The sequence below is a fragment of the Sphaerodactylus townsendi genome, linkage group LG06 (genome assembly GCF_021028975.2).
Source record: "Sphaerodactylus townsendi isolate TG3544 linkage group LG06, MPM_Stown_v2.3, whole genome shotgun sequence".
Classification (NCBI taxonomy): Eukaryota; Metazoa; Chordata; class Lepidosauria; order Squamata; family Sphaerodactylidae; genus Sphaerodactylus; species Sphaerodactylus townsendi.
In genome coordinates this window covers 97,565,275-97,637,363 of record NC_059430.1, presented here as the reverse complement: position 1 = coordinate 97,637,363, position 72,089 = coordinate 97,565,275, and the positions used below count along the sequence as shown (strand labels likewise).

The 72,089-nt window shown below is 45.4% G+C and overlaps 1 protein-coding gene across 1 annotated transcript; it reads left to right on the top strand.

Annotated features, from left to right (window-relative positions):
* The first annotated feature begins 20,636 nt into the window (after nucleotides 1-20,636).
* On the top strand, nucleotides 20,637-54,583 carry GJB3 (gap junction protein beta 3). Its single transcript, XM_048501404.1, has 3 exons — nucleotides 20,637-20,825; nucleotides 47,154-47,937; nucleotides 48,565-54,583. The coding sequence occupies exons 2-3, from the start codon at nucleotides 47,191-47,193 to the stop codon at nucleotides 48,691-48,693; spliced, it is 876 nt and encodes a 291-aa protein (XP_048357361.1). The 5' UTR covers nucleotides 20,637-20,825; nucleotides 47,154-47,190; the 3' UTR covers nucleotides 48,694-54,583.
* The last annotated feature ends 17,506 nt before the right edge of the window (nucleotides 54,584-72,089 follow it).

The following is a 72,089-nucleotide window of genomic DNA, read 5'->3' as shown; positions in this document are numbered from 1 at the left end:
ACACTGGCGTAATGCCCATTGGGCAAGGTGGCCAGCTGCCCAGGGCATCACCTTGGGGGGGGCATCAAAATGCTGGGTTCATTTTTGGGTATTTTAGTGGTTTTCCATTTTTGGCCTGCAGGTGGCGCAGTTTTTAGGCTAGCGGCACCAAAATTTCAGCGTATCATCAGGAGACTGTCCTTATGCTACCCCCCCCCCCCCCAAGTTTGGTGATGTTTGGTTCAGGGAGTCCAAAGTTATGGACTCCCAAAGGGGGTGTCCCTATCCTCCATTGTTTCCAATGGGAGCTAATAGGAGATGGGGGCTACAGTTTTGTGGGTCCATAACTTTAGCCCCCCTGAACCAAACTGCACCAAACTTGGGGGGTATCATTAGGGCAGTCTCCTTATGAGACCCTGAAAGTTTTGAGACTGTGCCTTTAGAAATGTGTCCCCCCCACAGCCTGCAACCCCCATTGACAGCAATGCAGAAAACTCAATGCAGAACAAAGATTCTTGGGCAAATTAGATGTTCCTACCAGGTGCATTTGTGGATAGTCGGCACCAAAATTCTCAGGGTAATCATCTGGAGATGATAAGGCACCCCCCAAGTTTGGTGTGCACTTTGGTTCAGGGCAGCCAAAATTATGGACCCTCAAAACTGTAGCCCCCATCTCCTATTAGCTCCCATTGGAAACAATGGGGGATGGGGCACCCCCTTTGGGAGTCCATAACTTTGGACTCCTTGAACCAAACCTCACCAAACTTGGGGAGTAGCATAAGGACAGTCTCCTGATGATAAGCTGAAATATTGGTGCTGATATGTCTAAAAATGCACCCCCTGCAGGCACCAATGGCCTGGTCCAAAAAAAAATTTGGTCGTGGTGGAGTGGTTGCCCGGGGGGGTGGGGGGCATCCAACTCAGGTTTTGCCCAGGGCTACAGTTTGCCCAGGGCTGCCTTGTTACACCCCTGCCCTGGCATGGCAAATAGGATTGCTGTTTGCCCACCCACAGTGGGTAAACCCTCACAGCATTCTGTTTGTGGGCTTTCTTGAGGCAACTGGTTGGCCTGTTTCTGGTAACAGAATCCTGGACTTGTTGTGAGTTGGCTCTTAATACGTTCTCTTTAGAACAAGGTCTAAGGTTTGAAAACTTTGATGGATTTCAGACTTGGTTCATGAAATTCCAGGTCCCAGCACAGGATCCCTGTCTGATCAGCTGTTTAAAAAGTTATTTGTGTAGCAGCGTGTGAAACTCTAACCTTCACTGGTTCTGGTGGGTTTTCTGGGCTGTGGATCTTGTTCCTAACGTTTCGCCTGCATCTGTGGCTGGCATCTTCAGAGGTGTATCACAGAGGGAAGTCTGTTACACACTGTGTCCAGAGAGAAGGAAATGTTTGGGGTATATATTGTCCATGTCCACAAGACCACAGCCACACAGCCCAGAAAACCCACTAGAACCAGTTGAATCCGGCCGTGAAAGCCTTCAACAATACATCTAACCTGAACTTTTATTTGTTTGTTTGTTCATTCAGATATTATGCCCCACTTTTCTGCCCAATGGGAACCCAAAGTCATTTACACCATTTCCATTCCTCCTCTGCACAGTTTGTGGCACAGGTTTCTTTCCACAGGCCTTCTCAGTGCATAGCAGCTGTGGCTGAAAATCACCGCGCAAGTCCAATACCACGTCAGAAGAGATTGTGAAAAGAACTCCCGATTTCTAAAAACCATGATACCAGACTTGCCTAAGTATCATTTCCTCTGACCTGGAAATTCTACCATCTAATCTTGGTTAAGCGGAATGTGGTAATGAGGTGGTTATTATTGTTGTCATATATTTAGTGCACCGTTACTACCCTCATCCCTCCTCCAAGGAACTCAGAGCAGCATGAATAACTCTCTCTTCTCCTACATTTTATCCTCACAACAACCCTGTGAGGTAGATGCAGCTGAATGTGATTGACTTGCCAAAGGTCACACAGCAAGTCCCATGGTAACTAGAGATCTGAACTTGGTCCCTTTCCAAGTCTAGTTTGCCTTTCTAAGCACAGCCGCTGCAAAATGCACTGCACTGCACACATTCTTAGAATAAATCATCTGTTCTTATTTCTACTGATGCATGGTGCAGTGGTTAAGAGCAGGTGGATTCTAATCTGGAGAACTGGGTTTGATTCCCCACTCCTCCACCTGAATGGCAGAGGCTTATCTGGTGAACCAGATGTGTTTCCGCACTCCTACATTCCTGCTGGGTGATCTTGGGCTAGTCACAGTTCTCTCAGAACTCTCTCAGCCTCACCTACCACACAAGGTATCTGTTGTGGGGAGAGGAAGGGCTCATAGAGAAAGGTGGGGTATAAATCCAAACTCCTCCCCCTCTTCTTCTTTTTCATCTTCAAAAAAGCCTATTTATGCTCAAGTTCATTGCTACCTCTACATATTCTAAGGTAACTTCCACATCATTGTAACTTTGTCTTTCTTTCACTGTATTTGTTTTACAAGGAACCCCCTCACCGTGTTTTGGTCAAACAGAGCTGCCCAGACAACCATGTGGAGGAATCTCCTCCAGCTATGCTAAACAAGAAGGAACGTGTTCACGGGGAATGCTGGAGGTGTTCGAGACACAAACAACAAACTGAGTTTCTAAGGATACCAACTCTTGACGAAGCTGCTTGTTATGAAAGAGAATGCCACACTCACCGAGTGGGGCTTTGATCTTGCAAAAGCTTCACGTTGAACTGTGTGAGAAGGCAAACAACATCCAGGTAATCTCTAAGGAGCTCTGCCCTCCCCTGACCTACATCTGTTTGAACATGCACAGGGCTCTTGTCTTTGGGGAAAAGGGTGAGCCCGTAATGGCAGTCTCGGGGATGTTATGTAACACAGTGCTTGAAGTTATAGAAGTTGCAAGTCAGCTTTTCTCAGAATGAAATTTCACTTATGGCAACATGGAATTTATTTTGGAGGGGAGTTGGCTTATGGCAGAGGCCGTCTTGAGTCCAGGACTGCAAACCAACATTACTGCTTCATTTATTTACATACATAAATGACATCACATCATAACCAACCCAGCAAGGGCCTGCCAAGAGCTGGTCTCCCTTGGTGGTTTCCCTTCCAAGTACCAACCATCAGTTTTTCTGTGCAGTAAGAAAAAAAATATGATGGTCTGCAGAGGGCAGGTCTATCCAATGCTTTTCAATGGGCTGAAGACCAGTCTTTTGACTGGCTAAGATTCTTGAATTCATGTCTGCGTAGCTATAAAAACAGCTCACTGATTATTAGTTTTTTAAAAGGAAAACTATATATTGCTGGAATCGGCAGGACGAGCTAAGTACAACTGTGTGCTTTTGGGGCTGAAAAGATGCCCAGGATTAGAGCCTGCAGAGCAAACGTCCTGGGGCAACCTTCAGCAAATGGCGGCAGGGAGAATCCCTTCAGCAGAACACAAAATGTCAGGCGCACGCTGAGGAGAAAACTGGCCAGAGAGCTTAACAGTCAGGCGAGGAAAAGCCTCTTTTCTCCTCTGATGCCTGTGCTTGTGTGAAAAAAAAAACCCATGAGGCAGTTTTTTAAAAGACATCTTATTTTGGGTGAGCAGTGTAAAAAGAAGAGGACATCTCTTTTTAAGAGGTCTCCCAGACATCTTTTTTTGTGCTGTGAGGAACAGACCAAAGTCTTCAGAGATGGCTAAAAAGGCACTGAAACTGGTGAGACCACTGAGATGGAATAATGAGAAGCTGCAGAAGAGACAGCAGGTTGGCTTTTCGAGTCTCCACATCTTGAAGAAACCAGAATGGCACGACTGTCCTGCTTAGGGAACGTCCAGCTATTCCCCTTGAGGCAACTATGCTGAGTTGCGGAGCCCTTTTCAAAGGAGTCAGGCTGGCTGATAGTTTAACCCAAGGCTGCCAAACACCTTACATAACACTAAGCCTTTCTGTTTTGGTGGTGGTTTTTTTGTTTGACTCCATTTATTTGCATTTCATTTTATTCAGATGTAATAGCCCAAAAGCTATGCCTTGAGAAAATATTTAAGAATGAACAACAGCAAAGAGGGAAAAATTGCCACATCAACCGTGCATGCTTTACAAAAGCCACTCCGAAACCATCAGCATTTATGAGCACCAGAAGTGGCTGAATATTTTACCAGTAATTTTGCGAGAAATTTCTCCCTGGCAACCGTGCGTTTGGAACAATACAAGAAAACTTGCAATGATGAATCAACCATTGGCAAGGAGCAATCACAAAAATGTTGTTCTGGGGGAATCTCAGCAAGATGCCCTTTCCTCTGTGCTGTAGATAGCACATGACAGCATGCAAGCATACATGACCGTCTTAATTTGGGGATCGTCAACATGTTTGTTTTTGTTTTAGCAAGCTGAGAATGTTTAGGAAATTCAAAAGCCACAACTAAACTGATAAAATAATATATAATCCTCAGACTGAGAACTGCATTCCCGATGAATGGCATCAGGCACAGGGTGGAGGAAGAAGAGTTTGGATTTATACCGCGCTTTTCTCTCCTGTAAGCAGTCTTAAAGCGGCTTACGAACTTCTTCTCTTCCTCTCCCCACAACAGACACCTTGTGAGGTAGGTGGGGCTGAGAGCTGAAAGAACTGTGACTAGCCCAAGGTCCTCCAACAGGCTTCATGTGTAGGAGTGGGGAAACAAACCCTGTTCTCCAGATTAGAGGCCACTGCTTTTACATAGGTGCACAAGGTCACTTCCTGTACTCAACCTGTACATTAAGATGACTTATAACTACGTCCCACAGTGGTCTTAGAGTCTGATCAAAAGGACATTTCAAGGAGGGAGGCTAAGCATAGGGAAAGGGGCATTATTCTCTTTCTGCTCCTCTGATGGGAAAGGTATTACTGGAATGCAAAGAGGGAGGCGATAATGAAAGGGGTTGTTTGACTATCCTGCAGCATTTCACTTGGGAGGGAACTGACAGAAGAACATTACAGCATAAGAAAGAGCCTTCTACAGAGTCATATCAAATGTCCATCCAGCCCAGCCTACTGTTTCCAAGGATGGTGACCAAAGACTTTTCAGAAATCCCCCAGCCTTGAAGATCTTCCCTTGTCGGACCAGCAGCAACTGACATTCGGAGGCATTCCTGCCCTCCATTATTATTTTAACACCCTCACTCCCTGCTGCTCTTTGAAAGCCATCTTCTCTTTCTCCTGAGATGGTTTTCCTCTCCTTCAGAGTCACTCATGCTTTTATGACATCTCTAGCTGCTATACCAGTCCCCCACCATCACCGAGGACCGATTTGCATGTCTAATAACCCTAAGGGAAAACTGCAGGAACTGGACAGGCTTGGAAGCAAAAGACTGAAAATAAATGTGGGTGCAGAGGTTACTAAGGCCCATTTTTATGTCCACCTACACATTCTCATTTTCTCGTTGATTGCCACCTTTGGGCTGGCTGTGTCTCATAGACACTGGGCGCAGCCATCTGAGCTTGGCCGGCAAAGGATCAGCAGGGCTGCGATCAGAAGCAGGAGCAGGTAGGTGATGGCCAAATAACTATAGGGGAGCAGAGGGAGAGAGACACTCTTTGGGCAGGTTCACATCTGCGAGAGTACGGGCAGTTCCAAGGGGCAGCAGATAGCTGATGCTTCCAGGAAGCCCTGAGGGCCACAGATCTCCCAGGGCCTACCCGTCTGCTGCAACATGTTCTGGGGCACCACTGAAGCCTTGCAGCTTGGTGCAAAGATCTCCAAGTCTCATCGCTCGGTGGAAAAAGTTGGTGGTGGTAGAAAATGCCGCCAAGTTGCAGATGACTTGCAGCAACCCCATACCCTTGTGTTTTCAAAGCAAGAGCTTAACAGGCGGCTTACTGTCTGTTTTGGCATTGCATCCCTGGGCTTCCTTGATGCTCACCATCCAAATATGAATCAGCCAAGATCAGGGGAGGGAAAGCTGAACGGAGCTTACAGGAGCCACATTGTAGTTCAGAGTTTTGTGATTTTCCCTTACTCTGGAGCTTTTGTGTAGGTCTGTGGGTACCTCCAAAGTAAGAAATGAGGCTGGAACACTGTCCAGCAGGATGAGAACATGGATTTCTTGAGGGGTCAAGCTGTTTCTCAGGGCACTTAATGATTTGTAACATGGAGTTACCAGATCCTTTAGTTCCAATTGATTTTTTAAAATCATTTTTTTTTTACAATGAAGTTGCTGGGACTGACATTTCAAGGAGGGAGGCTAAGCATGGGGGGAAAGGCATTATTCAACAATACCTTTCCCACTGTAAATCACCAGTTGACTTTCACCCACAGGCAGCTTGGGGAGAGCAATTTTCAAGAGGAAAATGGGATGATGGGGAAACAAACTGTCTTTCCCTGTGTTGCTCTTACAGTCATTGTAATTGCACTAACCCCCCCTTCCCCCCCCCCTTCATGGGTTGTGAAGGTCTGCATTCAGATGATCTTAAACCCTTGGGTCAGGGTCCAACACTTGGCAGTCTATAATCTCTTCAGAGAGATCTGCCCTTCCCCTCAGAGTGTTCAAGATTCTTGATGATATCTTCCTGGACACATGAAAGGAGGAGAATCCACACTCATGCATGACTGTTACAAAAGACACAGGAGGGTGGGGAGCTTACAGTCTAACCGTATTTATTCCAGCAAATGCTTTTGTGAGTCAGAACTCTCTTTCTCTGAGGCATGCCTTAGATGCCGGCATCATGACTATCATTTAAAATGTTTATTGGCTGCCGTTGCACCTTACAGAAGTCAAGGAGGCATTGCACTTTACAGAAGTCAAGGACAATATAAATACCAGTCATAAAAACTCGAATCTAAAACCACAATTTATGACTGCCACCAGATTTATTAAACGGGATTGTAAATAAAACCATCTTCCACTTCTGCCTAAAGATCAAAAGGAAGGGGGGCCAGGCGTAGTTCCCTGTGGCGGTTAATCCATAATCAGGGGGCTGCCACCAAAAAGACCCTTTATTGTATACTCACAAAAAGAACTTCTTTGGTTGATAGGACAGTCAGGAGGGCCTCTCCCTGTGATCGCAATCTCATGCAGGAATGTATGAAAGAAGACAGTCCGTCAGATAACCTGGTCTGAAGCTGTGTAATTATGGGCTTGTGTCACTGTTGATGCAGCTGCCTGTACAGTACAATGACAACATAATTTCTGCTTGGTAGGCTGCCCCACAGTTTCCCAGCCCCAGTCCCAGTCAGCAGCCATCCCACCAACCCACCTCCCACACCACCAGTTTTGGAAGAAAAAAAAATCTGAAACTGAATATTGTTATATCTTGACAACATCATAACTATCTGAATATTGGGTTCTCAGAATTTTCAGCATTCATTGTTTTTTAAGTACATCCTGTGTGTGCCTTCAGCTGACTGTGTGTGCCTTCAGCTGACTGAGGGCAACCTCGTCGGGTTTTCAAATCAAGAGACCTTCAGGGATTAGGGGAGCTTGCTTTCATGTCATGACACCAGTAGTCCTCAGAGGTTGCCCATCCAAATTCTAATTAGGGTCGACCCTGCTTAGACGTCAGGCTATCCTGGGGCTACACCAGACCTGGGCATTATACGGCCCGCGGGCCATATCCGGCCCGCCGGATGACCCTGACTGGCCCCCCTGCCGTGCTGGGGAGCGAGGCGTCTTTGAAAGCCCCGTAGAAAGCCCCATCTTTGAAAGCCCCTGTTGCCTTGGCTGCCCGCTTCTGCGGGGCTTTCAAAAGCGCCTCGCCCCCCTGCCTTTTTGCCCGGCCCTCCACTATATTTTCTGTTTCTTATGTGGCCCCATGGAAAAAATAATTGCCCACCCCTGGGCTATGCTGATCAGGCTGAGATTGCTGTCTTTTTTTTCTAAATGAGAGCTGGGAATGCAGAAAACCTGTTGGACAGATTTGTATTTCTATCCTCTTCTGACAAAGAGATTTATTTATTTATTTTAAACATTTCTATTTCAATGTATTGTTGAAGACTTTCACGGCCGGAATCATTGGAGTGTTGTGGGGTTTCCGGGCTGTATGGTTGTGTCCCAGTAGCATTTTCTCCTGATGTTTCTCCTGCATCTGTGGCTGGCATCTTCAGAGGATCAGATGGCTTCCCATCTGAAGTTATTGTCTTTTTGTGTCTAATGTACTGCTGAGAACCTGTGACTGTAAATAAATAAGTACATGTGACAACCTGGATTGGCAAAACTAGCCTGATCTTGTCAGATCTTGGCTGCTGAGCAAGGGTTGCCCTGGTTAGTATTTGGATGAGAGATCTCCAAAGAAGTCAAGGGTCACAATGCAGAGGCAGGCAATGGCAAACCACCTTTGAAAACATCTCTTGCCTTGAAAACTCTCCTGGGTCACCATAAGTGATTAACAGAGACGACCAAAGCATTGTCAGATGCAAAACATGTTGAATAGGTAAAGAATGCACTTCCCTGGAGATCTTTTATAAAAACACTTTTCTAGCGTTCATGCTTAACAACAAGATGCTATCAAGTGCAAGTGGAATAAGCAAGATTTGTTGATAACTCAGAGATAGGAGAGGTGGTTAAATAAAATTGTGTCTCTTCCCAGAGCTTCATGATAGAGAATAAATGTGAAATCAACAATAAATATTCACAATCATTAATTTTGCATAACTATGGTTGGCAGAATGCTACTCACTAAGTTATGCCTTCCAGAGGGACTTTGAGTTGGCTTAGTCAGTGTGGCAGCCTTGCTTTCATCCATAAATGTGGCTCTATGTGCTGCAGACTCTTTCCACCAGCTCTATATATGGTCAGGCAATGCGGACCCAGGTTGTCTGCTAGACATCCTTCATAGATGTTTCCCCTACCCTGTTAGCCCAGGATAAACTTGCCAACACTTGAAAGCCAATAAAAATCACAGAACAACATACCGAAAGACTGCAAAGAGACAGCAGTTGCTTCGAGATGAGGGAGAATTTCTCAACAGCATCCTGGAAAATGTCTGCCAGAACCCCTGACGTGGAATCCAGGCTATAGGATTTTGTGGTTATGAAGCAGCATATAAATCAAAAGATCCCTGGGAAAGATATTGTCTACTTTCCAGAAATTGAGATGGTTTTATGGTAAATAGAAACAAGGACACTGATGATGAAATGGCTTCTAGCTTAGATCAGCGTCAATAAATCTGCTGGCCATTCAGGTAGCAGGAAGTTCCTTCTTGGTTTTTGCTGCAACAAACTAACATGGCTACATGCTAAGCAGGGGTTTGCTGCCCAGTGGTAGAACATTCGCTTGGCATGGAGGAGGTCCCAGGTTTGACTGCTGGAATATCCAGATAAAAAGGTAGTAGGTGTTGTGAAAAACCTCTGCCTGAGACCCTGGAGAGCCACTACCAGTCTGAGTAGCCAGTATTGACCTCAATGGACCAAAGGCCTGACTCTGTATAAGGCAGCTTGATACATTCATGTGTATCTCCACTGAAACACAAGAGCATTGAATAAATATTTACTAATGTATTGATTATAGCATAGAGGAAGCAAGCACAGGAATGTCAAAGTGACATTTCTCATGCACCTTTGCATTTTTCAAGCTGTTTGCTACCTGAGGAGGGGAAAATGACCTCAAGGGTGCGGGAAGATAACATTGACAACCACCTTTTGTGGAATAAAATTTAGCCATTGTAGCTCTAGCAGAAGAGAGGCACAGGAAGGCACGGCCTGCCCTTGTAAGGCTATGGCTCCACCCCCTCGGGCCGGTAGCAGAATGGCCCCACCTGCTCGGCTGGACACCGGCACCAAGGCTGCCCCACTCCCTGCCCTCTCCCAGGCAGCAACGGCGGCCAAGGTAATTTCCAGTCACACTTTCTGCTTAACAGAATCCTACTAGCCAACTTTCCTGTCCAGCTCCAACCTTGTAATTGGGGGGGGGGATCTGAAAAGAGGTCCGCAAGGAACACCTTGGGAGGTTCCATGCTGCAAGATAGCGAACTAGGTGTTCCCTGACTGGCTAGGATCATCCGTGTGACTAATCCAGAGAACCACTGGCCTTACTTCTTTGTTTGTCCCCGGAAATTCACCCTATTTGATTAGCATCCCCAGTACCTAAATGCACCAACTGGCAGCATCTCCCAAAAGGCTTATCAATAGAAGCCAGGACTTGGAACCAGAAGGGAAGGAAAAGGAGGGACCAAAATGACATCAGAATTATGCAGGGCTTAAGTTGAATCAGAGCTCATTTAGAGCACAGCCCAAGAATCTATGCTGGTGCCTTGTTCCTGTCACATGTATGATAATAGTAGTAGACAATAGTGCTTCTGAGCCAGTGCAATGTAACTTTCCCTCCCTATGGAGCAGGTACAGTCCATCTCTGCACATCTGACTCTAGACAAGGGCCCAGTTGTATGACTTGTGAATGCTGGGTTCTGGGCTTCATTCACAAGTGATGGGATAGTGCACTGTTCCCCGTTTATCTTGTCCACATGGGAAAATCATGTTAGGAATTATTTTGATAGGTCAACAATAGTGCGAAATCCAATCATGGATGGATGGCACCCTGGAGAGTAAAAGATCACAGTGATGGCAAAATGGAGGCATTCTGGAAAAATGATAAAATCCTTCTTTGGCATTACCACTAGGCAGTGGTGGGATTCAGCCTATTCGCAACAGTTCAGTAGAACCGGTAGTTAATTTTTTGTCTAGTTCAGAGAACTGGTTGTGATCCCACCACTGAGTCCTTTCAGAACCAGTTGTTACATTATTTGAATCCCACCACTGCCACTAGGGATATGCCAAATTTCATCATAAATGTGATTGACAATTGAACTTTTCGTCTTTGACTGTGTCGAACAAACATATGCTGATCACTGGGCCTGTTTGCTTCAGGATTGAGCAGTGCAATGCCAGTCGAACAGGTTTGCATCGAGGATTTTTTCCCAGTACTGCGCATGTGCAAAAATGCTCCCACTGATCCAAATAGATTGACAGCTGTTAATGTCACTAATCACTATTTAAGCAAACACAGAATGGTATTTTTTAAAACTAATAACTAAGCTAATAGATACGAATTGTGACTGACTTAACTGTAAAGGGGGAGGGTAGTAAAAGTTGCAAACCCACTCTGAGTTTGTATGATTGCTCGCATGTAAAAGAGTGCTTCTTTTAATGTCACCACCCCCAGTTGTGAAACCCAGCCTATCACATAACCAGTGCCCCCTGTGCATGGGTATTCCTAATGTGCATGAGTAGTCTAGACGTGAAGACAGGACTTAAATCACTGTCTGCTTTCTTAAACAGGAAATGAACTTTATTAGTACAAGCTAAGCTAGAGCACACGCACGGAAAACAGCTGCCATGCATAATGCGCACAGCACTAAGGAAAAGAAATATAAAAACACAGGTCTAGTTAAGTTACAATGCAATGCCTTTGATGGAGCAAACAGAGCCCCCAACTCCCTACTGCCCCTTTGTAGAGGAATTTGGGTCCCAGTGTATCATCACAGCATCCGGCCAAAGCATTTGCCCCCAAAACAAAGATTCCACCTTTTAAACCTTTCTGCGCACTCAGGCAGGAGATTTCATCAATCCAGATATATCTGTTGTATTGTTCCCACAGATACAAACTCTGGTGTGGAAGGGGATTTTCCTGAACCTTCTGTTCATGGCCAAAGATGTTAAAACAATCCAAACTGAAGCCCCTTCTTGGTTGTTGTAATAATGGAATGGTGAAATATTTAGCCCCTGACCCATAAGGAGTCTGTATTCTGAGAGTTCACATTTGCTTTAGTAGATTCTTGACTGTCGGTGCTGGGGTGAGTTGCGTGCTGTCAAGAGTTGGAAACTGGTAGCTGCCACCTGCCCCTCCCCTAGCCCAACCACAGAACCTCCATCTTAGATGGATTCTGTTTCAACCAGCTCTGTTGAGTCCACCATTCTTAACCACTGCACCATGCTGGCACATACCACAGGCTCCTTTCCACAGGTCATGTTTTATGACATGGCAGGCAAGCCAAATGGCTATCTTGGAACAGAGACCCAATTCCTGTTTTGTTTTTCTCTGACCCTCTGGTGCATTTTATTGACTTGATCTTGTGCAAATGAACCACTGCCATGATCTCAGGGATTCTTCAATATGCTCCAAAGCACCCTATACGTCTGAATTCATGACAGAAATCAATCATGTTCTGTGAGAAGGCGCATGTCTGAAAAGCTGATTGCACTGTTTGGAAGGAATACCATGAATCTACCTGCTGAGCATGCACAAACAGGTCAATGGACAGACAAGCAGTCCATTGAAAAACAGGTTCTCTGCCTGCAACTGGTGAACAGGACATGAGCTGAACCAGTGTTTTGAGCATTTATAATCACAGCTGGCCTATGTGTCATCTGCCAGGAAAGGGGGTGGGGTGGAAGAAGGGCTGCTCTTGTGCCTTTAACAGAGGCTTGATTCGCAGAAAGCAGCCAATGCATTTCGGAGCATGAATATTAAAGACACAAGAGCAAAGGGCGGCAGATAAATCAGCAACCCCACTTTGCCCTTACCCGTTCTGGCATCTCAGGGCAGAAGCAGCAATGTGATTAGAGATCCTCCCCCGAGTGGGAGATGCACGTGTGCACCTGAAAACAAAGGGCATGCTCAACTTTGGCTCACTTGGCTCAGTCAATGAATAGGAGCAAAAACAAAGCATAGACACACCCTCCCCCTCACCCCACAGGAGAGAGGCTGAGAGAGAGAGAGAGAGAGAGAGAGAGAGAGAGAGAGAGAGAGAGAGAACAACCTGAGCTTTCTCCTGTGCCCTGCAGAAGAACCAACAGGCAAGCCTAGGCCACAGGGAGCAGAGACACCCTGAATCGACACTCTGTTTAATGAAAGATTTCTAGGACTGAAACTGCAGCCTGTCAGTTCTCACATGTCTGTGAGAAGAGGAGGATGACTCAGAAGAGCTAGACCAGATCTGGCATGAAATACCGCAGGGATCGCAGCAACAGTTCCAAACACTTTTTTTTTCCAATGACAACTCAGCCACCACTTTAAAGGGGGGGGGGGGATAGCTACGTGTTTTAGTTTTCAGTGGAGAACTCCAGACTTTACCTGGAGTTTGGCAACCCCACATAGCAGCTAATACTCCTGGATCCCCCCCACAGCATCTTTATACACAGCACAGCAAGCTGCCTGTGCCCAGTAGAGTTTCCTCAACTCTCCCAACCATGCAGAACTCCAGGAAGCCCTACTGGACCGGTGCAGCTCACTGTGCTGTGGTTATGGATGTTGGAGGCAGGGGGGAGAAGCATTAGCAAGTGTGTACTCCTTGCTGAACCACAACCAAGCTCATCTTTAAACGAAAATGAGGATGCAATGCAAGTGCCCATAGGGTTTTTGTCAGGCTCCAGTTGGGGACAGGAGATCTCCTCGACTTGCAATTGACCTTCAAGGTAGAGATCAGGTCCCTTGGAGAAAATAGCTACTCTAGAGGATGGACTTTACACCATCATCCCCCACTCCTTTCCCCAAACCCTCCCCTCCCCAAGATTTCATCTTCAAAAATCCAGGAATTTTCTAACCCAGAGGTGGCAACCCTACATTGGACCAACACCATCATTTTAAGCCACTGACCAACGGGAAAGCATTATAATCGTACAGTTATTTATTTATTTATTTATTTATTTATTGGTTCCACTTTTATACCGCCCTCCCCCAAAGGGCTCAGGGCGGTTTACATCACAATAAAAGCGGATAACAGGATAAAATACTAAAAATTCATAACAGTTAAAAGCAGCGTTCCTAATTCATACCAGTTAAACAGATGCATGCTTCAGCCATTAACTCCTCAGCTCCTTTAAGAGGGGAACAGCCGGATCCTTAGGTTGTTAATGGGCATCTCCATCAGCAGCCCGGCCTCCCCAAAGCCCGGCGTGAATAACTCCAGTCTTACAGGCCCAAGTGGAACTCATGTAGGTCCCGGGTGAGGGGTATCCCGGACAGCTTCGGCGGAGAGCATTCCATCAGGGCAGGGGCCAGGGCCGCAGTGCCCTGGCCCTGGTGGAGCGCCAGCCGCATCATAAACAGAGGGTAGGATCTCCAGTAAAATTGGCCTCTGCCAACGCGAGAGACCGACGTGGGGACATATGGGGCCAGACGGTCCCTGAGGCCTAGGTCCGACCGCATTCTGTTGCCACAAAGGTTACCCAATACCTTGAAGACGCGATTCGGGAATTAACCGAAGCCAGTGCAGACGGTGCAGCACGGGCGCAGATGTGATCTCTAGAGAGCACCGCCTCGCGGAGCAAGATCCAGGCCGCCCAGCGATGCTGGATCCAGTTTCACTTCCGGATCAGCCTCAAGGGTAGGCCCGCCAGAGAGCGAGCTGCGTAACAGTCTAATCTGGAGGTGACCAAGGCATGAATCACTGTACAGAGTCTGCCTGGGAGAGAAGGGGCCAAAATGTGGGCCTGGCTTAAGATGGAAAAACGCGAACCCGGAAAGCCATATTGGGCCACCTGGGTCTCCATAGAAAGAGATCAATCCCAGGTGGACCCCCCAGGCTGCGAACTGAGGGCGCCGCCAATGGAGACCCTCCCTCCACACCGGGCTGACTGGAAACCCTCGCCGCAGCTACCTAGCCAAAGGATTTCCGCCTTTGCTGGATTCAGTTTTAACCTGCTCTGCATCCAACTTCAACCAGCAACCGCCTTCCAAACAATGCTGTAGAGCTGCAGGGGCGGGCGCCTGCTCCCCTCCATCGACAGAGATGAGCTGGGTATCATCAGCATACCGATGGCACTTCCAGCCCAAAGCCCGCACCAGCCGAGCAAGGGGGGTCGCGATATAGATAAAGAATAACAAGCGGGGACAATAGCGCTCCTGAGGCATTACCGCAATGAAGCTGGCACTCCCCGGGAAAGCTTGGTCCCCGCATTAATTTGCTGACTCCGGCCCCGAGAAACGAGGCAATCCATTGAAGGACGGTACCCCGCACTCGAAACGCCAGGCGGTGGGCTAAAAGATCGGTCGATCACATCAAACGCTGCTGTGAGATCTAACAACACCAGCAGCCTTATCCGCCGGGTCAAGCTGTATCGATGCAGATTCCAGACGGGCTAACGCAGAACAGTCTCCGTCCCATGCCCAGCCCAGTTAGGAGCTCTCAAGACCATCCAGCATCTAGTATTATCACTAACCAGAACAGTGTGGTGTAGTGGTTAAGAGCAGTGGACTCTGATCTGGTGAACTGGATTTGTTTTTCCAGTTCTCTATTTGTAAAGCCTGCTGTGTGACCGTGCGTAAGTCTCAGTTATTTGGAACTCCCTCAGTCCCACCTATCTCACAAGGTATAGTTTGGGGAGAGGAAAGGAAGGAGTTTGTGCGCCGCTTTGAGACTCCAAACTGTGGGGAAAGGTGCGATATAAATCCAATCTCCTCTTCTTCTTTATGGAAAGGGTTTTTTGTGGGGTGGAAAGAGGCACTGTTTGCAGAAAAGATCCATGGGTTTCACCCCATTGTAAGCGGTGGCCTCTTGGTCTGGCAGAAAAAGGCATGAGCATGATAGCATGTAATTATGGCTGTGGAAACTTCCTTCAATATTCCAAACTTCAGAGTTGAAGAAAACAAATTTTCTGTCCAAGTCTGAGTCAAGAACACCAAGGATGCTGCCAAGAACAAATTGCCAGATTCCTCTGACCACAGCTATTTCCAACTAGAAAGGAGATTTCAGGGGCGTGGGGGGTGCAGAGAATGCAACATTATTCTGAAGGCCACATATATACAGAAAGAACATATTGTAGCAACTTAGGGAAAGGAGTAATTATCTCAAGACCTACGGTTACGGGACAACTACATAAGTTGGTGGTGCACCAGCAAGTTTTCTGCTGCATTCTGTTGGAATTTTTTTCTAAATTGGAACAAGTTTTTCCTTGGCAGAAGGTTCCAGTTGCCCCACCTAAAGATTTTTCTGTGGCCTAGGAGAGAAGGGAGAAGGAAGGCAGAGTGGTACAGCCTGATCTTCTCAGATGCCAAGCTGAGTCAGTTCTTGGAAAGGAGGCCACCAAAGACGACTCTTCGGAGGAAGGCACTGGCAAACCACCTTCGCTTCTCCCTTGCCTTCTCTCCCTTGCTGGGATTCCCTTAAGTTGGCCGAATTTTGGTGATGCTTTATACACACACATAACAGATAGCTTTGAGTTTGGGGATGGAGAGGGTGGGAAGGAGCATAGAACCAGAAATACTGAAGTGGCATGGGCCACTTGGTGTGGGAAATCTATTGACCTCTGCCAGATCCTGATTAGCTCCATTCCCCCCAAGCAAAAATAAAAGTGGCACAGTCTGATAGGTATGACTGGACACAAGTGGTAACCATGGAAATACAAGGGCACAGTCATGCACTGTTGACACTATGGCCCCTTCCGCACATGCATAACAATGCACTTTCAATCCCCTTTCACAATTATTTGCAAGTGGGTTTTGCTATTTCGCACAGTAAAATCCAGCAGCAAAGTACATTGAAAGTGGATTGAAAGTGGATTATTCTGCATGTGCGGAAGGGGCCTTGGCAAGTCAATGCCATGATCATTTACATTATCATAGCAATGACAGAATGATTTTAGACCTCTCCAGTGCTGCCAAAGATGTTTGTCTCAGCCTCAGGTGTACGACTTTGTGAGCGGGGGAAGGGAGGATGATACTTGAAGTAGGGTTAGGAAATTCCTGGATATTTGGGGATGGTGTGGGTAGGGTGAGACTTGGTAGGGGAAGGACTTTATCAGGGTACCATGCCATACAGTTCACCCTCCTTAAAAGCCATTTTCTGCAGGGGAACGGTTCTATGTAGTCTGGAAATCAGTACTAACTCTGAGAGATCTCAAGGTCCCATGTGGAGGATAGCAGCTCAGCTTCATTTTGTTTCATGATAGGCCCCGCCTGAGGGATGTGGGAGAAGCAATAAGGCAGGGGAGTAGGTGCCCTTGGAAAGCATCGAAAGATCACAACCCAAAGGACAGATGCTGTCTGATCCCCAGTCAGATCCAGGCAAGACTTCATTTTTATAGCCAAGTCAGACAGGACCAGGGGGAATTACTGGGCCTTGAGGGTAGGCGGAGTAATGGAGCCCAGCAATGCAGCGCAAACAGATCAGCCTTTCTTCCGCAGTTGTGAGGGATAGCCAAACACATAATCCTGTTCTTATCTGATGCTCTTGGAAGTGGCTGGCTGTATGAAGTTGGCTGATACATTCAGTGAAGCACAGCCTCTATGGATCAGTTCTTTCAGTCACTTAGATATAGATACAGATAACCTTTAATGGCATAGTACAAAGATTTAAAATAAAAGGCAAAAATTAAAAGGCAAAGTACAAAGCAAAATTAAGATCGTTTGTTTATGACCGTGCATAAAAACCTGGCCGTTTGCTCTAAAGCATCGCTGGATTTGTTGTTTAACAGATAAACTGTCTTCTGCTGGTCTGACCAGCACTCTCAGCCCATCAAAAAAGGTCGAGAGGAACTTTGTTCTGGACCGGTTATGAAGGGGGCAATATTACAGAACCTGGCGTACAGTTTCTGCAGTTTTCAACATGCAGATGCAAAAATGCTTGCTATGGGGTGTTTCGGAGCTTCTTCTATCCCTCAAAGGGGAAGGAAGCACATCGCATCTGACCAAAGTGATGGCACGTCGGTGCTCCGGATCAGAAAGAGTGACGACTATCTGGCCACACCTAGGCCTAGGCGGCCATATGGGATGCCAAAGGGAGAGGGGAGAGCAGAACTGTTTTTGCATGAGCCATCAATTCCTGATGTTCTAATTCAAAAAGTCTAGATTTTATAGTGGAGAACATCTCATTGGGAGGGAGCATGGCTATAACATCGGGAGGCAGGCCCAAGGCAAGGAGCTCTTTCAGTCACTTCTCCTGTAGCCCCTTTCCATTTTAATGTCTTGTTTTAATCGTTTGCTGATTTTAACCTTGCCAAAGTGTTGTTTTAATTAAGCAGTACTCTGATGAGGCAGCGTATAACTCAGGTGGATTCCAAAAAGCACAAATATAATGTCTGCAGGATATAATATATAGCATTTTGGGGAACAACTTTGCACAGGTCTCTTCCCCAAAACGACTCAGGCCCATCGTATTTCTCTCAACCTGGGTTTTACAAAAATCGCTACACCAGTGATCCTTTTGCACAATCCCCTGTTGGAGGTGCTCCGATGGAAACACAAGAGGAAGGAGATGCTTTATTTCCTTCCTTCAACTCATTCATTTTAGGTTCTGCCGCTGTCTGCCATTTCAGGGAGTCTGCCCGCCCACCATTCTGTGCAGTTTCCCCAGCATGTTGTGGACAGATTCTCTGAGCACCCACTATTTCACAAGTCCCCCAAGCATGTTTTCTCCCTGTGGCAGCAAGGATGTCCACCATTTCATTCGGTGCTCTACAGCAACGCATTCATTATTGTCTGGCCATTGCAGGAGAGCCCCTTTTTCTTTGTCTAATTTTGTGTTTTGAAATGCAAAGCTATGCAAGTGCAGCCAATCAGATTGTGGGGTTCATTTCTTCGCAGCTGGGAAGTGTTTCCGTGTGAAGGCGTGAAAGCAACCCGAATTGTTTCCATGGGTCCAATCACTTCCTGAGCACATACAAAGCATACATGCAACGGAAAAACAAAAACAGGTTCATTTATAACGACTGCAACTTGTTATAAATTGGCTGTGTGGAATCCACCTAAACTGAATTACTGCTGCGTTTTAAATATTTAAACTTTTAAATTTACATTTTAATTTAATGGGGTTTTGTTTATATACTGTATGTGGAATCCATGTTGTACACCGCCCAGAGCCCTTTGGGGATTGGGCGGTATAGAAATCAAATAAATAAATAAATAAATAAATAAATAAAAAGCCACACTGCAGGCAGAACTTCAACAGGCAAACCTTCTCAAACCAGCTTTCCAGTGGGGAAAGCCATTGCCTATCCTGCATGCTTATTAATTTACTTCATTTATACTCTGATTTTCTCCCCAGTGCAGACCCAAAGCATTCTTCCCTCATTCATTTTATCCTCACAACAACCCTGCAAGGTGGGTTAGGGCGAGAGTATGTGACTCACCCAAGGTCATCCAGCAAGAGGGGAAGTTGAACCTGGGCCTCCTTAATCCTAGTTGAACAGCTGAGCCACACTGACGGTGTTAGATGCCAGAGGAGAAACGTGGCCACCATTCCTCTATCCACTAGTCTTCTCATAGGCACATCTCCACAGAGCAGGTTTTTCTCCTAATTAAAATGAAGCCTGCATCTTTGCCACCATTCTTCTACTCTCACCCTGCATTTCCAGTGCTCTCCCCATTTTTCACCTATTCCTGGCATTTATAATGCAAGCTCTTTTGGGCAGAGACCTGTCATTTTCACTCAGGTTCTGTTGTAAAAGCACCGCGTACAGAGATTCTATAGAGATCCTAAGGCGGGAAAAAAACCCTAATTCAAACAATGTGCTCCTCTCCCACATACTATCAGGGGCTCCAGAACGGGGCGAACACCCAAACTGGGTAGCACCAAACTTGTCACCTGGAGCAGTCAGCTCTAAGAACATAAGAACAAGCCAGCTGGATCAGACCAGAGTCCATCTAGTCCAGCTCTCTGCTACTCGCAGTGGCCCACCAGGTGCCTTTGGGAGCTCACAGGCAGGATGTGAAAGCAATGGCCTTCTGTGGCTGTTGCTCCCGAGCACCTGGTCTGTTAAGGCATTTGCAATCTCAGATCAAAGAGGATCAAGATTGGTAGCCATAAATCGACTTCTCCTCCATAAATCTGTCCAAGCCCCTTTTAAAGCTATCCAGGTTAGTGGCCATCACCACCTCCTGTGGCAGCATATTCCAAACACCAATCACATGTTGCGTGAAGAAGTGTTTCCTTTTATTAGTCCTAATTCTTCCCCCCAGCATTTTCAATGAATGCCCCCTGGTTCTAGTATTGTGAGAAAGAGAGAAAAATTTCTCTCTGTCAACATTTTCTATCCCATGCATAATTTTATAGACTTCAATCATATCCCCCCTCAGCCGTCTCCTCTCCAAACTAAAGAGTCCCAAACGCTGCAGCCTCTCCTCATAGGGAAGGTGCTCCAGTCCCTCAATCATCCTTGTTGCCCTTCTCTGCACTTTTTCTATCTCCTCAATATCCTTTTTGAGATGTGGCGACCAGAACTGGACACAGTACTCCAAGTGCGGTCGCACCACTGCTTTATATAAGGGCATGACAATCTTTGCAGTTTTATTATCAATTCCTTTCCTAATGATCCCCAGCATAGAGCTTGCCTTTTTCACAGCTGCCATGCATTGAGTTGACATTCCCATGGAACTATCAACTAAGACGCCCAAATCCCTTTCCTGGTCTGTGACTGATAGCACTGACCCCTGTAGCGTGTATGTGAAGTTTGGATTTTTTGCTCTCAAAGGCCAAGTGCCATCTGCAGAGAAAAAGTGAGATCTCTCATCCTGGCCTGGGACAAGAGGAGAGAGGAGAAGGGGTACACCTCAATTGCCAAGCCGACCTTTGGGGATCAGCTCCTGCTGCCTCCTTTCTGTTCTTCTGCAGCCAGGCTGGCTGCCAAACCAGCCCAGTGAAACTCTACTCTGATTTTTCTCCTCCTCCTCCCCCTTCCCGCCTTTGCCACTCGCAAAAAAGGATTCCTTTCCCCTTGCACAACCTCAAAAAAAACCACACCTACATTACTCAGTTCAGTAGAGAAGGAGGCAGCTCACGGCAATACAAGGACCCCGCGATCTTTAAGTGCTTCTTTTGCCTGGATAGGAGAGAAAGTTTCATGGCATAAGCCCTCCAGCGAGGGGACTCGGACCTCTGGGGCAATTCTCTGCTGCTCTTCTAGGTGAGGCTGGCAAGTTCTGGGGGAAGGCCAAAGAAGGTTCTGAGTTGGTAAGTGGCATTTTCACGTTTTACTAGTGTTAAAAAAGGACTTTGGCAACTAGCTACCCTGCTGGACAGACGGACAGTCAGAGATTTATTTATATTTGAAACAAACTAGTACAAAGTAACCTGACATGCACTTAACGACTGCAAATGTTTCCTATAAACGCACTGTTAAAATGATTAATATATCATAAACAGTAAGCGGATCTGAATTGTTTCGGCAAAACAGCGTTCAATTGATGTGTTTTTGATGCACACGGACACTGTCTGGATCCAATTTCTCGCTGCAGCTCCACTCGAACTGGAAGAAACTTTTGCCATCGGTTTGCCAAGCAGCAAATTCACCCCATCTGGTCGATGTTATCTCAACGACAGCACAGACATTTTTGATGCATGTTACAGGGAAGAATCTGTTTCCTTCTTTAAGTTGTTCTGCTCACCTTAGCTGCTGGCGGGTTTTGTGTACTGGAAATCTGAAAAGAACAAACAGGGCCGTCAAGGGGTAGAGGGAAAAGGTTAAGGCAGAAATATTTCGTATAATTTCAGGAGTTTGTAATGTTGCTGGTGACTTCACTTTGTTTTGGCATGATTCAGCCCAAGTCAGCATGTTTAAGTACTTTTGATTTCAGAGAACATGAAGTTTTAAAACTTTTACATTGTTCTCTCTCTCTCTCTCTCTCTCTCTCTCTCTCTCTCTCTCTCTCTCTTTCTTAGCTAGGGAAGATGGTGAGTTGATCACCGGTATATCTTGGGAATATATTTCCTTACAAAGGAAAGTGGTAGTGACTGGTACTATTTAGGGAGTGGAAAAAAAACACAAAGGTCCTTATGAAGCGATGGAATCTGTTTTGTTTTGTTTTCAGAGTTCTGTGGCAGACGTGCTCTTGAAATACAGGATACTTACTATGTTCTTTGAGACAAAGGTTGGGATTTCTGAAATCAGTGTGTGAGACAGCGAGAGATCATAGGGAAGTCTAATATTCATATGTACACATACACTAATATATACTTAGAAAAGAGGGGAAATGCTTGGTGATTCTGTGAATTTATGCATGGTTGTTGATGTGCATGCTTTATTTATTTTTTCTATGTATGTGTACCATATGTTTGATACCTGGCAATGGAGTCCATGAATAACTCTGCTGAAAAGTTGAACATGTGGAACTACCATATAATGAGTCAGACCCATAGTCTAGCAAGGTCAGTTGTCTCTAGTCTGACTGGCAGGCTAGAGACAGGCTCCTCGGGTTCTCAGTTGGAAGTCTTTCACATCTCCTCCTATCTAAACCTTTTAACTGCAGATGCCGAGGATTGAGTCTGGGAACTTCTGCATGCAAAGTTGCAGCCCCATCCTAAATACATTGAGCATTCCACCAATTCACGCCCACCAGTCATTGTTTCATGCCATAGTCACCATGTGAAATTTGCGTGAACCTGTCCTTCAAGATTCTTGCATTTATATTTTGATTATTTATTGACTTCACATAGACCTCACCTTTATCCCCAATGGGGACCCAAAGCAGCTTATATCATTCTTCTGTCCTCTATTAGATCTTCACAATAACCCTGTGAGGTAGGTTAGGCAGAGAATGTGGGATTGGCCCTAGGCTGTCCAGCAAGCTTCCATGGCAGAGTTGGGATTTGAACCTGGGTGTCCCAGATGCAAGTCTGACAGTCTAACTCAGAAGTCCCCAGCTTGGTGCTCATTGGTGCCATGGCATGCACCAGCACCTTTCCTGGCACCCACCATGTGTTTTTAGAAAGTGGGTGGGGCCTAATGGGGCTTTTGGTCAACAAGGCTTCTGATTGGCCATCGAAGATTTGATTGGCTGTGCAGATTTTTAAAAATGTTGGTTTGGCAGCAGCTGCCACCACAGCACAAGCATTTCAATGAAGGTGAGTTTCAACAGTCATTTTGTGGCTGGCTATACCTCCTCGATCAGGCATTTTATGGGTGTGCCCACCACACTAGAATTTGAAAGGAGCCCGCAGGCTCAGAAAGGTTGAGGACTCCTGATCTAACCACTACACCACACTGAATATCTCAATATTTGGATATCCATTTCCAAAATGTAAGATTTGGGGGCTGATCTTACCTGGAAGGCTCACTCATTGCCTGGCAGCCTCATGGCCCCAATCCTAGATGTACGGGCCCTTTTATTATTGGCAGTGAGGAAAAGCAGGCTCTGTCTGTGGTCAAGGGCATTCTCTTATTTTCCCACGTAGAGGGCCTGAACACAAACCAGAGCCCACTTTACTAGTGGATGGGCCATTTAACTTACTTGCAAATGTCCTGGAGGGCTGCGGCCCTCAAGAGCCACTAGGGGTCAGGAACAAGCATCACTGCGCCCCAGCCTCTCAACCAGTGCCTCACGGACCACTTGGCTTTTCAGAACCAAAGTTGACCAGCTGCCACTTCCAATGATGCCACTGGCTTGTGGGAGGAGCCAGAAGGTGAGCCAAGGCCAGTGCTGATACTGCTTGGATAAATGGCCATGCTCCCCTACGGCCTTGCAGCTTGTTTCCTCACAAGGCTCACTCTGTTAGGCCTGGTTTAGAGACATTTCAGGTCCACCAGGGCTCACAGCATGCTTCCAAATAGGGGAGCAACAAGAAGCAGCGCACCATTGGAAACAAGTGCTCTTGTTACTCCCTTTGCAAAGGGAATAACCCTGCTGGATCCTACCAAAGCTCCATCTAGCTTCCAATAGTAGCAGGACAGATTTATTTTTATTTTATTCAGTTTATAGACCGCCCTTCCCCTTGCTGGGTTAGGGCGGATTCCAACATTAAGTAATAGCAAGGAAATCAACAAAACATTCTCATTCAGTTCTCAGCACCATTAATCTCCAATAGGGTTAATAACAGTTACATTATTTCTCATAAATCATCAATCACACCAGGCATTAAAGGGGAGAAAAGGGGAAAAGAGAAAGAAGGGAAAGGGGGAGAGGGCTGCTAGATAGATACCGTTGCTGCCTGAATCATAAGGCCATGTGAAACTGTACCAAGTGCTGCAGGGCCCAGGACAAAGCGTTCCACCAGGCTGGGGACAGAATTGAAAAAGGCCCAGCCTTGGTTGAGGACAGCCGCAGACCCCCAGGTAGTTGTGATTAGCTAAGTATAAAGTTATTTGAGGAACATATATGGAGGCGCCAGACCAGTTAGACTTTTAAAGGTGAGTACCAGAACCTTAAACCTGATTCGGTACTCCATCCAAATCAGGACTTTAAAGAAATAGACTTCAAGACATGCACCAACATGGCCCTGAGTGTGGCAGCTATCCTTCATCACCTGGTACCCAAAGGTCAATAGCCTTTGCACATGGAAGCTCCATTTTCCTCCTTCCTTTAGTTTAAACCTTTGGAATGCTCTAGTTAGCAGCCATCAGCGTGTGACAGAAACTCATAAGTTAATGATGTGTGATGTGTTGTGTAACAAAGAACTTCCTCTCATTGATCCGGAAATTGCAATCAGCTTCATTTGGGTGAAGGAGGAGTTGCAGAGGATGCTGAGGAAATTCTGATGTGTGCTCAGTGATCTAGTTCGTTTTTGCCCTGTTCTAGAACGTGTACTGTGGCTCACTTACTGAAGGCATCTACAGCAATTTATTATTTGAATTCCTCTCTTCTCTGCCTCCAGACACTATGTCTAACTTAGGCCCTGCCTTGAGTCTCACCCCATCCCCTTTACCCCTCTTTGACACAAACACTCATCCATAGATCTACGGGAAGAACATGGTTATCCTAAGGAGTGAAGCTATATTAACTGTAAATCGACAAGCAGAGCTTGTCTTTCATTTTTTAGTTTTGAGATGCTTTAAAATTAGTTGTAATAGAACAGCCTGGCTGAGCCTGAGCTTGTCCAAGTTTGGAAGCTAAGAAGGGTTTGCCAAAATTACTGCTTGGATGGGAGGCCACCCAGGAAGATGGGAGGTGCTTTGGGGTGGAAGGCACTGGCAAAGACACCTCTGCTCCTTTCTTTGCTTGAATGTCTTGTGTTTGGGGTCACCAAAAGTCAACTGCAACTTGGCAGCATGTTATTCATTAGCAGCTGTAGAGCAGATGCTATGAATATGCGCAAAGCACTGCATAAATGCAAAACTTTCTCATTACGGATAGGGGGCTGAGAGAAGATACATTGGGGTGGTAGAACTAAATGGGTTAGGATTTTGAGTAAGCATATTGTTTGTAAGGTCTGTGTTACAAGAGAAATGTAGCATGTGAATTCGCTTGATCAATTATTAATGGTGATGCTTCAGTAAGGAATTTATCATCTCATGTAGCATTTCATTTGAAAACTACTTTATAAACTGTTTTATTTACTTACTCCATTTATACCCAACTTTGTTGCCCAATGGGGACCCAAGGTGGCTTACTTCATTCTCCTATCCTCCATATTTATCTTCAAAACAATCCAGTGAGGTAAGTTAGACTGAGAGGGCTGAGCATGTGTGACTGACCCAAAGTCACACTGGGGAGATATCCCCACTGCCGATTAATCCTGGGATACTCACCTGAAATATCCAGGTTTCACGAAGTACTCCCCACAGCTGAACTGCCAAATACAGATTCATTGCGGTTCTGGCACTCCCCCGCCCCTTATCCCGTGTTTTTCCCAAACCTACATGAATGTGAACCTTAAAAAAAAACACGTCTCCAATCCAGATCGGTGGGGAGGTTCGGGGGTCTAATGTGGTTTCAAATTTCCCGCCATAGAGAGTGACGCAAATGCCTTCCAGCCAATTAGAGTGCAGTGGACTGTGCACGATGCACACGCAGCCTTTTTGTTTGTTTCGCTCGGCTTTTTCTGTTTCGCTCGGCTGAGGCTATCGTTGGAACGTATGCACAAGAGAACCGCTCTAACGTGGGCACAAGAGAATGGGAACCAGTCAAACGTGGGCACAAGAGGTCAATCAGAAAAAAGCTGCATATCGCTCGTACGCGTTTATGTGCTCACGTTACCATGTACTGTCGTGACAAAAAAAGGTCTCACCCCTACATGGCACGACAGCCAATCAGGATAGACCTCCAAGCTGATCGTGTGTAAGTGGGGATTGTCACATTCTTTGAAATCGAGATAGGCATAGATGCCTTCACTAAAAACATGCTGCAGTGGGGAGGTTGAAACCTTGATGAAAAGGTGCAGTTTATTTTGAAACCTGGTTATATCTGTATTTAATTTTCTGTGGGGGTTCAACCAGTGAGTTTCCATTTAAGAGCAGGGCTTCAAACCTGGGTCTATCAGATCTCTGTCTGACACTCGAACCATGCAGGATGTTTACGGACTTCCTTACATTTTGTCCTCCTCACAGTGTGGTTTCTCACACATTGAGAAAAGTGACATGCCCAACTTTCCAGAAAGAACCTCTGGAAAGGGTCAAGACTTGCATTTGGGTCTCTGATCCAAGCTCCATTCTCTAGGCTCTGGGCCTCACTATGGGCTGTTCAGGCCATCACTGTGGCTTCGAACCCCTATAAGATGCAACAACCCAAGCATAAAATGACTGGCAGATGGGTTCAGACTGCTGCAGCATTTATGAGGTTAATTCCACTTTCGCCATTAGACTGAAAGCTCACCTCCAATGTACTCCCTAACCAGTGAACTCCTATTGAAGGACTGCCTGGAACACAGGGAAAGCAGAGTTAAAAACCCAGGGTTTTGATTAGAGTAGAAAATGTTTGGATGTTTCTCTGTTTAAAGAAGCAATGTGTTTGGATGCTGGATATTTAGAAAGGGTAGACAAGTTGTTTAGGTATTAAGTCTGGCTATCGCTTACAAGAAATGCCAATTAAGAGCACTGCTGTCGACTTTTAAAAAACCCCGCTCCTGTGTTTTTAACAGCAGCTTAACAGGCAGCATTTCCCTACATGTCTCCGAGACTGAAAAAATTTCTGCTGCCAAATTTCTGTTTTTTCAAATGCAAAGGAAAAGGACCAGGTTTTAAAATGTGCAAGTTGGCAACCCCTCTGTGGGATATTCCTAGAATGGCAGTTTAAAATTCAGGAATACAGCAGGCCCACGAATAGTGAGGATTAAATCCAAGTGATAGTATTTAGGACAAGATGGCCAATATTTTTTTTCCCATAGCAGCTCCTGTGCCTGGTCCTTGAAAGCCACCTGATCTGCAGACATTCACATCCATTTATTCTTGTATTCATTCTGAGAAAATCTTTCACCTGCTGGTTTCTGCTGCACAAGCTGCTTTTTCTTTTCTTTTGGTCAGCTGGCAACTCAATGGAAGGGTCAGCGCTTCTCAGGAATTCAGTCTGATCCAACTCCTTTGCAAGTCTATTGCTGCATCTCTAAGAACCCTCACCTGGGGGTAAATAATAGACGTAAGGAGACCTTCTTAGGATTCCTCTGGGCATACATAAGTGCCATCGAGCCACAACCAACTTATGGTGATCCCAGAAACAGGAGCTCAGCGCAAGGGAGAAGCAGAGGGTGTTTTTTTTTCCATTGCCTCCTTCTGCAGAGTCTTCCTTGGTGGTCTCCCTTCCAAGCAGCTTCTGGGATCTGATGAGATGTGGCTCCACGAGGCCACCTTCCTTCCCAGCACTGGTTCCTATGCCCAGTGCATTGGAATGCAGAGGACTTGGTGGCTGCCTTTCCAGCTCTGTGTAGAGTTGCCAGCCTCCAGGTGGAGCCTGGCGGTCTCCCAGAATTACAGCTCATCTCCGGACTACAGAGATCAGTTCCCGCAGAGAGAATGGCAGCCTGGGAGGGTGGACTGCATGGTAGTATACTCTACCAGTCTCTCCTCTCCCCAAACCACACCTTCCCCAGGCTCAAACCCCAAATCTTCAGGAATTTCCAAATGCAGAGCTGGTAACCCTAGCTATGTGTTACAGCAGAATGGATTTTTTTCTGGTACTCTGCTCTTTGAAAGCCGATGGGAAATGAGTTAGTAAGAGCTGGTGTAGTGTAGCAGCTAACAGGGTGAGTTGTCGTCTAGGAGGTACTTTTGTGTGGGCACTCAAACATGGATCTGTCTGATCCATTCCACTAGCGGAGGCACTTTCCTCCAGCAGGAGGGTTCTTCCACTAGAGCTAAGCACCTCAGCTAAGGGAGTCTCCAATCTGCAACATGACGATATTAAATTTATTTACTTATCTAGATTATTTATATATGCCACCGTACATGGTATGGCAGCAAATTCTCTATGGCTGTGGTGGCGAACCTATGGCACTCCAGATGTGCATGGACTACAATTGGCCATGCTGGCAGGGGCTGATGGGAATTGTAGTCCATGAACATCTGGAGTACCATAGGTTCGCCACCACTGCTCTATGGGGTTCCTAATTGGATTGGGGCATGGAATAGGTTGAAAGGGTGCAGTGACATTTTCTTTATAAAATCCTCAGTATACTCCACTCTACCCCCTACGCAGCCTTGTGCCTTGAAACAGACCAACATGGATTGGAAACACTGGCCTCGTGTCGTACATTCAAATTTGGGGCCAGAATATGTTTCAACCGTGAAGAATCTGACCTTACATTCCAGGCTTTCTCTACTCTCCATTCTTCCAAGTGGTGGTCCAGAACTGAAACCAAGCTCAATGACCTGGGGATTCCTGTTGATGATTTGTCAATGTTAACAGAGCAAGAGGTCTTCAGAGTCATTAAGGAAAGACTTTTCAACAGAGAATTCCAACAGATGTTGGAGGCCGCCAACAAATCCTGTTCCCCAGTGTTTCTGGAAATCCCCTTTGTTAGATTAACAGTTGCCATATATCTTTATCTATTGATTGAGGCTCGGTAGAGCACTTAGTCTTGCCAGGTGTAATGCTCTACCTCCCTCCCTCCAACAAGGACGCCGTCTTGGGCTCCCATATAAAGATAGGAAATGCCCAGGTGAACTGGACGTGTGTGGAATCTGTATAAGATATGTTGTTATATTGTCCTTTCTATGTTCTAAATAGGGAGAAGTATATAACCCCACTCTTGTGTGAAAGGGAAGGGACTACTGACAAACGGAAGATTATACTTCTCCTAAACCAGGGGTCTTCAAACTATGACCCTCCAGATGTTCAGGAACTACAATTCCCATCAGCCCTGCTACTTGGCCATGTTGGCAGAGGTTGATGGGAATTGTAGTTCCTGAACATCTGGAGGGCCATAGTTTGAAGACCTCTGTCCTAAACAGTCATTCCTACGAGGTGTTGGAAGCTGTGGTCAAATTTTTAAACAGTGTAATTTTAAATCGTTCTAAATTGTGTTAACTGGAAGGTTGTGATGTTATCTTTTTCTTTCTATTTATATGCCACTAAAGGTATTTGATTTGATTTGATCTGCCACCATTCTCCTGACACAGCCAGAGCCAAAGCGTGATGTAGTGCCAGGGTGGTATAGTGAATAAGAGCAGGTGAGCTATAATCTGGAGAACCAGGTTTCATTCCTCACTCCTCCACATGAGCGGAGGACTCTTATCTGGTGATCTGGATTTTTAGAAACTCTCTCAGCCCCACCTACCTCACAAGTCTGTTGTGAGGAAAGGAAGGGAAAGGAGTCTGTAAGCCACCTTGAGTCTTCTTATAAAAGAGAAAGGCAGGGTATAAATCCAAACTCTTCTTTTTCAGTGGTAACAATAATGTTTTAGGTTGTCCTATCGTGTTCTGGCTGGGCTTTTAATGCTGGGCTTTCAAAATCATCAATTACATTTATGGCACTTTACAACATCTCAACCAAGTTCTCTGGAGAGGCAGCATGGAAATTGGCAAAATAAACAAAAAAAATAATTGCAATAATTGAAACACACAAATTAAAACAGGAAATCAAAGCAGAAAACAAAAACACATACATACACCTTTATTGCCATCAAAAATATAAACCATTTGTAAGAATTAAAAGGAAACACAATTGATATAAAAACACATAAAGACCAATTACGCACAAGGTGTTTGCTGCAAGGTGGAGGCAAATGTCCACAGCAGCAAGATTTCTTGTAAACATGTATTTCCTCCAACCCTGCTTTCACTTTTCACTCACTCCGCAACAAGCAAATCCACTTATAGCATGATTTTAATTTTGCTTTGCTGCCAGAGCAGGACAGATTTGTCAGTGGGCACAGCTTTGCCTCGGGCCTTCTCCCTCCACGCCCAGTCAGCTTGCCTAGTCTTACCCCCACCCCACCCCCCCACACACACACTTCCATGTGCTCCTTTGCATGCTTCCCCCTCGCTCTCCTCTCTGTTGCCGACTACTTCCAACTTCTTGTCCTGACCTATCATTTCTATTGCCATGGCCTCCCCGCTCCTGCATATCTTTAGATCTTTAGATTTAAAAAAATTTACATTACATAACCATATCAATAGATCGATAAATCAACACTATCACTAAAAATGTAAAAATAAGAAGAAGAGCAGTCCGAACACCCAATTTGCACCTGCATTTGATCAACAAACTGGGATGTCTCCAGCCTTGTAGTTTTATACACAAGCAATCAGTGATTCCTGACCACACCAGGAAAAGCCTGTCAGTCTTGATGCTTGGGTTTACAGCATATCGGGAGACGGACATTCGTGAACCTGGGGAGCTTAGCAAACCACAGTTCTTGTTGTCCTTTTGCAGTTTTGCAGTTGACATGCCACCATTACTCACCCCTTACTTCCCACCATAAAAGACAATCAGTGTTCCAATGCCATATTCAGTGGTGGGATTCAGCCGGTTCACACCACTTCGGCAGAACCGGTTGTTAAAATAGGGCTTGTAAACAACCAGTTGTTAAATTATTTGAATCCCACCACCAGAACCGGTTAAATTATTTGAATCCCACCACTGGCCGTATTCAAGACTTTTCTTTAATAGTTCACCTTTTTATGTCAATATATTGATCTATCAATAGATTGATAGATCGATCTATTAATAAGATTAAAGATAAAAATTACAGATTGTATTTTAAATTAAAGCATTCGTGCGCTATAGAGAACTGTGAATCATCACTCCCCTCCCCCAAACGCAAGCAAAAAGCCAACTGATGGGTAATGCCTGCCCTGCTGCAAATAGGGTGGTGGATAAGAATGCCGAACATGCCCCATAACAAAGAATACCTGGCCAATTCTCTTTGAAGTCATGGGACTGTGCGTAATTGGCCAAGAGGAACTCTATTCAAACTGCTCCATAAGCTCTTTTAAATAGTTTGGGTCTGACAGCGTCAACAGAAGCCCCCGAGAGTTAGTGCCTGCCTATTCCACAACAGTGGGGAAGCGAAATAAAAGGCTGGGGGCAGTGGCGTTCCTGCCTAGGGACAGGGGGTACCCTATGTCCCCGGGCGCCCCCCATTTGGTCACATGGGGGGGCGCCAACATTTCAGGGTTGTTTGCGGGTTTTTAAATTTTAAAGTGTTTTTTCACGTTCCGGCCTGCAGGGGGCGCACTTTTAAGGCTAGTGGCACCAAAATTTCAGGGTACCATCCAGAGACTGTCCTGATGACACCACCCAAGTTTGGTGATGTTTGGTTCAGGGGGAGCAAAGTTATGGGCCCCCAAATGGGGTGCCCCCATCCCCATTGTTTTCAATGGGAGCTAACAGGAGATGGGGAGCTACCCATTTGAGGGACCATAACTTTGGTCCCCCTGAACATAACTTCACCAAACTTGGGTAGCATCATACGAATAGTTAACAGATGATACCCTGAAAATTTGGTGTCACTAGCTTTAAAAATACACCCCTTCCAGGCACCCCAAGAAATTTGCCCAAGATTCTTTGTTTTGCAGTGACTTTGCTCCATTGTAGCCAATGGGGAATTTCTGAGTGTGTAGGCAGGCTGCACATTTTTGAAGATAGAGGCACCAGACTTTCAGGGTGGCTCCAGGAGGGGTTCCTGGTAATAGCATCCAGGTTTGGTGGCCGCCCATACTCCGGGCGGGGGGGCGGGCGCCAAACTCAGGTTTTGTCCCCGGGCGCCAGTTTGCCTAGGTACGCCCCTGGCTGGGGGTATAACCTACCAAAAGTTGCCAACTTCCAGGCGAGGCCTAGATGTCTCCTGGAATTACAACTAACCTCCAGAGATAGATTCCCTTGAAGGAAATGGCAGCTTCAGAGGGTAGACTATATGGAATTGCATCTCTGCTGAGCTCCTTTCCCTCCTCAAACCTTCCCCTCCTCAGGTTCAACCCCAAAATCTTCCGGAATTTCCCAACCCAAAGTTGGCAACTTTAAACAGACCAGATCCTTGAGAGTGCGAAGTCTGTTTAGAGACCCTGTTGCAAGGAAAGCAGCTGTCACACAGATCTATACTGAGAGAAATACTTGTCCTGGCCTGCTTTACAGGATTGTTGTGAAGGGAATGAAAAGACAACGCTCTCCATCCCACCACTCAGCTCAGCAAAGTGTAAAGCCTTCCTTTCTTCCTTGCAGTGGCTCTTCGACGGTGGAAGGGTTCCAATTTTGCTGAGCAAAGTGGGGAGATGCAGGTCAGTTTGCCTAAAGTGGTTTGAACACGAACAGCACTTCTAAAAATTCCAAGCCTTATTGATACTACTTACTGTAACTCTTGATGGTATAGTGGTTAAGAGCAGTCGACTCTAATCTGAAGAACCAGGTTTACCTCCCCATTCCTCAAGAAGCCTGCTGTGTTATCTTGGGCAATCACAGTTTTCTCAGAACTCTCTCAGCCACACAGAAGCCGGCAATGACAAAGCACATCTGAACATCTCTTGCCTTACTTGCAGCCCTCCAGATTTTCATGAACTACAATTCCCATCAGCCCTTGCCAGTATAGCCAAAGCTCATGTTGGGAAGGACTGATGGGAACTGTAGTTCATGAACATCTGGAGGCTCGCGAGTTTGACACCCCTGCATGGGATTGCCAGAATTCAGCTGTGACTTGACAGCAAACATGAACACACACACACCTCTTTATAGTTTTTGAGATCTCCTTAGGGAGTGCCTTTCAAATTTGACCCTATTGAGACAGGTAGCAAGCTATAAAAGGGGAAGGAAAGGAATCAAAACATTTTGGTACGGGAAACATTTCTGCAGGGAGCAGTGGTGTATTTTTTTAGTCTGGCTTTGCCTTCATTGTCTTTTTCTGTTTTGTTTTTAACATAGCAAGGAGTCAGATTGCGGGGGCGGGATTTAGGCTCCGAATTCAAAGCACAATTTGTGACATTTGCACTGCAGATGCAAAGTTTTGCCAAAGTTCACTGTGATATTTCAATTTGACTCCAGCAAAAACTGGAGAAGTTCTCTGCAGGCTGGTGCCAACATGCCCTTGGCTTCCCGGTGATCGTGGTGAGCAAATCACAGTTGCCTGTAAGAATATTTGCATAATTCTTTCCCCAGTACAGGTTGCATGAATGCAAATTCAGTCATGTTGCAACTAATGAACATTTTGTTCCATTCATGTGGACCCAAGAAATGCAAAAGTAGGTTATGATTGCAGCCCTGACTAATACAATATTGGAAAGTGACCCAGTACTTTCCTATCATATATTTCGTCTAATTAACTTAAAGATGCTGTTTGTCCGCTTCCCAGCCTACGCCCTGTGCTGTGCATTTAACAGTGGCCTAATTGGCAAACATTAATGGGTGAGAATGCTTGTCTCTATACTTTGAAAAGCACCGCTTGCAATTTCCTGCCAACCAAATGTGGAAAATTGGGTAGAGTGCCAGACTAGGATCTGGGGGACCTGGGTTCTGCCATGAAAGCTTGCTGGGTGAACTTCGGCATCTCAGCCTAGCCTAGCCTACCTTACAGGGTTGTTGTGGTAAAGATAAAACAAAAGAGAGGACAACGATGTCATAAACCATTTTGGGTCTCCATTGGGAAGAAAAATCGGATTGACATACTTTAATAAAGAAATATAAAATCATAAGGAAAGAGATCGAAGACTTGTTCTCTGCTACTCTTAAAGGTGAGCTGATCTAATGGGCTTACGTTAGAGGAGGGCAGATTTTGGTTGAACATAAAGACAAACCTTCCTACTGGTGAGAGCAGTTGTTAAATATCGGATGTCTTCATTAAGCAGAAGCATTCTTGCTTAATTGTGCTGGCCACAAAGAATCTCATGAAGGAATTATTGTCAAGGGAGCATGGCCTTTTATTGCTTCAAAAGGACAGAAGCATCCTGGGAAAATAGATCAGTATATTAAGATGTGGGATCTGATTAAATTAGTTAAACAAACAATACATAAAAGATTTAAGGATCTAACTAATGTGGCTAGATCTTGATTTCAAATATTGTGGTAGATAGCGTCTGAAGTAGGAAAGTTTAGAGTGATATGATTACATGTGGTTTAAAGTGTGCATACTATGTTTAGATCATGTGTAATTTTTTTATATGGCAGTGGTAGATATGGCTCAATGTGCCAATTATTAATCAAGTTCTTGTCTAATAATGCAAAGAATTAAACTTTAGCATGAACTGTTCTGCTTTTCATCTCCGTGTTAAAAAAGTAATTTCCTTTCCCTGGTTCTGCGCTCAGGGTGTTCAGTGGACTAGTTCTCACTGAGGTAGTACACAATTGTAGGTGTGGGTAAATGTGCAATGAATCCCCCTTTATTTTATATATATATTTAAATCTCCCTGCACATAGAAAACTGGCATATAACCTAACCTTTTCCCAGAGATGTGCAGGAGGGCATTTTTGTATTCAGTTGTACAGTCAGAAGAGGTACAGCCCAGATGTCGATTTTTCCACCTCAGCAAGGACTTTGGCTTCCCTGGGGGTGGAATGAGTCAGGATGAATTAAAGAGTAGAGAATGCGTGGCCTTTCCCCACCTTTTCCCAACCCTGTTACAGACATAATGGATTTTTTTCCCATTCATATTACTCATAGAAGATACACACTCAGCATTACCTCACAAAGTAATGTGATCATGTGCGAAATGGTACTGATTTGTATGCAAAAGTGATAGATAGTGTTATGAAATGGTTAATGTCAGTGGTGGGATTCAAATAATTTAACAACTGGTTCCGGTGGAGGGATTCAAATAATTTAACTGGTTTCTTACAAACACCATTTTAACAACCGGTTCTGCTGAAGCGGTGCGAACCTGCTGAATCGTTAGAGTGTCAGACAAGGATCTGGGCAATCCAGGTTTGAATCCCCTCTCTGCCCTGGAATCTTCCTGGGTAACTGTGAGCTAATCACACATGCACTCTGCCTCACCTACTTCGCAAAGTGGCCGTTGTGAAGTTATAGTAAAGGGGAATTATAGAAGCCATGTGGAGAGAAAGACAGGATATAAACCAAATAAATAAATAAGTGTTAAAGCTTGCCACTGCTTTTTTTTTAACCTAGCAGATGTATTTTTCTTGCCATATAGATGTGGGTGGAGGCTGCTCCTGTTGAATTTTCACCTGTCCGGCTGTTCTTAAGGACCAAATTGTTCCACTCCTAGAAAAGGAGCCATTCTCTGGCATCCCCAAACAAGCCATAATACTGAAGTCGTAAAACTGGGATAAACCATAGAACAAAGCAGACCAGTGAATCTCAAATGAGATGGGATGTTCCTTGGAGAGTAATAGGTGTTTTCCTCACGGCCAGTATATCCTGGGATAGGGAAGTGAACCATCCCGGTTTGGCCATGACTTTCGCAGGGCTTCTGGGTCTCAATCGGGCCCACCCCGCGAGATTTACCTTATCCTGCGGCTTTCAAAAACGATAAAATTGGTGGTTCTTTTGAAAAAGCCTGCATCAATCTGCTCCCATACAAATACTGCAAGAGATGGGTCGGTTTATATTTCCACCCTTGCTGCCTGCTCTCCCCGCCCCTTAGCTGCAGCCAATCAGAACATTGGAAAAACGGAATATACATAGTAAACTAAATAAACATATGTAAACTATGTAAATGACGTAAACGTTCATGTGGAAAATGAAAATAAACCACGGGCTCGTGCATAATTCACTGGAGTTCTTCCTCCTGGCCTGAATGCGCTGGCGGGCAGCTGTGCGAAGGGAGAAACTGGGATAAAAACACCCTGGAATATATGATCCCAGGTCAATCCCAGGAAATTTTGTCCATGGGGAAAACACCATCATCTGTTCAGAACAACATCCATGTGTCAGGAAGAAGAGAAGGGGATGGGAGCGAGGTGTTTCAGGACAAGGGAGCTCATGCAGTTTACAGTTCCTAACTAACATAGGACCAACCAACTGAGCAGGACTTCCACTCAATGAGAGCAAACTAACACATTACAAACATCAGAGGTGGGAGCCATTGTAATAGTTTTAGTAAATATACCACATGGTGTTTTGTTCCAGGGAACTCTGTGGTTCTTCAGAAAGGTCTCGCAGGTTCAGAAATGAGACCTGGCTGACAGACTATTGCTGATGCTTCCTACCACTGATTATTTTCCGACTAAATGTGAACTCACATTGAGGGAAGAGGAAGGCTGAGCTGCAGCCTCAGGTCGCACGTGGCAACAGCGAGTTATGACAGGCTCAGCCAAAAGTCTGCAGGAACAGACTCTGCATCCCAATCCCCGATTCGAAAAAAGGGCTCCAAAATCTGCTGCACCACCCAGCATTTCATCAAGGCGATACAGCAAAGGACTCCCTTGGCCAGAGACGTTTTGCAAATATGAAAATCGAGCCAAGCAGTGCCACTCCAAGAAAAAGATATGTCGACTGTGGTCTAGTGAATGCTCTGTTTCCAAAGCAAATCAGACATGAATCATCAACTACCTGTGGAATCTCAGCTGGGGGGAGCCAGGCAGGGTAGAGTTAAGAGGAAACCAGCCCTACCCACTCGATGCATTCCAAGGATATGAAAAGTGCCAGTCAAGAGCTTCCAAAGCCCTTGATTAAAGCACAGAAAGCAGCCCTATGAAATTTTAACAAGCTTGCTTAACACAGGAACTTTCTCTGGCATCCCCAAACAAGCCATAATACTGAAGTCGTAAACCAGAGTTGGATCAGATGAGGGGATGGATTTAGTGTGGCCGAGTGGCCAGAAAAAGATAGGCCAGACTGCACTTCTGCTGTAAACAGCATCCCCAAGTGCAAAAACAAAACACTTCCCCCCCCTCCCCAAATCTGCAAGCGACATTTTCCAGAGGATTGCAGTAAACACAAGTGGTTGTTCTTGTTTGTCCATCCAGCACTTGTTAAAGATGTGAGTTCAGAGGCTGGTTGAGAAACTGGCAAACCCAGACCCAGAGGGTGACCAGATGCAAAGGAGACCTTGACCTCTGCCCCTTTCAGGAGCCACTTATGGAGAAATGACATGTTACAGATGCTGAGCTTCCCTCTCAAGCCAAGCAATGATTATTTCCATAATTCTAAAAATTAACTTTCTCCCGATTATATATCTTGTGTCTGCTAGGGTTGCCAGCTCTGCCTTTAAAACATTTCTGGGGATTTGGGGGAGCAGCCTGAGGAAGGTGGGTTTGGGGGAGCAGAGGGACCTCAGCAGCAATGTGGAGTCCGTGTTGTATTGCAATGAATTACCAGAATAAATAATAGGTCGGGCATGCAGGTGAATTGTTTCGTACAACTTTATTAAACAACAAATGAATTTACACTAAATATAGGAAGAGCAAACTTTACGCCTCTGCCTGGGTGTCTGTTCAGTCTATCTGTGTCTGTGTGTTTGCCTCTCTCCTTTTTTTCGGTAGAAGAAACGAAAGACCTTTCCAGAAGCTCAGGTGATTCTAGGCATATGACTTCAGCAGTTAACTCTTGCTTGACTGCATGAAGCAGGCACTTGTAAAATCACTTTGTGCATCTGCTGTTTTCTCTAGGGGGACAGGTCTCTGGAGATCAGTAATATTTCTAGGAGATTGCCGGGCCCCCACCTGGAAACTGGCAACCCTCTGAGGCTCACCTGCCCATAGCAAAGCAAATCGCCAATTGCTTTGGTACCTCAGATTTTTGCACCCTGTTTAGGAATGAAAAAACAAGGGATATTTTGTCCAGCACTCATAGGCCACAATATATGACTGGTTGGCTGCATTATGCAGACCTGTGTTGTGAAAGGAACCTAAAATTGTGCTAGCCATCTGTGCTGCAGCATCACATGCCTATTTGCTTCTTCAAACAATCACCTCTCCTCCACAGAAAGGAGCCAATCCTGCCTTTCCCCCACCTTAATTTTATTTATTTATTTTTATTTATCCATCCATTCTCTGCCTTTTCCCCCCAGTAGGAACCTAAAGCTTTCGTGTTCCCCTCTCTTTCATTTGATCTTTCCAATGCTTTCTGAGGTCAGTTGGGCTGAGAGCATATGACTGGACTAAGCAAGCTTTCATGGCATTGAGTGGATTTTAATTTGGGTCTCCAAAATCCTAGTCCGGTACTCTAATCACTACACCACATTGGCTCTCAGAAGAGTCTTTAGAACTCATTCAGCTACAGTTGCTTTATTCTAGACAACTGCCAGGCATAAGGCATGCAAGTTCCCAAGATTTTGTGACTGGCCCCAGCACCTCAATATAGTCATTTTGTTGACTGCTAGTTTTTAAAATTACAAAAATATCCACAGGTCAGCAAGAATGGAGACTCCTACTCTGCATCTTAGTTTTCCAATCCAGACCATCATCCTAGAGGGATACAAATCATTATTTGACCTTTCTTAATTTTGCTTTGTGGTTCACTTGCTGATTGATGCCAGCCAAATACCTGAACCCCTGATACTTTACACTGACTCTTTCATTAGCTGTTTTGAGCTCCTATTTGGGGAGGAATGGAAGGAGTGTGCAAATGTTTTTAAAGTGTTCCAGAGGTGGGATCCAGCAGGTTCTCACAGGTTCCCGAGAGTAGGTTACTAATTATTTGTGTGTGCCGAGAGGGGGTTACTAATTGGTGATTTTGCCACGTGATTTTGGCCTTAGTTATGCCCCTCCTCCGGTCCTCAGCAGTAGCGCGCAGAACTTGAAGCAGTCTAGCAGGAGGTGTATCAGCGTGCGTGGCAGCCTGCGCCTGCATGCATTCGTTTCCCACCCAAGGACCGGCGCAGCAGCTGTGTCCTTGCCACAGCCCCGCCCAGGAATGCCCCGCCCCTGGAATGCCTGGCCCCGCACCTGTCGTGCCCCGCCCAGCCCCATTGGCGCTACACCACTGTTTGAATCCCACCACCATCAGAACCTGTTAGTAAAATTTTTGGATCCCACCACTGTATAAACCCATAAAGTTTTGTATGTGAGCATTTTTGTATTCTGCTGCAGCCATGGTAGTAAGTCCTCTGACACTGACTGGTAGTACTAGTGTAGGGACATACAACAGCCAGTAGCTGAATTCAGCAGTTTCCAGTCCATATTCTGTGACTGAAAAGAAAGTGGTCAATTTGGCTGGGGCCTGGAGAGCTCTCATTACCACTGATCTCCAAACAGAGACCAGCTTCCATGGAGGAAATGGCTTCTTTGGAGGGTGACCTGGAGGGTAACATGCTACACTGATGTCCTTCCCTACCCCAACTATCTTCTCCAGGCTTCACCCCAAATCTCCAGGAATTTCCACACCTGGAATCAGCAACCCTATATTCAGGCATGGGGGAGAGAATATCCCATACCTTTAACAAAGAGTTATTGTGTGGAAATAGGCAGTTGGCTTGTGAGTTTAAATAACATCACTTGCTAAATAACCCCTCATTAAACCTCTTTTAAAGAGACAGAAATTTTTTAAATCTCCAAGCAGTTTGTAACCGTCTTCAGGTATAGCGGCAGCTTTCCATTAGGGAGTCTTTGAAACCACAGTTGATTTCATTTTCTAGTACAAGTTTCCCCTTCGAATCAGTCTTCATTTAAGTAACAGCGACATTGCATTATTACTCAATCAGATTTCATTATTGAATAATGTTGCAGAGGACCAACAGTGCTTACCGAGGATAAATCTTCCTATTTATTCTTACTCTATATCCGTGTTGGCGAACCTTTGGCACTCCAGATGTTATGGACTACAATTCCCATCAGCCCCTTCCAGCATGGCCAATTGGCCATGCTGGCGAAATAAGTGTAATCCTGGAAGTAAAATTCTCCTACTCTATATCAACTTCACTTTCTGCTCATTGATACTGCCATGCAGCCAAATCTCATTGGCTACTAGATGACATCATCTGTTGTCAGGATGAAGGCGACAGATTTTGAAACAATAAAAATGGACTGTGAATAGTAGTGTTTTAGTGCAATACAAGTATAGTTGTGTCATTTGGAAAACATTTTGGGGCCTGGTAATGCTCACTGGGAAACCAGCTCAGTCCAGACTGAAACCCTACTCAAAAATGAGATGCAGGTTTGGAAGATGGAAGAAAAGAACATGAAACTTAGAAAAAGTTGCCAAGTAAGCAATGGCTTGTGAAAAAGGAAACAGAAAAGGACGGGTTAGTAGAGACCATACTTTTTGGGATGAAGCATCAGTCTTGAACTAGATCAAAACAAGGTGAACTAGACAGGAAGCAAAGAAAATTCACCATAATTAAGATCCAGAAGTAGTGGATGCTGTTGACAGAGGAAAAGAGGAGTGTAAGGATGTTTAATCAAGAGACAAGAAAGGCTAAAAGAAGTGGGACAAAGTAGGCAATGGCCTGACAGGCAGGGACTTAAGAAAGGATAGCAGAGACAGGGTGTTACAGAGGGAGGAGCCAAGAAGGAAATCCGGCTGGAAGAAAGCTGGAAAGTAGATATAGGACAAAGGTTAGTATCACAGGCCTCCCATCAAAACAGACACACCAACACCCTTTATGCAGGCTCCCTTGTTTCTTCTCTTGATAATTACTGCCTGTTTGCCCGTAAGTGCTACCTGTTTGCCAGTAAATGCTGCCTGTTTGCCTGTAATGCTTGCCTGTGCAATGAGGAAAACGGAGCAGCTACCACAGTTCATGTCACCCTCTCCATCTGGACTGGAACCAGGCCCAAGTGAAAGGGCAAAACTGTGGAGAGGAAGGCCCAGTGATGGCAACTTGCCCCAAACCCCTCAGTCCCTGAAGCCCACGCTGGCTGAAAACATACACCACTGGCAGCAAACAATTGGGCAGGCAAGAGAAGATTTGGAACCACAGTCCAGGATGCTAAGTGGGGCTAAAGTTGGAAGGTTTAGAAAATCTCTCCTCTGCAGCTACTCTTGTTCTTGGAGCCGTGTGACCTACATGGGATTTTAAAAGCCAAATGTAAGTGCAGGGGGTGGTCTGAATTCCTGGTATTGATTTTAACAAGCTAGCCAGTTCTGTGGCATCAAGCTTAAAGACTTTCTTGAAGTGGTTTCTCTCCTGGTTGCTGAGCATTCCTGACTGAGTGGCAGATGCTGAATTTGAATTGGGGTGTGGCAAACGGAAGCCTTCTCCTCACCTCCATTCGTATTCAATCTTTCCTGGTTACCTAATGAAGCTTCAAACAGCCAGGGAGGCTGTCAGAGAGAAATGATTGCTTAATGATTAGCTGTTTCTAGTCACCAGCCCACATTAATATTGTGACACCAGCATTTTTTGAAAGACCAGATTAGATGCCCTAATTTTTTTAATTAGGCTGGGGCAGCTATATAGCTGAGACAGATCTAGAGTTCACTGCTACATTCCACCTAAAACACAATTCTAGAAATAAATGTTTGAAAGGCAGTCAGCTGATTTACAGAAACATCAAACATGCACTGTATGTATACACTGTTCAATGCTGTGAAAGCACAATATGTGCTTGTACTCAAAACTCACAACTCTGAGCAAGAAAGCTTGTGAAAGTAATAACATCCATAATAAAAGTTGTGTGGTAAGAGGGGGAACATTGCAGAGCCTTTTCTGATGTGGCCCCACCTTTTGGAGTTCCATCTCAGTGAGGCCATTTTGTGCTGGAACCAAGAGAAAGAAATGTGTGTTGTCTTTGGATGCTCATTACATTTAAGTTTGAATAAAATACCCAGGTATCTAGATATTTGCAGCTATCTGACATAATATATATAGTGCTCTGAGATTTTATATAGATTTGTGGATTTTCTAGGACCTTGGCAACTGCAGCTCAAAAGCAATGGGACTGACCTTTTGGAGAATTTTGTGTGTCCCTTATCACTTGTGTTTTGTCCATTCAAAAATAGACCACACAACTGGGTGTTAGTGAGCTGAGTCCAGGTTCTCTGAACTGAATTTGGGGTCACTGTGAAGGGAAGAAGGGCTCTGGTTGAGGAGCAGGGAGAGACAGGACCCTTTTCCCGCCCCCCCACAACTGCATTCCGAGCCTGGGAATCTGGACCCAACTTGTTAAAAATCTGGTGATATAGTTTGGTCCTGGCAGTCAGCAAGTGTTTGGTGGATAACGCTTGAGCCAAATTACATGGTATGATGGACATGGATCTAATCCATGGCTGCAAGAAGAAAATTTAGCCAGTTGAAAATTCACTGCCAGAGGATGTAGTGATAGCCACAGGCAAAGATGGCTTTAAAAGGAGTTAAACACTCCTTAGGAACTTCCACAATGGGTGGTAGGATATCACCCACTGTGCTTTTTAAAAAATCTTAAGGTTTGGTGTTAATCTAAAATAGCATTATCAGTATTAATGTGCATAAGTGGATTTTTGCACAGACTTGAGGGAGTTGTATTCCTCCCCCTCATTTAATGTAGTTACCCAACTATCCATGACTTTAGAGTTTCCAAATGTGACTTGGAAAGTTCCTGAAGATTTGGGGGGTGGAACCTATGCAAAGGCAGAGTTTGGGGATGAGGGAGGCTCAGCAGACATGTGACTCTATAGCATCTACCCTCCAATGCTGATGTTTTCTGCAGGGGAACTGATCTCTGTAATGTGGAATTAGTTATAACTAGCGGGCCCGACCACGCGTTGCTGTGGCTGAGTCTGGTGAAGCGGAAAAGAAAGAAAAGGGGAAGCGAACGGTTCGAACATGTGTCATTGCACAATGCTTGCAAGGGAGGGGAGGGGCAAGGGGCCCCTCGCTCCCCTCCCTCTCTCCCGTTCCCTTGCATGGCAACCTGGCCGGTCCCTCCCTAATGTTCCCCTTCCTCTGCTAGGGTGGGTGGATATGCAGGTGGCTGGTCCTGTCCCTTTCACTCCCTTCCCTTGCAGGCAAATTATCTAGTGTAAAACACGCTGGGAGGCATTAGCTACGTTCAAATTTCAGACCGTTTGGTCCAGCAAACCCCCGGACCCTCCCCCCTCCTCCACTAGGGTGGGTGGGTCATGTCCAGATGGCAGGGCCCATTTCTTTCACTCCATAAGGCAGTGGTTTTCAAGGAAGGCACGGTTGGTTCCCTTGTATCAGGGGGTGTTGCTTTGACGGCCAGCAGATGGCGCTGTTGCAGAACTGAACTATGGTTCCAACTGTCACATGTGTGGCATGTACACAATAACTGGCACAGTTGTGACATGTACACAATAGGAGGTGTGGAAACAGTATGGAAACCTGGCCGCACGCAAATGTGACGTTGTGTGAAAATTTCAAAGCAATCGGTCCAGTAGTTTGGGAGATTACCTGTCAGCAGAAAAACGCACTGATAGATTTTTATATAGATAGATTCTAAAACTCCAGAATCCACAGGGTGGACAGCAACTCTTGGGTGGAACATCTTAATCTACTCTGTAGATGCTCAAGTAGCCATGGTTACCACAGAGTTTCTGGCACTTCTAGAGAAGCATAATGTCATTCGTGAGGTTTTCCCAGAAGTGACATCACAGTATAGGCCCAATGGCCATTTTAAAAAAATGTTCTCTCACTTCCACTCTGATGAGCAGTGAAAACAAGAAATGGTGGGTGGGGACTGGTGGCAACCTTTATTGAGATTGGTCTTTTCTGCTGCTGAACATATTTGCTAAGAAGTTCAAGGCACATACAGTCAAAATATCATTCATGGTCCTCCTTGACTGTCTTCAAGTATTCTTGCAGGCTAGTCTGTGGGTTAAGAATGGTCTGGGCCAAGCCTGCTATGGTGGGAATGCTGCTTGGGATTGTGACTGATGGGTGAAACTAAGGATAACACCTGCGGCTGAAAAAGGATGGAACCTAGCAGGCGGATTAGCATTGTCGTAAGCAGATATTGCCAGTGGGAGTAGCTTGACCCAGATATTCTGGCAGTGGTTTGGGAAGCATCACAAATATTTTTCAAGCTCTTGGCTTGCTTGTTAAGAGTGCTCATCAATTTGCAGGTGATAAGCAGTAGAGGTGTGAGGCTGAACTACTGGGCGATGGCCGATTTCTTTCCAAATCTTGGCAATAGAGGACCATTATCAGTGTAGCTGTGTTCCAGGAAGCCATGGAGAACTGCATGATAAGAATCTGGGCTGTTTCAGATGCTCTGGGAAGATATGATACAAGTAGCCTATGAACAGATCTTTATCTTGAATTGGTCACCTCTGTGAGAAAGGTATCACTGAGTAGTATGTGCTGGGGAGGGGACTTAAACAAAGGGTCTGGGTAAATTTCCAGAGAACAGTCTTGGCAAAGCACTCTCTGTGGAGATCATCAAATAGCTTGGTAAATACAATCAAGCCCATATTCCTACTGGCAATACTTCAGGGTCCTGTTTCAGTGGGGCAGTATCCCTGGCCAGAATTTCCCCACTGACTACAAGAAAGACCAGCCCAACCTCCAGATAGTCAGTAGGGTTGGCTCAGCTGACAGGAAGAAGAACAATTTGTACTGGCTGATGGGCCAACGTAATTCCTTCCCAAGTGCTACAGTATGTGCAAAAGAGCGAGGTCATTTTTAAGGAAAGGCTTGGGAATGTAGCAGAATGGCCATGAAAAATCAAGCCGAAGACCATCAACACCTTAAAGACTAACAACATTTATTCCATCATAATAAGCTTTCATGGGTCAGAGTTAACTTCATCACAGGCACTAAATGTACAATCAGTGTGATCTGGCCATGGTGAATCATGCTTTGATTATATCCAGGTTAGATTACTGCAATGCACTCTACACGGGGCTGCCACGACAATGACTTGGAAACCTCACCTTCTCCAAAATGAAGCAGCCAGACTGCAGCCAGACATGATGTAGTGATTCGGATCTGGGACATCTGTGTTTGAATCCCCACTCTGTCATGGAAGCTTGCTACTTCATGGGGTTGTTGTGGGGAGAAAGCTGGGGCAGAAATGGTATGAATAAAATAAATAATAAAACATAGGGACTGTATCAATGCAGAGTTGAAAGATCCGCATTGGCTGCCCAGTTCTCTCTGGACAACATTCATATTGCTGGAACTTATCTCTAAAACTCTAAGTTTACTTTGACCAGATTACCTGAAGGATAGATTCCTCCCATATTGTTCTGCCTGCTAGTTATGATTTGTCTCACAAGTCCTGCTCTCTGTACCTCTGCCTTGAAAGGTAGGTAGCAAGAGAGACAGGACTTTTTCCAGTAGCGGCTCCTCATTTGTGGATGCCTGTCCCCTTGAGGGTTATCTTGTGCCTATGCTGCTGTCCCTTAGGCACTGAGTCCAAAGGTTCTATTCAACAGGTTTTCAATTAAGAGTTCTTTAAACACTATTTTAGAGTGTTTAGTGTGTTAGTCTGAAATGGTTGTTTTAAGATGCCCAGTGGTCCATGTTTTTAAGCTGCGGCTGTAGGGTTGCCAGCTGTAGGCTGGGAAGCTCCTAGAGATGGGGGGGGGGGCTCTAGAGGACAGGGGAGAAGCGCAACATCAGTAGAATATAGTGCCATAGAGTTCACCTTCCAAAGCAGTGATTTTTTTCCAAGGGAAATGATCTCTGTAATCTGGAGACCAGTCATAATTCTTGGAGATCTCCAGTCATCACCTGGAAATAGCAACCTATGTGGCCAGATCTGTCTGCTGGATTCTAATTAATAACTTTTAATGTGGGGTGCTGTGTGGTTTCTGGGCTGTATGGCCGTGTTCCAGTAGCATTTTCTCCTGACATTTTGCCTGCATCTGGGCTGGCATCTTCAGAGGATCTGATGGTAGTACAGCAAGTGGAGTATGTATACCTGTGGAATGTCCAGAGTGAGAGAAAGAACCATTTGCCTATTAACAAGTGTAAAGGGTGCAATTAGCAAGCTTGACTTGCATGTGTTGAGTGGGATCCACCCATTTAGCATGTGAGTAACCATGAAGAAAGCATAATTAATTAGTGAGGGTATCTACATTGTAGTAGCCTGGCCTTTTGATCCCTTTGATTACTTACTGCCTAGAGTGGTGGGTGGTGTTCTGGGTGGGATTCTCTAGAATCAAGACAATGACTAATGAACACCACCCAGACAAAAGATGTCTCCAGGCAGCAAGCAGTCAATGGGCTTGTGAACACCACCCACCACTCTAGGCAGTAAGCAATCAAAGGGATCAAAAGGCCGGGCTGCTACAATGCAGATGCACTCACTAATTAATTAAGTTATCTTCATAGTTACTCAAATGTTAAATGGGTGGATCCCACCAGTGATGGGATTTAGCAGGATCGTACCACTTCGACAGAACCGGTTGTTAAAATGGTGCTTGTAAACAACCAGTTATTAAATTATTTGAATCCCACCACTGGATCCCACCCAACACATGCAAATCAAGCTTGCTAATCACCCTTTACACTTGTTAACTGAGCAAATGGTTCTTTCTCCCACCCTGGACATTCCACAGATGTATATACTCCATTTGCTTTACCACCATCAGATCCTCTGAAGATGCCAGCCATAGATGCAGGTGAAACGTCATGAGAAAATGCTACTAGAACACAGCCATACAGCCCGGAAGCTACACAACACCCCAGTGATTTCAGCTGTGAAAGCCTTCGACAACTTTTAATGTTTTGATGTTATTGTGTTGTATTTGGTAAGGTACCTCAAAAGCAGGTTCCCTGGGAGAACCTGCATAACATTTTGCTTTACAAATCCACAGCAGGTGTATTTTAAACCTAAAGTTACAAGCAACAGAAAGGTGGAAGAGGGTACAGGACACAAAGAAAGTACCATTAAAAACAATAGTTGATCAAAGAGAATTCAGTTCCAACTGGATGAGGGCCATTCCCAGCTTTAGATAGATGGGTGGAGTAGGAGGACATCAACTTAAATCGGTCATGGAAAGTGCCGTGTGAAGCATGAGAAGCAGAACTAATTAAAATTGCAACAGGTAGGATTGTCAGCTCCATGTTGAAAGTTCCTGGAGATCTGGGAATGGAGCCTGGATATTTCAGGGTTTGAGGAAAGGGGGGGGGGCTCAGCAGGGTCTAATGCATAGAGTGACCCTTCAAAGCTGCAGAGGAACTGATCTCTGCTCTCTGGAGATCATTTGTAATTCTGAGAGATCTCCAGGCCCCACTTGGAAACTCTACATAAAGGGTGGCTGGTTGAGAAAGCTTCCTTGCACCGATGATATTCTGTAAATAACCCACTGAAAACAAACAGCCAATCACTAGTTACTAATTCATCTGCAAACAATTTCTGGTTTTACAAACAGTCTGAAGGTGCTTACTTGCTTCTTCTTCTTCTTCTTTTTTCCCCCAGGGTCGGGTGAGCAGGGCCTCCACAGACTTCTGCTACCATGGACTGGAAGACCTTACAAGGCCTGCTGAGTGGGGTGAACAAATACTCCACAGCATTCGGACGCATCTGGCTCTCCGTTGTGTTTGTATTCCGTGTCCTGGTTTTTGTAGTAGCTGCTGAGCGGGTTTGGGGGGATGAGCAGAAAGACTTTGACTGTAACCACCGGCAGCCCGGTTGCACGAATGTCTGCTATGACCACTTCTTCCCCATCTCCCACATCCGCCTTTGGGCCCTGCAGCTCATCTTTGTCACCTGCCCCTCACTGCTGGTCATCATGCACGTGGCCTATCGTGAGGATCGTGAGAGAAAGAATCGTGAGAAGAACGGAGAAAATTGTCCCAAACTCTATAGCAACACAGGAAAGAAGCATGGTGGCCTTTGGTGGACTTACCTCTTCACCCTCTTCTTCAAGTTGGTCATTGAGATTGTCTTCCTCTACATCCTTCATAGAATATGGGACAGTTTCGACCTGCCACGTCTGGTCAAGTGTGTAGACTTGCCCCCGTGCCCAAACATTGTGGACTGCTATATTGCACGGCCTACTGAGAAAAGGGTGTTCACCTACTTCATGGTAGGGGCGTCTGCCATCTGCATCGTTCTCACCGTGTGCGAGATCTTCTACCTCATCTTCAAGCGGGTTGTCCGCTCAGCGCAGAAGTGGAAGAAGAACAAGAAGTCCCTCTCTTACAGCAAGGCATCTACCTGCCAGTGCCATCTGCGATTGGAGCAACAGCTGGATGGAAAAGTAAAGCTGACACCCTCAGAGGCGCTCAGAGCCTCTGCCCCTAACTTGACTTTAATTTGAGGGGATGGGAGGAACCTCAGATGGCCGACTACTGTTTGAATGGTTCCACTTTAGGTGGTGTTGGAAACATGGGATGGGGAAGGATGGCTTGGCATGGAGGCCTCACCTCCACAAAACATTGCCAACTGATTTTTCCACAGGGAGCAGCACTACCACGTTGCTGAAGCTTAAAGACTAGGACATGGTCCTTGCAGTGTGTTTACATGAAGCTATAACTACTCTTGAGATAAAATGCATGCCTCAGATGTTCCAACACAAAATATGGTTTGTGGATTTCTGGAGGATGTTGCAATCCTGTTAAATCCTTTAAAAAATTATTTGCAAATTGTTTTCTTTCCCTGCTGTAAAGTTATGACTAATAGATAGTTGCTAAAAGAGCTACATCTGACTAACATATACTGTGGTCTTCAGAAGACCCCATACGACATGTGGCTCTGAGCTTTGGTTCCTTCTCCTGACTCAGATGAATGTTTATACAGTGCTGTGCAGGGCTGCTAAAATAGGGGTTATGTAGTTAACTAGGAACATTGATGGAGCATACCTCATTTGGCTTTCCTTCTCCTGCAGGCCAGCCTTCTCCAAGAGAATCAAGTCCTTGATGTCCAAAACCCAAAGTCACATAAATCAACTGGAAAAATCTGTGGATCTGCTACCAAACTTTCACTTGAAGGGGATTCAAGGAAAGACAATATCTGAGACATGCTGATGGAAGTCAAAAGAGTTGCCATGAAAGCCAAATTTATTGTAAGAAGGAGAGGGCGGACTCGTCACTACACAATCTATGCTTGTGTTCAATGAGTGTAAACAGAATTAGATGCCTCTTCAGGGATTACTCAAGAGCAAGCCCCTTATTTCTGAACTGTCTACAAACCTTTTGTATGCAAGACCATGGTTTCACCAAAAGAAAGGATTATGAGTCAACACTTTGCTGTGCTTTCTTGGGAGGAAATAAACTCTCCAATCTGTGGTAGACAGAAGCACCCTGGGAAAGAATGAAGAGTTTACTCTGGTAGCAGTCAAACTTGCCTCTGGAAACTGAGCCTAAAGTGAAATTTGAAATGAATTTGGGATGTTCCTCGTCAGGGGAAATAGGGTTGCCTAGAGAATTAATGTTCTGTCCCTTTAGTAGAGATTTAATTGGATGTTATTTATCAGGTGATGTTATTTACCTCCATGTCAATGAAAAGCTTCAACTGCCCATTTCTACATATTAAGCTGTAGTTAAGAGTACTGGATATTTTTCTAGGATTGTCAGTGCCCAAGTGATGGTAGGGGATCATGTGCTGTCCACTTTGCAACAGTGATGAAAGAAAAGTAAAAATGGCTGCCAAGCCAATGGTGTAACCTCACTTCTAGGAAAAACCTGGACGTGATATGAGTCCTCTCTGGGAATGTGGAAGCTCTCTAGTAAAACCATAAAATTGCCACATGGCAGCCTACATTTTCCCCAAGCCTGCGGACAACCCTAGAAGCTGAATTACTTTAGATAACAATGAGAACATCCAGGAGGACAGGGGGTGTACACATCTTGAGGCAGCAAAAGCGTTGCCATAAAGTGACACTTGGATGTTCCTCCATCAACAAAACCTTTGAGGTACAGGCAGGATAGGCAACAAAGGTGTTGATGAAACTACAGAAATTTACAGTGCAATTTTTTAAGAAGTAACACTCTTCCAAGCACATTGATTTCAATGGAATTGAGATGCATAGTTCTGCTTAAGATGGCATTGCTGTTCTTTTCCGGACAACTAGCCTGTGAGCAAAGTTTATTCTCTGTGGTAAGCACTTCTCTTTTAAAAGAATGAGGCACCATTGCTGTCTGACAGAGCAGGGATGTTAACACACCGAGGTCTAGTAAAACTGGAACAATTGTTCATGTGAACAGTGAGGAAACTCCCATCTCGCTCTAAAAGCCGTGCAGGGTCATTGTGCTACTCTTGATTGTGCTACTCTTGATCATCTCTGAGAAGGAGAAAAGAGGAACCCCATTTTAGAAAAGGGCGTTGACCATTACGGCACCCAGGTCCCACAGTTGCAAAGCAAGTCCAACAGAATGGCTAAACATTTGAGCCAGAAAGTTCTTGCTTCGAATCTCACCACTACTAGAAACTCAGTAGGTAGCTTGGCCAGTTAAAAATGCTGAGTGTCATACAGCTGTTTCTTGTCCTGTTATGTGGAGCTAGTAGGGTTGTCAAGCCAAGACATACATTTGGTGGGAAGGTGGGGGACAGAGGAAAGAGAGCATGCAACATCACTACATCACTTCTGAGGAAAATCGCAGAAGTAACTAGAGGAGCTCTAGAAATTTACTTCCTACCAATTTCTAGAGCTACCGTACAATCACTTCTGGGTTTTCCCCACTAGTGACTTAGAGATGCAGCTGACATCAGAAGCGTAGCAAGGGGGAAAGCGCCCAGTGCACTAGTGTGTCTTCTGCCCCCATCCTGCCCCATCCTGCCCCTGCCACACCCTCACCATGCCCCCACAGGGGTGCGCATCCCCCGGCCCCCTTGGAGCTATGCCTCTGGCTGATATTGCTGCGTTGTTTCTCTCACCAGCACTCAGAGTGTCAGCAAGCAAAGCGGGCTACCTGCAGAAGGCCTTCCTCTATAGCAGGAGGCCTGGCAGCCCCAGGTTTGATGTCAATAGAGAATGGCAGTGCTCTGGCCCTATCTGTGGCCAGCTCCATCATCTCCCTAGTAGAGTCCTTTGTGCAGCAGACAGATCGGCCAGATATTTTTTTAATCAGCCCAGGGCAATTTGCTTTTATTTATATATGGCATGAAAAAAATTCAGGTTTACAAATTCCAGCATGCCAACGAATTACCTTTTATGATGGATGAAGCACAAAACAAAGGTCCATCTAAAATGTGCCATGTGTACCATTCAAAATGTATTCAGAAGAAGCTCCTCAGCTGACACAGATTGTTGCTTCAGCATCTTGAATACTTCCTTTGGATCCCTAAAACAAAACCTTTGTTTGTTCACCACCCATATTAGCTGACACTCTGTTGTCCGTACCTTGGTAAGTGTTCAAACAACAGGGGAGTGTTATGATCATGTTTCCCCGAAAATAAGACCTACCCTGAAAATAAGCCCTACCATGATTTTTCAGGATTTTTGGAGGATGCTTGAAATATAAGCCCTCCTCCAAAAATAAGCCCTACTGGTAGTTACAGATCACAAATCAGACAATACCCTGTGCTCTCTGCCAATGAGGATGCAGCTTGTGTCACACGTGACGGGGAAGCAACGGGTTGCCAAGACCCCGGCTTAATAAATTGTGAAGGTACCGTATTTCCCCGAAAATAAGTCCTAATGCATCTTTTGGTGCAAAAATTAATATAAGACTCTGTCTTATTTTCGGGGAAACACGATATGTTAGCTCTTACCTTCTGAGCTCTGTTCTATCAAGAATATCCAAAGGTTCCCTTTTCTTGGTATTCTGCCATGAGATTTATTAGGGCAAGAGAAGGCAAGGCATTGAGTGACCTACCATCCTGGAGTCCCGCCCAACACTGTTCTCAAACATATATTGAGTCAGGCCACTTGTCTGTTTAGCCCAGAGTTGCATGCTAGGACTGGTCAAGTTGTTAAGAGACATTCCTTTCATTTCTCTTTAGCCACTTTTTCCCTGCAATCAGGCAATCCATTTCTTCTCTATTTAGGATTCTGGGGTTTGTTTCAAAGCAATTTCATACTAATCTAGAGAAATTTGAAAGGTGGGGGGTGCAGGAAGGAAGGTTCTAAAAATGTTAGAATTCCATTCCACACATTTTCATCCAAAAACTTACTACCCTCTTATTAGAGCACCCTATAGGGTACAACATTCCAGCACAGAATGAAATTAGAGTGGGGTACATAGAAACATGACAGCAAACGGCAAAGAGCCATTCTTCTTTGAAAAGAGAATAAAAGGGATCAGTTGCTATATCTTAAAAAAAGGGAATTGTAGATAAAGGAATTCTGTTCCCCTAACAACACTAATAGGGTCTTGGGAAGAGTTCTTTTTCATCCCTGTAACCTGTGAGCCTTTCTTTGGAGACGACAAGGATTGAACCTGAGATTTTCTGCATGAAAAGCGCCAGCTTATCTACTAGCATCATAGCCTTTTTTTTCCAGAGGCATCAGGCTCTTATCTGACCCAGAAAGACTACCACTTAGCCACAACCATGGTGCTGTCCTTAGCACCAATCTCCGGCCCACAGAACCAGTGAACCAAGCATTCATTAGGGAACAAGGAAACCCTGCCCAGCTATTAAACTTTGTTTGATCAAGATTTCATGCTTGTAAACATTCTTTCCGCAGTGATGGAAAGAAAAGCTTATCTTTATTCATTGAGTACATTCAGCTTTCTATTGCCAGAATTTATCATCACTCGTAGCCAAACAGCAACATTAACAGTTGCAATTGTTTCTATAATCACCAACCACTTTAGCAACCCAAAATTTTTAACAGAACAATCGCTTCTGTGATAAATACTGCAACCTTAGCATGCTCTTTACAATAGGTACAGAATAATAATTAACAGGATTTTTTAAAAAGGACATGAAGAATAAGAATGTACGTTCTCTTTCAGCAGGACAAAACAGGATCTACTAATAAGCAGAGGAAGGAGATGGGAACAGGGGTGCCAACTCCAGATTGGGAAATTCCTGGAGATTTTGGGTTTGGGGAAGGGAGGAGCTTGGCAGGGATGTGATGTCATAGCGTGCACTCTCTGAAGTTACCATTTTCTCCCTGGGGACTGATCTCTGTAGCTTGGAGATATATTTCCAGAAAAACTGAAGACCCTACCTGGAAGTTGGCAACCTCAGGCGGGAGTATGGCCCACCGAAACACCTCTACAATTCTGCATAGATCATTTAAATCTTGAACCTGCTTTTCTGAGCAAAATTCTCAACATTTTTCCCCTGCTTCCGTGCCTTTAATTACCAGCTTAATGTAACCTTTGTTCCAAATCTGGAATTTTCGCGTACTATATTTCCAAATGCCACTCAAGAGACAGGGAGGCACAGTTCCTAGAAGGGTGGTCTGTGGAAACAACCGTTTGAAGCCTTTCTCTACCATGGGTGTGGGTGACCATAGGCTACTCATTCAGCTTGACCTATTTCATGGGGTTGTGGTGAGAATAAGATGGAGAAAAGGTCATCATGTATACCACCCTCGCCTCCTTGAAAGAAGGAAGGCATAATAGGAGAAGGGACAGCTAGAAAGGTAACCCCAATGAGCTTGCATTCCAGAGGTAGAATGAAACCTAGCCTTAAGGGACAGAAAAAATGGTGACTATCATCCTGAGTCTATGATCCATTTGTCCTGGACTGTCCCCACCCTCTTAGATAAACAGTGTGGTATGTTTGGCACTTTCTCTGTCCAGGAAGTTCTTGCTCTTATTTTTTGTGTGCTGTGACTGGGTTCATTCCCTGCTGAAAACAAAGAGAGCACTGAATAGACCTGTTCTTCAAAGGACTTAAAAACAGGTTGCAACTTCTCCATGAGAAAGTTTTTTAAAAAGACCATGAATCAATGTGACTTTTTAAATGCATTCCCCACAAGCAAATGGAATGAAGGATGGGCGGCCAAAGGAGCAAGCTCAGGGAGAAAAAACTTTGGTTGAATCAAGTCTAGGCAAGGACTGTCTGGGAGCAGAAGTTGAACCAGATCAGGTGCAGGAACACAAGAATCTGGAGGGAGGGAGGGAAGGAGGGGGCAGGCATGATGTAAAAGGCTCAAGAAAACAGAGGCAAGAAATGTTAGCAGCCTGAACAGCCCAGCTTGTCAGAGACTGGGAGCTAAGCGCCTGGTTGGTACTTGGATGGGAGACCACCAAGGAAGTCCAGGGGCTGCTATGCAAAGGCCTGAAACACCTGTTGTTGGAGCTGCCATGAGTCAGTTGTGTGCCTATTGGATCTGGGGTTCCCCAGAGCCACACAAGATGTAGGCTTTCTTGCATGGGTGGTGCATGATTAGGATCAGGACCATGGGACACATGAAGAAGGGGCTTTGCACTGTTTCCATAACCTGAAAGTTCCATGTGTACCTTCAGATACAGGTCGGTTTCCCAAACAGGCACATTACCCTGCCACCGCAAGACTGTGTCAGGCTAGGAAAATGGGGCAGGGGGAAGGCTGAAACCCCTTCTCCAAGAGGACCATGATCCCAGCCAAAATCCGGCACCACATGCCCAGGAACTGAAGAGAGCTCTCACCTCATGACTGAGGCTGACGCAGGGTGGGGACTCAGTAAGGTGTAAAGAATGTTCTAGAAAGCAAGCAAAGTATGTTCAGGGAACTAGTAACCCTGTTCAGTTGGTGTACACCACTTTTAGGGGACATGTACAATATAGAAACCCTGAACTTAAATTTATATATATATAACAGACACCTTTTTTGTTTTAATTTTCATTTTTATGCCAAATAGCTTTCCAGAAATACCACACCAGAAGAAACCCAGATTCCATCATTATGAGTTCTGCTCCAGCAACCTCTAAGCGCCGCACATCAGCATCTTAGTCACTGAACAAATATTTTATTTGCATAGTGAACTGTGTAATGCAAAAGGTCAAATAAATGTTACTTTGTTTGTACAGAAGCATGTCGAGCTGTTATTAAAATTATGCCAGGTGAGGGGCAGGGGGAGGAGATGGAGATGGAGGCTGGGAAAGATAAAATTGGAGGTTTGGGTGTAAAATCAAGTTTGCAAATGGGGGGCGAGGGGACAATTAGGAAATTCCATCTCCCAGGCCAAATCACTCCCCCCCACCACCACCACCACCAGAACACAATGGATGAGGGGCCTGAGACTCCTCTGGTGAGAAGCATCAGACCTTCACTTTGAGGACAAACCTAAGTATGTCAAGTCTACTCAGAAGCAAGTCCTATTTTATTCAGTTGGGCTTACTCCCAAGAAAGAGTTTTGGGGCCTGAAGTCCTATTTTAGTACAAAAAAAGGGTAAAAATTCGAATTCTAACCTCACCTCAACTAGGGGTTCACTCAAAGGTCTTGGCACACCCCAATCCTTTGAACACAACTCCCAAAGAGACGGACAACAAACTAGCCACAAATGCATGCATTCCTGTTGCCCATATGTGGACGGAGCCCTGCCCTAGATGGCTCAAACTAGCAACAGATCTCAGAAGCTAAGCAGGGTCTGTCCTGGCTACTACTTGGATGGGAGACCACCAAGGAAGTCCAGGGCTGTTATTGCAGAGAGAGCCAATGGCAAGCCATCTCTGCTAGTCTCTGTTAGTCTCTTGCCTTGAAAATCCTACTGGATTGCTACAAGTCAGCAGCAACTCAACAACATTTTACACACTCACAGATGTGGAAGGGGGAAGGGAATGGGTGAATGGGTCAAATGGCTTCCACATTATCCTTTACCACCAATGCTAAACCCCCACTCACAGCATTTATTCACTTACAGCACTGCCAGCTTTCTTCATTCATTTTTTAATTCCAAATATATGTCCACCCTGGCCACTTACTCTGATGGTGGCCGTAGGAAAAGTTTATGATGATCTGTGCAGGATTTCATGCGGCAAAAGGTTCACTGATATTATCAGGACTTTGCTTGAAGAAAACAATGGCTGGACAGCTGCTCTTGCTGAAGCAGGGATTTCTGTCGGCTTTGAAAGTCGAACAAAGAAGAGCGCGCTTTCTTTTAATTATTTAATGTGAAGCACATGAGCTGCCTTAAAATGAGTTGAATTATTGGTCTAACAAAGTGATTCTTTTCCTATGTTTTGCTGAAGGCTTTCACAGCGGGAACCAAGTGGCTGTTGTGGGTTTTCTGAGCTGTGTGGCCGTGGTCTGGAAGTTTTTGCATCCTGCCGCAGTGAGATGTGTTTCTCTTCATGACACACTGTATCACAGAGATAAACACATCTTACCATGGCATGTCTCTGAATAGGCCAGCCGTAGATAAGGGCGAAACGTTAGGAGCAAAAACTACCAAATCACAACCCAGAAAGCCCCACCATTCTTACCTACTTACCTACTTACTCCTACTTACCTAGGAGCAGCAGTGGCGTAGGAGGTTAAGAGCTCGTGTATCTAATCTGGAGGAACCGGGTTTGATTCCCAGCTCTGCCGCCTGAGCTGTGGAGGCTTATCTGGGGAATTCAGATTAGCCTGTGCACTCCCACACACACCAGCTGGGTGACCTTGGGCTAGTCACAGCTTCTCGGAGCTCTCTCAGCCCCACCTACCTCACAGGGTGTTTGTTGTGAGGGGGGAAGGGCAAGGAGATTGTAAGCCCCTTTGAGTCTCCTGCAGGAGAGAAAGGGGGGATATAAATCCAAACTCTTCTTCTTCCTCTTCTTCCTCTTCTTCCTCTTCTTCTTCTTCTACTTACTTTGACTGGCATTGGTTCTGCAAAGCCTCAAATGGAGGTCTTTCAAATCACCTAACTCCTGATCTTTTCCTGAAATGCTGGGGATTGAATCTGAGTCCTTCTGCATGCAAAACAGATGCTTTACCACAAGCCACAGTCTCTTCCCCAGGAACATGAACACATGAAGCTACTTTATGCAGAGTCAGACCTTTGGTCTATCTATCAAGATCCATCTTGCCTTCTCTAACTAAGCTCTCCGAGATTTTTTACATCTCCTACTATGTGATCCTTTAAACTGGAACAGCTGCCAGAGAGTGAACCTGGGAACTACTTCTGGATGTTTCAGAAAAGATGCTCTGCTACTGGGATATATCCCTCTGTTTCAGTGGTTCTCAACCTGGGGATCAGGACCCCTTTGGGGGTCGAACGACCCTTTCACAGGGGTTGCCTAAGACCATCGGAAAACGGTCTTTTTATATGTTATATATACCAATTTTATGGTTGGGGGGTCACCACAACATGAGGAACTGTATGAAAGGGTCGCGGCATTAGGAAGGTTGAGAACCACTGCTCTGTTTGCTCAGCTGAATTCCCTTGTTTGGTATCTTTTGTTTGCTCTTTTCTTTAAGATGCAGCTGCTGGATATGTTCCACCTTTGTGACTTTGGATGGGTGGCTGATTATATCATTTTTAGAGGTTTATGGGATTGAATCTTTGGGTTTTTTTAAATATTGTGTAGTACTATTGTACAGCAGTTTATGCACATTTTTGTAAAGATATATATATTTTAAAATAACCAAAAGCTGAGTACCAAACAGGATGCAAAAAACATGGCTCTTTACCATCAGAATCTTTTCAGGGCAATGTTCTCCCTCACCCAGAGAGCTGTTTTTGACCCTGAAAGTATTGTGGTTCACTTAGTAGCTGACACTCCATTTCAAGTTGGATAAGATCAGCTCCATCAAATTGCCTCCAATTCTCAAGGCCACTCAGAACTCATCGCCCAACAGTTTCAAGACCACACCTAGCGCCCACGTCTTTCTTTGCGGACTTCCTGGTCTCGCCAAGTCTCATTAAGTCTTCATTCATTCTGTCAAACCAAGAGCCAACCTGCCCAAGGAACTCCAGGCCGAAGCAGCATCAATAATTCACCAGCCCCTTAATAAATATTACAATACATAGAAAAGATTTCCATTTCATTTACTCTAAAAGAGGGCTTGAAGACACTTCCTTACTGGGAAGTATGGGTTGCCCTCCCCTCTCCTTTGCCAGACCTGGAAGAGCTTAGGCATTAACCCTCCCTTCTGCCCCAATATATGAATGTTCCATGGAGGTCAATGGCCTGTTCTCATGTCAGCCAAAAGGAACTTCTCTCTGTTTTCCAGGTACACCATTAAAAAAACCTTAGTCTCCAACACAGACCTGTATGATGTAAGACAGACCACCCCTCCTTCAACTCCAGTGCTTCTGGATTCTATGAAGGAACAATAGGATAGCCAGCATGCTGTAATGGTTAGTGTGTCGGACTTTGATGTGGAAGAGACTCAGGTTCACTCAGGAATATATGAAGCTGCCTTACACTGAATCAGACCATTGCTGGTCAATCCTGTTCTGCATTGTCTACTCAGACTGGTAGTGGCTCTCCAGCATCTCCATTAGAGGTCTTTCACATGACCTACTACCTGGCCATTTTGAATGGAGATGCATGCTGAGCAGACGCTGTACCACTGAGTCATGGCCCCTCCTCATCAAATCGTATCCCCACTCTGCCATGAAATGTGCTGGGAGACCCTGAGCTGGTCACTCCCTGCCAGCTTAACCTTGTTGGGAGGTTGAGCTCCTGGGTGGATGGGCAGGATGCAAAATGCACTAAATAAAACAAACGAGAAAGAAGTGTGTGTTTGTATGTCTGGGGCATTAGGGATGCGGCCAGTGGTGAGATTCAGCCGGTTTGCACCACTTCGGTAGAACCGGTTGTTAAAATGGTGCTTGTAAACAACCAGTTGTTAAATTATTTGAATCCCACCACCTGAACCGGTTGTTAAATTATTTGAATCCCACCACTGGATGCGGCCTTAGAGGCCAGGAGGGAGAAGCACGAAAATGTTTGGGACCCACCGGTCTAAAATAGGGCACCGACATCAACAGCAACTCCCTAAGACAAATAAGGCCTCTTCAGCACATGCAGAATAATGTACTTTCAATGTACTTTCACAATTGTCTGCAAGTGAATTTTGCTATTCCGCACAGCTACAAAGTGGACTGAAAGTGAAATATTCTGCACGTGCGGAGGGGGTCTGAAACAGCATCTAAATTAAAGATTCTGAACCATGTGGGAAGATAAAACAAACAAACATACGCAGCTTCCTAGAAGAAAAGGGGGTGTGTGGAGAGAGAAGCTGAAGGAAAAGAGAGCCAGAGGGAAGTTTAGGGTCCAGGCCAGCAATTAAGAAAGTTGTAGATGCAAGCCATCACTGTCCTCAACCATAGGCCTGGAGGAACATCACCATCTTACAGGCCCAACAGAACTGGTAGATATTTATTGGGGCCGAGGTCCTTAGACAATGTCTGTCTCCTTAGACAGAGAGTTCCACCAGGTAGGTGTCACAACTGGAAAGATTGTGGCCCTGGTCAAGGACAGCCAAATGGCCAGGGTTTGCTGGCAGATTGTCCAAAAAAGAGCACAGGGCTCGGGGGGGGGGAGTACACCCGAGTCAGAGGTGAGATCCAGCAGGTTCTCACCAGTTCCTGAGAGTGGGTTACTAATTATTTGTGTGTGCCAAGAGGGGGTTACTAATTGGGTCTGTTTTTCCATCTCCACGCCCTCGCCTCCCCGAGAGGAATACTGCCTTCGAACGTGAAGGTTCCATATAGCAATTGCAACTAATAATATAACTCCCTGAACTGGGTTAATCCCTTTCAGGTACTGCAATTCATTGATTCTCAGCCTTTGGTACCTTTTATCTCACCAGTCTCTATCAAAGAACCTGTGTGTTTCACCATTGCTGTGTTCAGATGTGTGAGTTGGGGCATTTTCTATAATGTGATGATGATTTAGAAATGACCTGGTACAAAAAAATTTTTTGGAGTCGTGGTGGGGTGGCTGCACATGGGGGGGGCATCCAACTCAGGTTTTGCCCAGGGCTCAGGTTTGCCTAGGTACGCCTCTGCCCTCTTTGCTGAGGGGGGGCTGGCGAGGGAACCTGTTACTAAAATTTTTGGATCCCACCACTGACCCAAGTGTGTGTGTGTGCGTGTGTGAAAATCTTTAACCATGAACAATGGGATATGAAGTCTACATAAAGAAATACTGGGAATGTCAAATGACTGCAGTGACAAATAAAAACATTCACTTATTGATTTGATATGATCGATTTACTTCTTCACTGAGGCTTAAGGCAGATGAGAGTTCTGCAGTAACCAGTATAACGCAGATCACGAACCATGCAATAAACCGGGATTACGCAATTAAAGAGCTATGAGATAGAAGCTATGTAGTGCTCCCACAAACCTAGATTGCACAGTTCAAGAACAATGATTCAGTAATCTGGATTTATTAGACAATCCGCCCAGCATCCTCAGCATCAACGCAAGGAAGCTTGGCCACATGACTCAGCTCACAGAATGTATCAGCTTACGGCTGCAAAATGGCTCCTGCTGTCCTGCACGATTGAGCACCACGCCCTGCATGGCTCCAAAAGCTGGTTTCATTCTGCACACAGTTCCCTGATTCCATACTCAGCGCACAAACCCAGCACATTCAGAAACATTTGAATGCTGAATGCTGTGAGGCTGCTCTGTCCTTCAGAACCTTTTCTCATTTCCCGTAGAGCTCAGTATGGCTTAGGCTAGCCCAATCTCATGACCTCTCAGAATCTAAGCAGGGTTGGCTTTGGTTAGTACTTGGATGGGACCAGTGGTAGGATCCAAAAATTTTAATAACAGGTTCCGATGGTGGTGGGATTCAAACAGTGGCGGCGCCGCACACACGCACCTCCAGTCCCTATTGGGCAGGGAGGTTGCTTTAGTAACCCCTTCTCGGCACTCAGAAAAAATTAGCAACCGCTTCTAGAGAAGTGGTGAGAACTGGTTGGATCCCACCTCTGGATGGGACACTACTGAGGAAGTCCAGGGTTGCTATGCAGAGACAGACATTGGCAAACTACCTCTTTTAGTTTCTTGCCTTGAAAACCCTACTGGGTGACCACAGGCTGGCTGCGATTTAACAGCACTTTCCACCCCCAATAATCAGAGAACTATGTCTTTTTTTTTCAACACCAAGTAATTCCAAATAGCTGACACATGAGAACACAAGATTATGCAAAATACTTTGCTGGATCTGGCCCTGGTTATTTAGTCCAATAGTGTTGTTTATTTTACTTTATTTTGTGCCTTTCTCACAGGGACTGAAGGTGGACCTGTTAAGTGATGACAATGACAACTATCTCTTACTGCCTCTGATATACAGTGGTATGCTGCCTTTGAACATGGAGGCTCCATGTTTACAAGATTGACTTCCGGAGGCAGAAGCTAGAATATCTCTTTTTAGCAATTCCAGCTTTGCTCTGCTCATCTGGCAGCCCTAACTCCTTCGTTTCATGCAAATAATTCCCCCACAGACTCTTTTCCTCTTTCCAAATGCACAGGAGCTCTGCAGATGCAGCGGCTATTTTGGTAGAAACCCCCAATGATTCATCTGCAGCCCAGCATAAAAATTTAATGGTATATTATGGCTCTCTCCTTCTTTAATTCCATTCCAACCTTTACCTCAGTCTGTTCCCTTAACTCAGCAAAAAGGTTTATTTATGAGACAGACAGACAGACAGACAGACAGACATAGAGGGAGTGCTGTCTATTTAAAACAGTACATGCCCTTTTTTTAACATTACAGTTCTGAAAAGCAAATGTTTTTAAAAAGTAAATGTTTGCTGTTCTGGCTCCACCCAGTGGACAACTGTGTGTAAAATAATAATCTAAGAGTTAGGTAGGCATTTCTAACTATTGCAAAATGCCATTTTGACAGTTCCTCTTTCCAAAGCAGCTGGAATTTTCAGGAATAGCAGTTCACTTGTGAACAGAGTTCACTAGATTAGATGGTCACACCTGTTGAGTGGGCAAGAAGCATTACTGAAAATCAATAGTACTAAATGTGGCACTAGAGTTATGAGGTAGTAGAATGTATCTGCAGGGTACCCATTTCTAATGAGTGCCCTCAAAGTTTTAAATTTCCCTACAAACAGAAAGGCAGCTCTTCAAGGAGAAAATCACAAAGTCAGCCCAGTGTGCAAGGATGGTATTCTGCTTTCAATTGGCATTTTATTTGATGCAGATTAGCATTTTTGAATACTTGACCACATTTCAACCCCCTGCATACAGACAGATAGCCCTTCAAAGAGAAAATGTCAAAGCCAGCCCTCTCTCTCTCTCTTCCTGTATTATCTCATTCTAATCCATGTGTAAATCCAGGTCCAGTCTTGGGGAAAGTATCGATTCTCCCAAAGTGACAGTGTGGCCTTCAGGCCCCTAAGGCTTCTTGAATGCCAGGTGCAGAATTTTGTCTTCCTTCTCTTTATTGGGGCAGAATAAAATGTCTCCTTTGGGCTCTCATTCAGAAAGGGGGGCATGACACTAATCCCAACAGCTTAGAGTCACAACTAAACCAGAGTTGGCTGCCTCCAGGGAGAATGCAAAACCATCTGCTCTGTGGAGTCTTGACTGTATGCTAAGCCCATAATAACAATATATGAGATATTCAAGAGTCAGCGAGGAAGCCCTTTTCACTTTTTATAAGAACTCTACAGAAGTGTGCGGTCTCCTTGCTTTGACTCAAAAACCTTTCTGCTCCTCCTATGCAAAAATCCAACTGGTGGGTTTTATATTATTAGAAAGTAATATGCATATATAAGTTTTAATTATTATTTGGTAAGTGCTAAGTAAGATACAGTTAAGATATGCTATAGATTGCCAGTATTAGATTTAACCTGTTTCAGATCTTTACACCACTATTGTAAATGCCATGGCTTGCAATTTGTCTCAAAAGGTGTTTTAATAAGGAGAAGGCTCCAAGGCCATTACGGATTTTGCAAGGTGTAAATGCTGCCTGCGACCTCTATTGTGGTCAGTTGGAGGCCATACAGTTCGCCCTCTTCTTCTTGATAAGACACCAGAAGTGCTACGGCTATAAAACCGCTTTACTGTTCATTATGACCTTGAGTGGGACACACTGTCTATGAAGGTATTTTGACTGTAAGAAACCATTGCATTTGCTTATATCTACTCCATTTGAGTTATGTGATACAACTTCACAGAATTTCAGAGGCATGTGTTAAAGGTGAGCTGGAGATGTAAACTGTGATAATGTGTATTTGATTAATGACTTTTTTGTAACAGAAGAAGAGGAGGAGGAGGAGGAGGAGGAGTTTGGATTAATACCCCACCTTTCTCTTCTGTAAGGAGACTTCAAGGTGGCTTTCAAGCTCCTTTCCCTTCCTCTCCCCACAGTAGACACCTTGTGAGGTAGGTGGGGCTGAGAGAGTTCCGAAGAACTGTGACTAGCTCAAGGTCACCCAGCAGGAATGTAGGAGTACGCAAACACATCTGGTTCACCAGATAAGCCTCTGCCACTCAGGTGGAGGAATGGGGAATCAAACCCGGTTCTCCAGATTAAAATCCACCTGCTCTTAACCACTACAGCATGCTGGCTCTTTGTTACCTATTGTTTTGGATATTTGGGTTGTTTGATTAGATTGTATTATCAGGGAGGAGACTCCAATAGGGTTCAAAGTGGGCTGCTTCTACTAAAACAGAGCAGCTCTGTTCCTGTTGACTACTTTTTTTAAAAAAAAAAATCATTTTCTTGAACTTAAATTTTGACTCCAGACTTGGAATCATTTTGGAACTTCTGACGTGAACAGGCTTTAACACAGCCTGTGAGTGTCTTTCTGTTTCCTCACACCACATTTTTCCTGCTAAATGTGGGCTCCTTTGACCATCATTTTAATGTCAACTGCACTGACACCGTGCGAAAGGAATAAACAAATTAGGATCGCCAGAAAAGGGCAAACAATAGCAACATTAAAAAAAAAGGAAAAGGCCATCTTGGCTTATCCTCAACATGAGGGTTGCAAGCTGTTGGCTGGAAAACTCCTGGAGATTTTGGAAGCAGAGCCTGAAGCAGCTGTGGGGAGAGGAGAAAATTTAGCGAGGTATAATATTATATCAGGCGTCTGCAACCTGTGGCTCTCCAGATGTTTATGAACTACAATTCCCATCAGCTCCTGGAAAGCCACAGGTTGCAGACCCCTGTACTATACCATCCACCCTGCACCTGGAGGACAGCAATCCCGTTTGGCATATCCATAGCTGCTTTAACTTGTGAAACACAATGGTGAAAACTACGAACAGAGGTCCCCCGTCCCCGCTCTCCTCTCCCCTGCATGGTGAAGTCACAAGGTGGTCTTTGGCCAGTTGCATCTTTCCAGTCTCAGCCTCCCCACTGCAATACAGAGTTTGACATTAAAGATTACGAGTAAAATACCAACAAAATGCTAAGTATTAGAATCATAGAGTTGGAAGAGACCACAAGGGCCACCCAGTCCAACCCCCTGCCATGCAGGAACACACAATTAAAGCACCCCTGACAGATGGCCATCCACCCTTTGTTTAAAAACCTCCAGAAAAGGAGACTCCACTATCCTGCGAGGCAGCATACTCCACTGTTGAACAGCCCTCATTGTATTACTGGCTCCTATTTCCAGTTGTATCTCTGTCTTGCAGTGAAGGGGGAAAGGGATCCAAAGGCTCTGAATCAGACACTTGGGATCCTTCAAGGATGATACAGGCATTGGAATCACATTAAAAATGTAAAAACATAAAAGTACAAATAATGTGGGGTGCTGACTAAGGAGTGGGACATGAGTAGGGGAGTGGGAAGAAAAATATTTGGGTGGGCTGGGGAACAGGAAGAGGGAGAATCAGGATATTCAGCCAATCAAGACGAGAGGAAGAGAACCAGAGGGGGTTCCTCTCCCCCATAAGTCCCCAAGGCTCTTCTCTGATGCCCCTGGAACCCTCCCCATCACGGGGACTCCCATTTTGGTACCTGTACACATGCACATCTTAGCATGAGCCTAGCCGTGAAAGATGGAGTCTGCATCAAACCAATATAAAAATGACAGTGAAGTCACCATGAGGGGGGCGGAACCATCTCTGGTGGGAATCAACCAGCGGACCAGTTTTCCCCCAGAACCCTGGAATCTCCTCCCTGATAATTCAATCTAATCAAACAACCCAAATATCCAAAACAATATGTAACAGACTATTTCCTCCTTATCTTAATAGTTGGGTGGGAACATCTCTGCCCTGGCTCAATCATGTAAACCCAGCCATTGATAGAAAAGATATCCAACCTCTCCATCTCCCAGTGCTGAACAAGACTTTCCTCTTGACCCAGCCCATCCACCATTTCCTGCTGCCCAGTCCTTCATTAAACCAGGCCAAACTGGTATTCTGGGCTCGTAACCTAATAACCTCGTAACCCCAAGCTGACATATTCATGCCCATATTTGGAGGTTCTTCCTCCTACTCCCCTAAAATTCAGATTGTCTAATTGTGTTCACAGTATCGAGATGGTACCCTGTGTCCTCTTGCTCAATAAAACTTTCTCAATAAAGCAATGCTAAGTGATAGTTTGAAGCTACTTGAGTGGAGGACAATGATTATGTTGATTAGAAACCAATGATAAATAAGTAGGTATGAACTAAAAGTTTGATATATTGGGTTTTTAAAATATGTTTAAATGATTTGCTTGTTTTGTTTTTATTATTTTATTGGTTATAAGTACTGTTCTTACCAATTGTGCTGTGTGTATGTATATGTTTTAAAGGAAATAAAACTTAAAAAAAACGTTCTCAATAAAATTACCCCTCAGCCCCTCCAATTCTTGGGGGATTTCAACGTCCATGTGGACACTGCCTCATGCTCAGCGGCAGCGGACCTGGTGTCATCCATGGCGACGCTGGGACTCTCCCTATTACACACTGACGCCACTCATGAGGCCGGTCACACTTTAGACCTGGTTTTTGGGGCAGGAGTGAATATGATCGTATCCTCTGTTAGCAGAGTGCCGTGGTCCGACCATTTTGCCCTGAGGGTCCGGGTGGGATTTGCTCGCTGCCTAACTCGCCGCCTAGGGCGCATCGGACTTATTTATGTCCGTCCGCTGAGACTTATGGGAACCACAGATAGGTTCCTGAATGCTCTAAGGGACCCTGAGCTCCCCTGGCGCCTCGGGATGAGCAGGTGACAGACTGGAATTCCAGGCTCTCTTGATGCCATCGAGGAGATTGCTCCCCAAGCGCCTTCATGCGCCTCCTCGCCACGGCAGGCTCCCTTTGGTATACCGAGGAGCTGCGCCTAAATGAAGCGGAAAATCAGACGGGTTAGAGCGTAGTGTGGAGGGAAGGCTCCGTGGACGGCGCGGACGCTGGAACAACTTATAGGACGCTTATGAAGGCCTCCCATGAGTTATGGACACGGGAGGGCTTAAGAATGCCCATTTCTCGCCCTCCTCAAGCATCTGCTAGCTCCCGCCCAGCACAACTTTTTCGGATCGCTCGATCCTCACCTCTTTGGTGGAGGGTTCTATACCCCTCAATTGGCACTGGGCTGTGAGGCATTTTCAGAGCTTTTTTGTAGATAAAGTCGTGATCTCCTCTCCGCCGACCTTCCGGCCACGCTTTGGGATACAGTAACAGGAACCTCGAGGCTCCTCGTCAAGTTCAGGTCCTAGTCTGGACCGTTTTCCTACTCTGTAGAGTCCTGGATGTTGACAGGGCCCTAGCTGCTGTTAGGACTCTTACTACTTCCGTCCTTCTGGATCCGCGGCTCCCTCCTGGCTGATTAAAGCTTGCCGGGAGGAGTTACGCACTCCCCACCTGTTGAATATAGTTAACTGCTCCCCTTGAGCAAGGAGTATTTCCGGTGGGTTGAAGGAGGCAGTGGTCCTACCACTCTTAAAAAAGACCATCCTAGATCCTGAGATCTGGCTACCATTACCGCCCCGCTTCGAACTTGTCGCCTCCTCGAAGGTAATTGAGAGAGTGGTGTTGGAGCAGCTCTCAGGGCTTTCTGGAGGACACATCGGCATTCCTCGATCCCTTCTCTCCAGTCTGGCTTCGTATTGGGGCATGGGACGGAGACCGCTCTCATGACGCCATCACAGATATGTTCGCGATGCAGCTAGACCGAGGAAGCGGATCGGGCGCTGCTGGTATTGCTCCTCGGGGATCTCACAGCAGCGCTTGATGTGGTCGATCACGCACCTTTTGATCCACCGGGCCTGGCTGCCTCTTGGAGTGCGCAGGCACAGTCCTTCAATGGATTACCTCGCTTCTCTCCAGGGTCGGGGCCAGTAGGGTGGTGGAAGGGATGATGGCTCTCCCACAGAGCCCCACTTAATTGTGGGGTTCCTCAGGGCCTTGCTTTCCCCGCTCTTATTTAACATCTACATGCGCCCTCGCTCAGCTGGAAAAGCGTGAGGTTTTGGGCTGGTCTGTCACCAATATGGATGACACCCAGCTCATTCTGTTGATGGAGGGGGGGGAGCCACCCTCCGCCCCTGCAGCTCTACAGCACTGTCTGGAGCTCTAAGTTGCTGGTTGGTTGAGACAGAGTAGGTTAAAAGCTTAACCCAACGAAGACGGAGGTCCTTTGGCTGGGCTGGGGGGAGAGACCGAGGGAATTTCAGCCGCCTAAATTTGAGGGGGGGTCATGCTTGGCCCCTAACATCTTCTGGCTCAAGTGAGCCTGGGGGGGGGTCCGCTTCTTCGGGACTTCCTTTTTCATTATCTATGGAGAACCAGGGTGGCCCATATGTTACCCAGGTTGCGCTCTTCCATCTTCGCCAGCAGCACGGGCGTGCTGGCTCCCTATCTCTCCCAGTCCCACTCTGGCCACTGTGATCCATGCCACGGTCACCTCGAGGCTTGATTATTGTAACTCGCTTCTACGCTGGCCTTCCCTTGGCGACTGATCCTGAAGCTGAAGTTGGTCCAGAGAATGCAGCTGCACGGCTTCTAACAGGTGGTGGTTATTCAGATCATATCACTCCCTGTGCTGTGCCGCCTGCACTGGCTACCGGGGGAGTTCCGGATCGCTTTCCCGGTGCTGGTTTGAACCTTTAAGGCCTTTACGCTGCAATGGGGCCTACATACTCTGCGGGACCGTGATCACCCCTTATGTCCCATATAGGTTCGCTGCTGGGCAACGGCAGATCTACTGGTGACCTTGGTCCTGCAATGATACGGCTGGGTTCAACCCAGGCCAGAGCCTTTACGGCTCTGGCCCCCCGCCTGGTGTGGAATCGCCTTACCTCCTGTTGTGCGGGTTCCCTGCGCGGACCTTAATGAGTTCCCGCAGGGCCTGCAAGACGGAGCTTCCATCGGCTTTCGGGGAGGCCAGCCGTGGATCTACTGCCCCCCATCGACACTGGAATTGGAAATCAAAACTGAGACTGCCGCTCCATCTCTATTAAAGCTGGGCCTGTCATTCACATTTATAAATTCCATCCCAGGCCCTACTTACTCTCCTCCCTTTTTTTCTTCTTTTAATGGCCTTCTATGGGCATTTGTCTTGAATTTAATTTATGAACTGGGTTGCTTAACCTATAGTTCTGTAGTAAACTGCTGCTTAGTTCTTAGGTTTTAATGATTTTAGTATTTTATGTTGTTGATTGCTGTCTATGTAACAGCCATGTTGGAAGCCGCCTTGAGCCCTTCGGGGATAGGCGGCCTATAAGTTTAATAAAATAATAATAATAATAATAATAATAATAATAATAATAATAATAATAATAATAATAATAATAATAATAATAATAATAATAATAATAATAATAATAATAATAATTCATAGCCAGTTTTGAATTCCCTCCCTTTTCTCCAATTTCCTGGTTGGTCCCTCTTCTCAAGTTCATTCTGCTGTGTTTCTCTCATTTGGTCAGTTTTCTTCTCCAGAGCTGCATCACCTTCAGGAGCAGGGTGGCATGAGTCTTGGTTTTCCCATCTTTTTCTTAGCCTCCCTCCCCAGGGGTAGCTTGGTAGAGAAAGATTTCACTGGCCGTTTCCGCACGGCCCAAATACGACGCCTTAGGGACGGCAAAAATGCTGTTCCTTAGGCATCGTTTGCACAGGCGGCGCTGCTGAAACGCAGCAGTGCCAACCTGGCTCCCCTCCACCTCCCCCAGAGTGGTGTGCTTCAGGCCACTTCTAAAACCCTCCCCTCCTGCAGAAACTTCCCACTCGACAGCGTATTCCTCACCTCGACGCTGCGCGGTAACGGGCACCACTGGGAATGACAGCAGTTTGCTCCGTCCCCCATCCCATTCACCTCGCCATCCTGTGACGCTTCACAGGTCGATTCTGCTTGAGACCTTCCCTCACTGTCCTCCAACCCCTGCAGGTCAGAGGGCAGCGTGGGCGGGTCTTAGGAGTCCGACAGGGCGACGCAGGACGAGGTGAGTGGGGGGGGGACGGGGAAGAGGCGGCTCCGTGCAGAGCCGCCTCTCCCGTGCCGGCCTCTGCAGGGGCCGCTCGCACGCTCCCGTGCGAACGGCCCCCACCCCTCCACCGGCAGGATTCCTGCCGGTGCAGGGGCACCCGCAGTGCGGAAAGGGCCACTGTTTCATTAACACTTTTGGTTTTTCCACTCGGTAAACTTATCATTTATTTTGCAAAATTCACTTAGCCTTTTAAAACTTTTTTTTTGCTGATAGTTAAATAAAAACCTATTTTATTTTATAAAGCTTAGTCCCCTCATTCTTTTCAGAATAGGTCTGAATCTCAGCCTAGGGTTACACAGGATTAAAGCTCTCCATTTTTAATACCCCACAATAAGCCTGTTTGTTCTGTTGTCACGCTTTTGTGACCCAGCCTTGAAAATCCTTGCAGCCCGAGACCCAATCAATGACTCCAGAAAGATGAGAGATTCAGAGCAGCAGAAATAAATAGGCTTCCTGCACCAAGCAGCAGGAGCAAAGAATACAGTTTGAATTAGACCTTGGCCCTTTCCACACAACCCAAATAAAATGTTTTGAGGCAGAAAATAAAACATTTCCTTCACGGAGTTCTGCATGGTTTCTACCCTAAAATGTTTTATTTCCAGCCTCAAAATGTTTATATGCATCCTGGATTTTAGCGATTCTTTTTCTAGAAATGTTTTCAACATGTTTTCAGTTGTTGTTCATATGTCTTTAAAACATTTCCCACATCTCTCTATAGTCCCCAGACTTCCTCCTCAGTGCCATTTTCTGAACTCACTCCATCATCTTGCCTACTTGAAGCTACAAAGACACAACCTGTGAAGAATCGCAGCATGAGGCTTGGAAGCACTAAAGCTACAAAGTCAAAATAACAATGAAGAATCACAAAATGGTGGCAAAAAAGCATTTTGAGGGGATGTGAACAAACGGGAGGAATTGAAAATGTTTTGCAAATGTTTTCAGTGACTTGTGTGGAAATGGCCTTTATGTGGGAACACATCTGCCAATCATTATTACATTATTATAATCTGACTAATGAGCTGATCCTAACCCAACCTTCTACATATTCTACAGGTTAAGCCCACAGGTGGGATCCAGCAGGTTCTCACAGGTTCCCGAGAGTAGGTTACTAATTATTTGTGTGTGCCGAGAGGGGGTTACTAATTGGTGAGTTTGCCACGTGATTTTTGCCTTAGTTATGCCCCTACTCTCAGCAGTTGCGCGCAGAACTTGAAGCAGTCTAGCAGGAGGTGCACTGGCATGCGTGGCAGCCTGCGCCTGCGTGCATTCATTTCCCGCCCAAGGACCGGCGCAGCGGCTGCGTCCTTGCCACAGCCCTGCCCAGGAATTCCCTGCCCCCGTCGTGCCCCGCCCAGCCCCATTGGCGCTATGCCACAGTTTGAATCCCACCACCATGGGAACCTGTTACTAAAATTTTTGGATCCCACCACTGGTTAAGCCCCTTTCATGCCTTTACACACTATTTATGATCTCAGTATGGTGAGATAGCTCCTCCCTGGGTGGAGATTTTATATTTAAATAAGCTTAAAGGAAACTTTGGAACAACCTGTCAGTCAAAACAACAATCTCTGCCCAAGGCCACTCTAAGGCTACCCTCTGTCAACCTTCCAGCTGCAGAAGCCAAGACAATGATATAATGTGTAACCATAACAGCAAAGGGGAGGGAGTAATGTCTTGTTTGCAAGTCACAAGGATGACTGCACAGGCCAAATGTTTTTCAGGCTGACAAGACATCTGCCCCCCAAAGCCAGGTGGCTTCAGAGACCGTCCACCAATCTTGTTTAGAAAGTGAAGTAAAAGGTTATAAAGATTCAAAACAGACTTTCTTACCTAATTTTTTTTCATCTTGTAAGCAATACTTGTACAAAGCATAAGGCATGTAATATCTTTTTTTCAGAGTGATGTTTCATCTCCACACTAGTAACTTTTGCTAGTTACAGTTTGCTAGTTCTTGCCTTGAGAACCTATGGGGTCGCCATGTTTTCTGTATATGCTACAGAAGGGGAGAGTCGCTATCCATGCTTATTCTTGTCTATCTATGTTGATTATGTTTGTTATTATCAGTATTGCTGCCTTATAACTTATGATGTTACGATTATTGATGTTCTTACTGTTTATAATGCTATATTTATAATGCTATGTTTATTGTTGTTTATAATGGTATGTTATAATGCTATGCTTATTGTTTCTATGTTTATTGATGCTATGTTTATTGATGTTTTGTTGCTTGATGTTATGATTATTGATGTTTGTTATTATGCAGTTGTTGTTCACTGCCCTGAGCCCTTTGGAGGAGGGCGGTATATAAATCGAATAATACAATACAATACAGGACCTGCATGCCAATAGTGATCTGGGTAACACCTACCCTGTTTCCCCGAAAATAAAACATCCCCTGAAAATAAGATGTAGTAGAGGTTTTGCTAAATATAAAACATCCCCCAAAAGTAAGACGCAGCAAAGTTTTTGTTTGGAAGCATGCCTGTCGAACAGAACACCAGAGCATGCAGCTGTGGAGCGGAAAAATAAGACATCCCCTGAAAATAAGACATAGCACATCTTTGGGAGCAAAAATTAATATAAGACACTTTCTTATTTTCAGGGAAACACGATATCAGTCTTTGGCTATTTTGGAATATAACAAATTTAGCCATCCAGGAAAGATATTTTACAATTATAGGAAGAGTTTTAGGTGTGCTAATAAAGCTGTTACATTTGGCATTGCCAAACTCCCAAGGAGGCCTGGACCACTTTGGAATTAGAACTGATATCTACAGAGATCAGTTCTCCTGAAGAAAATGGCAGCTTTGGAGGATGGACTCTATGGTATCCCTGCTTGGACCCCTCCCTTTCCCAAACTCCACCTTCACCAGGTATGATCCACAAATCTTCAGGAATTTCCCAAGCTAGAACTGGCAATCCTAACTACACTGCTGTTAATGGAATCAGCCCAAAGTAGCCACTCTTTGGTCAATTTGTTGCTATTGCCTTTGCTCACCAAAAGGTGGTGCTGCATGCTTACGTGTAAAAATATTCAGATTAAATTTCCTCTCCACCCCTCCAAACGAATGACACAAACAATGCTGCGCTTATTACTTGTTTGTTGTAATTGTGCTTGACACGGTATAAATTTGGAGTTATAGAGAATCTTTTATCAAGCCAATCACAAAGAAATAGGGAGTGACCCTCGCAGTTATATCC

Coding starts and splice junctions, on each gene's coding strand:
- GJB3 (XM_048501404.1), top strand. CDS start 47,191: ATGGACTGGAAGACCTTACAAGGCCTGCTGAGTGGGGTGAACAAATAC. Junction 47,938..48,564: donor AGCAACAGCTGGATGGAAAA/GTAAAGCTGACA, acceptor CTTCTCCTGCAG/GCCAGCCTTCTCCAAGAGAA.